This window comes from Gastrolobium bilobum, unplaced genomic scaffold, assembly GCF_033153095.1.
Source record: "Gastrolobium bilobum isolate Gb01-03AN ecotype WA unplaced genomic scaffold, APGP_CSIRO_Gbil_v1 utg11969, whole genome shotgun sequence".
NCBI classification, from domain to species: Eukaryota; Viridiplantae; Streptophyta; class Magnoliopsida; order Fabales; family Fabaceae; genus Gastrolobium; species Gastrolobium bilobum.
The window spans coordinates 414,666-473,052 of NW_026898204.1; the positions used below are offsets into that span (position 1 = coordinate 414,666).

The window sequence follows — 58,387 nt, forward strand, 5'->3', positions numbered from 1 at the left end:
ACTTTGGATAAAGTTATGAAGCTTCATGTATTTGGACATGCAGATTCTTTATTTTGTTGACTTTGTTTATCATTTCACTGTTTTTCTTCGAATCTATGATGAAAATAAAACACTTTCGATGGTTCAAAACTCTCAGCCAGCAGAATCTGCCAATCTAAATAGAAAATTTTGGGAACCACAAGGATTTTCCACAAAAACATCATAATTGTGGGGCATTTTGAAATTTCATCCGAAGAAATCCATGTCTGAGTTCTCGATGATGTTGTGGAGAAGCTCATTCAGAAATTTTAGCACATGTTGTTTTTCTTTTCTTTTCTAGTTTGAATTAGTTTATCAATTTAATATTAATTTTGAAACAAAATTATACCGGTGCTTAGTTGATAATTCTTAATTAATATTCTTACTAAACCTGAAACCTTTGATGTCAAGGATTTGATATTGTTAAATAAAATTTGTTAGCGAGTATATTAAGGATATTAATTAGTGATTTATATTTTTTTAAATTGTTTTAATGCTTAAAAAGTAAAAAAAGTAGGAAAGTGTTGTTATCGGTGGAGCTTCTAGTCCATTAGGCAAATTTTATTTAAAGGAATAAAAAAAATTAACTACAACAATAACTTGAGGATCATTATGCACAACCAAAAATAAGTATTAAATAATTTGTTAAAAATAAATACTTAATTTTCATATTTTCCTAATTATGACAGATTTTTATTATAATTCTATGAACCTGTTTTTGTCCTTTTCATATTTTTTTGTTACTTTGCGAAATCTCCGTCTTCCAACGCAATATTTAAAGAGATTAATTATTTTATTTTTTCATGCCTACCCATTTTTAATATCATTAGATCAGAATTTTAAAAGAAAAAAATAAAAATTAGTTGAGATTTTAATCTAATAATATTGAAAAATGATAACTAAGATAAGCATAAAAAAATAGATAAAATGATAACGTATCTCATATTTAAATATAAAAAGATTTTGACAGTCGTACCCATATATTGACGGTTGAAAAATTTCAAAATTTGCAACCAATGACTAAAGTACAAATCATAATTTCCTCCAAGGTCTTAGCTTACATGATCCGAACTGTGGAAAAACTATCCCAATCAAACTAGAAAAATAAGAGATACCATTCGGTTTGAAAATTAATCCAATCCTATAAAACAAAATGCATTTTTTTTCCTTATACATTGTCTGTAGACAAACCAGATGCAAAATACATGGACATTCGTCAACAAATGAATATATGCTTCCATTTTAGGAAGCGTAGAATCCAGATTCCGATGTTTGTTCTGGACCAAAATGCTGTTAATTGTTTTCCCATCATCACATTTAGGCTACTTGACCATTTGCTTTTTAATTAATTAAAAATTATCACTTCATCTACATTTTTAAATTATTTAAAAAAATTGATTCTTTCCTTAAACATAACATCAATTTGTCTTTGTTTGATCGTTAATCTAAAATTATACTCAAGTATATAACATATATATCCGAGTATATTGTCCTGGTTGAAGATGTTCATCATGCTTTGAATTATTTATCCGAGCATGTAACATGATACTCGAGTATCCACCCCAGATACATGAGTATATGTCGGCCAGGAACCCTTAAATGAGTGGATTTCGGCCTCATTTGTCACTTATCCGTTTTCTGCCTCAAAATTTTCCTCGTTTCTCATCTTTATTCCAAGCATCAAGTTTGTATTCCATATCACAATCTCCAAAGCTTGTAGCTTGTACACTTTTTTTTTTTTTACAAACACTTGGTAAAAAGTATATATTTTAATATGACATTAAGTATCTTTATTTATAGATGGACTGATCCATTTTGGTACCATCTTTAATTTCAAACCACAACTTAAAAGATAAAGTCTCTATTCGCAGTGATAAGAATACAGCCATAGGATAGGGATAGAGAGGTTCTAGTAGACAGAAAATTGTGTTTGATGTTGATTCGGAAAGAACTCGGAGGCTTCTGCGTTTAAACGCTCGTATGGTACTATTGTTGCAAATTTGAACTACGTTTTTTAGAGATAAAATATGTCAAATGAGGTTGCGTAAATCTCAAAAAGTTATGTGGAATAAAAAAAAATTTATCTTATTCGGATACCCAAGTGAAAAGTTATGGTCTTATGAAGTTTTACGGTTAAACTGTTAATTTTTTGTGCCACATGTCAACACAAAACAAGTCATGCCTAAATTAGGCGTGAAAGCCTTGTGAGTCACAACTAACTTAGGTGTGAATAGTCACACCTAATTTAGGTATGGATGAGTGAATTATATTTATAATTAGGTTCAACACAGCAATTCATTGGTAATTATTTATTAAAAAAAGAATAAATTTTTTTCCCCGTAAACGCCTCTATTTCTAACATAGCTCTATGTAAAATTAAAAAAAAAAAAAATTTGCTCTGGGATAAAATTGTTCACCCACAACAATGCACTATAGAAAAGGTTGTAGGATCACTTCAATGAAAAGTAACATCTTTTCAATCATAGAACATCCTTACAAGGAAAATTTCTGAAATGTGTCGGATGTATTTAAGTGGGTATATGTTTTTTAAAAAAAAATATTTGTTTTTTAAAATGACATAATTTATATCTTTGATTCTCGTAAAGAGTAGGGATCCACACCTTTATATTTTTTTGTCCACTCTCTCTCTTCCTTTATCTATCTCTTTCTTTCACTTAATATGACACAATTTTACATCTTTTAAAATAATACACACTTTTTCCTTCTTCTTTTTTCAAAAATAAAAACTTTTCTTATATTTTAATCCATATCATTTTAAGTATTTCTCATAAAATCCTAAAAATTCTCCTTTTTTAGTACCGATATTGGTACATCATATACAAAAAAAGCGCTCCCTTATGAAAAGTTCAAAGTTCCCGTCGTAGATCCAAAGCATGAGATCTAAATAATCCGGATTTAGAATTTTAATAATTAAGACACTCTTGCTTCTCAATTCCATCAACAATATTCTTGGTTAGGGTGGGCAAAAACGAGTCAACCCGTAACTCGCAAAAAATGAGCTGGATTGGGTTGGTAAAAATGAGCTGCTAACCCGACCCGAACCAGCTCGTGAAAAAACGAGTCAATCCGCGAGTCAAATGGGCCAGCTCACGGGTTGAATTTTTTTTTATTTTATAAAAAAATACAAAATATAATATACAAAAATGGACAAAACCCACACATGCTGTCATCAGTTTTCTTCTTTCTCTAAATCTAAGTCTTTTATCTTCTCACATCCCTGCCATTTTTATATTGTTAGGCTGTGTTGACTCTGTTTGGTTCAATATCTTACCCATTTGGTAGAAAGTGGTTCTGATTGTTTGTTGATTTGATGCAAATTTGTTATGAAGAAAATTCGAAACTAGAATATTTTGTTTTTATTTCTCATTTTGTAACCCTTTGTTTAAGCTGATGGAAGGCACATAGCTGGTGCATTAATACTACAGAGTCATTTAAATAGGCTGAAAACGAGCCAACCCACAAAGAATTTTCGAGCCAACCCGCGAGCTAACTCACGAGCTATTTTTTCATGCCAACCCACAAGCCATATTTTTGAGCCAAATCGCAAGCCAATCCTAACCCGACTTGGGTCGGGTTGGGTTGAGTTTTCTGACTCGTTTTTTTTCCGAGCCAACCTTAACCGAGCTCCTTTTTTTCGGGTTGCATGTGGGTTAGCCGGGGCGAGCCAGGTGGACTCGTTTTGCCAACCCTAAATACCCCATCAATGACTTACAACTTTAGCAATATTCTCAAAAATCTTTTTTTTTTAAAAGAAAGAAAGAAAAAGTTAAGCCTTACTTTATTTAATCCATTTAATAAACAAGTCAAATTTAAATTATTTAAAAAATTTATTTAATGAAATTGACTAAAAATTAAGTTTTTAAAATATGGCTTGACCTTCCCAGTATCATCTTTAAGAGAGGTTTAAAGTCTTAATTCTAAAATCTATCCTAAATTAAATTAATTGCGAAACGGTGAACCGATTATATATATATATATATATATATATATATATATATATATATATATATATATATATGACTTGACAAATCAGCTTATGTATATTTCATATAATTAAAGTCAAGGCCTAGTTTCATTAGTTTATTTTAAGGCCTAGGCTTACTAGCTTACATTGGGTCATAGACCCATTGACCTATTTAATTAAGGGTTTGTTTACTTATTTAAAGCCCTGAATTGCTGCAATCATGTCTTCAATTCAAATAAGTTTTCAAACTAATGCACAACGCTAAAAAGAGCTCTAAATCAAGGGTTTTTTTTAATGTTATGTGACATGATATAAGTGGGTTTTCCAACACACACAATAATGGAGAGAGAAAAAGTGGAATGATAAAAGAAAAAGAAAAATATGTGGACCCCACCTCTTTAATGTGTGTGTAGAAAAGTGGAGTTATGTTATGTAAAATAATAAACATAAAACCCTTAAATCAAACATAATTCATTTAAGGCAAAATGAAATCTGACATAACATGATCTGTTTTCATGCCTTGTGGGCGATAAGAGCTTTAATTGTTAATAAGATTCATAGGTCCATATATATTGCTACTATGCAATGCTAAAAATGCAATCTATACGGTGGACAAATAATTTTGAACTAGCTAGTTGTCTAGTTGCTTGAATTGTTAACAAGTTTCACATGTCCATATGCAAGCTATAGGAGGATAAATAATTATGAAGTAGTTGTCCACTTATCCTATTTCACGGGCTATTTAAATTTTAAATATTTATGATTATAAGTTTTTAATTTAATAGATAAATAATTATTGTATGTTTGAATTAATTTATTTTACAAAATAATTTTATATCTCTATGTTTAGTACATTTTAAATATTATTTTTAAAGACATTATATATTAATCAAAGTCAAAATTTATTATTTTATCTCGTGCTTATAAACAAAATTTACGCAGTTTTTGTAAATGTTATTAAAATAAATTAAATAGAATATATCATTTGCTATATATATATATATATTGAATAAAATTAATTATAATATTATTAAAAAAAAAAATTTAAGGGAGAATGAATCACAAAAGTAGGTATTGGAAAAATCTACACGGAGGAGTATTTAAAGACTTAAAGGCATGAGAAAGAAAAGTAGAATATTATTAGAAATCATGTATTCCCGTTATATTTTTTGTAGTTATACACTTATACTAAAAAAACTATATTACAAACTCCCAATGGTAGCTCAGCCAATAGAGCTCTCAAGAGTTTGCTTGGAGGAATTAGTTTTATCCTTTCTCTTTTGGCAAAGCTCAATGCACCAAATAATACAATTTCAATAAAACATATTTTGATAATAAATTTTTTTATTTTTTGAAAATTTCTTAAAAATAATATACTTTGATTGTTATTAAAAATTAAAAGATTATAAAAATGAAAAATAAGGAAATAGTAAAATAGAAAATAGAGAAAATCCAAAAATAAAACTAAAAAGTTGAATAATAAAAAAATAAAATTAAAAAAATTATCATAATAATAATAAAATAGTTTTTATTTATATTTAAATAACGCTTCTTTTAATCTATGACAAAATGTCCCCGTGGATAATTCGATTAAACCTGGCGCCGCAAAGTGGTAGCCGTCCGTCCTTCATAGTCACACTGCATAAACAATTGGATTTGTACCTAAAAGAACCAGAATCTGCTTTTGTACCTAATCTTTTTTTCCTCTTTTTGTTACCTTCGTAAAAACCTTTGAAAGTGGGATTTAAGCAATAAGTGTTGCATCTTATCAAATATGCCACACGTGCTTTGGACTTTTGGAAATAACAATTCCACATGCTTACCAATCCAAGAAACAAGTCACTAAAAAAAAGTCGTATGCATAACATAGCCTTGGTCCCAAGTGAAGACTTCAATGTCTTCTCTCGCAAGTTGCAATAATGGATGGTGTTTTCACAATGTAATAAGATACTTTAATGGTGAGACTTTTGAATCATGTTTTGATTGATTTAATTAATTAAATTTACAATTAAATCATGTTTGAATAAAAACATAATCGACTAATTGATTCAATCGGTTAACTTGATCTAGTCTAATTTTTAAAACTTAATTTTGAAGATAAAAATTGTGTCTATAAAAATGAGGGATTGGTAGGTAGAAAATGAAAATAAAATAAAAAAAGCACCACACAACACAAATGCCTAGCATCATTTGGTGCTTAGAAATTGTTAAGTGCTAGATTCTATTTAAGTTCCTTTTTTCCCTCTCAAATTAAAAATTTAATTTAATTTAAGTTACAAAAAATAAATGACGGATGATTCGGCTTCCTCCCATACATATGTCTAATTCCCATTACTTTTCTATATATAAAATTCAGATTAAAGATCCGAAAGTTGGATAACCAATAGAAATACTATTGGAACACAGTACAATTCTTTGAGATCGAGTAATATAATAGTTTATTTTTGAATATCAGGGGTTGAAATTTATGACATACTTTAATTATATTATAGACCTTTTTTAGACGAACAATAAAAAAAAATATCAGGGTCTACATGGCACTGTCTTTACTTTACACTCAATTGACAATTATTCTATGCCTCGGTCCCACATAGGTAATTTTAATAATTATTTTTATTAGTCAACATGAGAAAGTGAGAGTAAGAGAGTGACAAGCAAGACACCAATAACATATAAATTATAAAATTGCATATAATTATCGGGAGTGACCCACTAGTTAAATCAATGATTCAATATCTTGGTCTGATAAATGACCGGGACAATTTTAATAACATTGTATCAAACTGTATATCGCATATTTATTAACTGTGCTCCTTCACAATTTTTAATGAATAGAGCGGAATAAATTATCTATTAATTAAACAGATTGGCACTGTTCAGGGGGGAAAAGCTGTGAAAAACCAAAATGAAAGTGCAAGCTTTCTGGTCCAAGGTTGGGTAGTGAAATGATAGATATGTGTGGTCTTTTCAACTTTATTCGAAAATGAGAGAAATAGGATGTGCTTCTGACAAAGACAAGATCAACTTCTCACAAATACAAGATCAAACGAGAATTGCTTTTCACATTGTATTGATTATGTGTTATGCACTTAACACTTCACATCTTGTCGGCAAGAAACCTATGATTTTAACACTTATGCTCCAATCAATATATGGATTAGCTAGGTTAACTAAATGTTCCTGAGAATGAATTAATTTTTTAACAAAGTAGTATCCAGTCACAGCATATGCGTATAATTCCCCGCTTTAAACCATAACAACACATATATCCTTATAGGCAAAAGGAGCATGAGTTATCTAGAACAGAACATATTCGACGTGATGAGATTCCTTTTCCAAGCTTGTCAGAAAAATTTATCACATGGCAGAATCGCTAGCTGCCGCATATATTGCTACAAATTAAATCCATATTTATCAGGGTCTTTTTTATTCTAAACTTAAATACCTTAAGTTTGTTGTTCCAAATTAAATTTTTGGGACAAAACTATTTTCTTATGTCTCTTGTTACAAACTATTTTCCTGGCTTTTGGTGTAGATATTATGTCTCTTGTCCCACAGTGACAGTTTCTTTCTTCAATGATTTCCCTGTGGACATGTTTGATCATATATATCCACTTGCATGTCTATCGAAGCTCTGACTTCTGTGGTCATTGTCATTTATTTTGTGTAGCTATCTTGTAGTCTTGCAATTTTAGGCAGAATTTTTTTTTTTGTGATATTAAATTTCGTCAGTGATTCTGGCTGTCTTCATTAAATGCTTAGACTCATTAAATGACTGACGCTACAACAAAGCCAAAATTATCACTGGCTTGCATTGAGGTCAAAACTGAACCGAGTGCAAAAAACTCTAATCTGAACAAAAGTCTTAACTTTGCCATCAGAGTCTGTACTGTGTTTGCAAAGTTCCCAACAGCCATTAAGACCAACGTGACATCGCAAAATATTACCTGCCCCTAAGACTAAGAGTTCCTATCATTATACGGCTAATCTATGCAACAAAAGATCAATGGATTCATTTTCTTCTGTTTAAGTCAATTGATGTACAAAATAAAATAAAATAGCAAGCACAAACAAACTAGTACCTATCAGGCTACCACTCAGAAATAACTCCAACAAATGCAGTCCTGAGCAACAATAGTCTGACATGTCTCATCCTTGAACCAAGATACGAGCACGAATTTACTTAAAAGTCCAACCTTTGCAATGTTTAGGTCACTGATTTCCAAAATGTGAATAAAGAAGATAAATTCAGTTTTCTAAAAAATTAACACTAAACAAGGAACAATAACCATTTTCCCATATTTTTACAAATTTTTTTTATCTAATTAACATGTGAACAATAAAAATTTTAAAAATGTCACGCGACAAATTCATTATAGCGCGAACTTCGTTTGCTAACATAACAACCTAGTTTGTTATTGGTATTAGCGAATTAGGTGATTTGAACAAAAATAAGATACGTGTTAGCCTTTTCTAAATTTGTTGTACCTTCTAACGAATAATGAGATAGAATGACAAATGCATTTGGTATTTAATGTGAAATAAAAATAATAAAAAATATGAAAATACCAAAAGCATTTGCCATAAAGTAATTGAAGATGATATTGAATAGCAAAAACACGTGCACTGTGTCTATCATTCTCTCTTATAGTTAGTTAGAAGGTACAATAAATTTGAGAGAGATTGACACGTGTTCTATTTTTGTTCATAGGAGATTTGCATTTTTTATTACAAGTTCACTAGTACCAGTAGCGAATTAGGTGGCCACAAAAAATATGACACGTTAGCAAATGAAGTTCACTATCTGATGTAGCTAACTTGTACGCGTGACATTTTAGAAAATTTTACTATTCACGTGATAGTTGAGTAATTTTTTTTTAAAAAGTGACAAATGGATCACTGTTACAATATACAATGCCAGAGCAACATACTTATAGGCATATGTATATTAGTATATATGAAAAGGTTACACTTATCATTCACATGCTTAGTTTTCCAGCAAACCGACACTACTTAAGGAGTGTTTGGTAGGAGGTGGAAAAAAAAATATTTTTAAAAAAATGGGGTGAAAAAATTATTTGTCTGTGTTTGATAGGAGGTGAAGTAAAAGTATAGTTGAGAAAAAAAAAATTCCATCATTTGTTTTTCCATATAAAATTGTTATAGAAGATTACTATTAATAGGGTGAAATTATTAATTTTTTCCATGTGGTGGAAAAATTAACACACAACATAAGTAAAATTAACTCAACATTCTCGAAAAAATCTTGGTCTATCAAACATCTAACTTACTCGGAATTTTTTTTTATCATATTCTCAGAAATTATTTTTTTCCGATAATTTTTTTTTCCTCAACTAAACATGAAAAACAGCTTTGCAAAAACTTGAAAGTTGAAACACATTAACACAATACTTGCTTCTCAAATCTCAACTAATCAACTGTCACTCACACAACATATCATGCAAAATATTTAAAGTTATGAAAGACAATTAGTCATCAATATTATAAGAACATGAATATCACAGACGAACAAAAACCAGCTCATAGTCACACCTACAAGCTTAAGTTAACATATGCCATAAGCAGCCACAGTTGATCATCCAAACAAGCAATTAGTAATTTATCATTAGTAGTTGAAAAAGAGTTTATAAATTTTTCGGGACATAATATTTTATTTGATACTTCTATTGACTCACACGTTTCATGATTACCTAATGGAATTAAGAAAATAACATCTTGGTTTTCCAAATTTTTTAATCAATCTATCATATAATTTGATTTGGATCAGACTATACTTGATTAAATTAGCTTAATTGGCGATGTGCACTTTCCAATAACCTTATCACTTTAATAAATTAAACTGAAAGAATGGTTGAATGGGCTACAATTAGCCGAGCCTGGCTCAACGCTCGAGACCGAGCAGAGGTTGGAACTTAGACTTTGGCTATTTTGATTTTCAATATTTTTTGCCCTGCAAACCATAGAATTATGACTTTGACACTAATATTGATTCTTCTTTAAGCGGTCTAAGGCACGCGCATGCCATTTTTTTAAGTGTTGTAATTAGCAATTAGCGGTGGTAAATGGTGTTTGGTGATTGGGCTCGACTTGTGAAGGTCTGAGTTTATATGTGTAAAATTATTTATTGAAATTAGAGTTGGATCTGTATAAAAGTTCGTTTAATAAAAAGGCTTCAGGCTCCAATTTAAGAGTTCGGCCTTAGAGCCTCCCACACTGACCCATACGGAAAGGAAAATGATGATCCAAATTTTTTTTATATTTAATAGGAATTATTTTTTATTATATTATTTGTTGTGTTATTAAACACACTGTTCCAAGGCATAGAAATAGAAAAAAATTGTTTCTTTTCAAAAAGAGTGTTATGGAATAGAATGATTATCATGCAAACCCATAATATAAACATAAGCTTAACAATTCATCTTCTTAATTCTGTGGGCATGGGGTTTTGAATTTCAACCCAATCTAAAACGAGAAATGTTAATAACATATTCTTTTCAATATACATTTTTATTATTGCATGATTTTCATGTATCATTTACTAGCCCACTCCTTATAAAATAAGACTCATATAAAATTCACAAAATAACATATAGTATATTGAAAAGAATGTGTTGCTAACATTTTCATCATAAATATACATCCTAAGCTTTAGCTTGATATAAAACTTAGTTTTGGATTTAAGTCAAATTTGATTTAAGTGTTTGAAGACAAGATGGGCTTGTTGATCCACAATTTGGTCTAGGCATAGTAATTTCTTCGAGGCTATAAAGCGATGGGGATATTTATCGTGAAATCAATTTCAGTTTCACTCAACGTAAATAAGAAATGAGAGATTTATGTGGACTTTGAAACTTTAGTGCGGCTGTCTTGGCCTGTTGGGCCTTTGAGAAACAACCAATCTATCTATTTATTTCTGAACAGAAAATGGAACAATCTTAATGCTACAAGAAATTTTTCTATACGCGGGAAATATTAATTAATTAATTTTATATTTTTAAATTAATCAAGTTAATAGATATTTCAATTTAACTAATATGATAAGTTGCACTTCAAACATCTATTGGTAGTATTTGACTGGACTCTATGATAAATGAATCTATTAGACACACTATTAGGTTCCTCTCTAGTCTTTACATACCACTGATACGAGGGTTAAGTTCTATGAGTCGACAAAGGCTGTTCTATTGGATGTAGGTTATTGAGAGAAAGATTCTAGCATGCACATATCAAGGTTCACTTCATCCAGGTATTCTATTTTTCCAAATATTAGTATATTATGATATTTTATTTATTATGCATACTTCCACCTTTGTGTTCATTTTGTTTTGAGAAAATGCTTACATATGCATAGCTGCAAAAATGATAGTGTTGTAAAACCAAATGTTGTAAAATCAAAGGTGCACACATAAAGGAAGGATTTAAGGGAAGTTTGTTTAGTTTGGCTGAGGTATTACATCAGCACATAAAAAAAGGGAGAAAAAAAAAAAAAGCGGAAACGGAAGAGGGGGAGAGGAGGGGGATGAAACATGAACTGAGAATCAATTGCTCATGAAAGTAATGGAAATTTGTAACTATTATTGATTGGATAAAAAGAGAACAAACGCTCAAAAGTATATTCTGCAAGTGTCCCGACACAGTAACTGTTGCTCCCTCAAGTTTCTGAAAGGTTATAGGTAAGCAAATCATTGAATCATTCAAGAAAAATTGATGCTATTAAATGGTTAGCTTTCTTAGTAAGATGAAATTCATCCCAAAATAGGTGCAGATCCCTCCTTTTGCATGCCTTCTTCCCAGGAACACATAAAATTCCTCCATTTTCATCTACTATACAATAGGGATATTTTGTATCAGCAAGATCTCTAAAAAGAAAACACTGAAAAAAGATAAATGTTAAAAAAATTTAAGTTTTCCAATTAATATATACTATAATTGAAGATAATCAACCCAGCTAGAGTATTTCTGTTGCTTTGATTTCATAAGGTAGTCTTTCAATGCATTCGAAGCCTTACGGTATTTATAAGGGTATTCCACCATATCGTAGATAAGCCTGAAAGTTTTGGGAAGAAAGAAGTTTCTCCCCTCAAATGTGGACGACAATTCTATGAGCTTGTAATAGAGTTTGCCATTGAATAGGGAAATCAAGTCCTTTTTAGTTCATTTAAACTCCCCCTTTTCCGTTTATCTCGACCAACCATCACTATTCACTATGTGACATCCTATAGGACCAAAATTTCAAACCCAATAATCATCCTTGTACCCAAATTGTATAATTCCTAGATTAAAAGGTCACACCACCAAACACCAATGCAAGGTTAACAAATCAAGTCATAAATAGAATGTGACTTTAGTGCAATAGAAGCTTTAGAAATTAATAGTACATTTTTGAAGTTCTGATATGAGGAGATTGCTGATATAGACTTTGGCAAATACAGACTTTGACAAGTATTTAGAGTTTTCCTCAGCAGATCAGAAATGGTGTGGCATGTAATCATTTATTGTCTGATTAAGCAGTTCAATCTGTCCTTCCATGTTGGTAGTCCCCTTCTGGACAACACAATTATTGCACTAGTCATTGTGTACCTGAATTAACTATAAATTCAGTTCAGCATGAAAACTACTTATGGTAATCATGTGTGTCAGATCTATATAAGACGTTTACCCATCTAGTTTGCAATCCTTTGTTATAACTTAATCTTCATATTAGCTGTTCATTTAGCTCCATCACTCCTAATTGGAATATCCCCATCTTTTTTTTCTCTCAAGATTTAATAATGTCCTATCTTATCTAGCATGAATCTATGACTAGAATGATACAGAACAAGTACCGCAGGTTTTCTCACTCCCTCTTTTTTTTTTTTTATCTCTTTTTGATTTGTGAATTGATAACTGTCTTCGAAGCGTATTTTATTTTGTCCTAACAGAAATTCAAGTATTTTCTTTTTTATTGTTTGGGCTAAAACATGCAATTAAATGAGAAAAGTAAAGCATTGTTGTAAAGCAGATACGAGTAATCCCCACTTTTGTAGATCCAGTTATAGGAAGAATGCCACCAGATGCAGAGTTAACACCACTACAGGGAGCCACAATCAACCAGCTTGGAGTCTCCAAATACATAAACAAACTTAAAATCTATATATAACATGCATAAATTAGAATTAACCAATTAAGAAACCAATGGCACGTTTTTCTCTTGGAAGTTTTCAAGAAACCGAATAACAGTAAAAGAACCGCCAAAAAAACAAGTCATTCAAACACGAGCAAAGAAAGGGAAAAAGGAACCATGAAATAGCCAAAGAAAGCAGAAGGAGACCATTATTACTATTACTACCAATTGGTACAAAAAATTACAAGGGCCACTAAAACATAGTTACAGACCCATGTGGTGTATAGATGAATGAGAAAAAAGAAAAAAGAAAACACACACAAGAGCATTGATCAATTGGACAAAAGCCAATCCCCATTAACCCAATCATGATGAACCCTGATCTGAGAATAGGGATACGCTATCTCTTCATTGGTGGTAGTAAAATACACATAGTAGTGAGAATCACTTATCCTTCTCCCAGTGATCTCACCAACCCACCAACCATCGTTGTCGAAAACATCGACTTTCTGGTACAGGGAAAACGCAGAACCCTGGACCCTGGGCGGCAACGGGCGAAGCTCCTTCTGATAAAGGGTCTCAGTGAGAGGCTGAGATTCGTCGTCTTCGAGAAGGTTCGTGTAGCGCACGACGCAGAGGCCATTGGGAAGGTGGGACACAAGGGTTGCCTCGTAATACGAACCAACAAACCCATCTTCTTTGCTGCAAACCTCCACCTTCTTCCCTCTGCAGAAATCCACCCTCTTCATTGGTCGACGCATCCCTCTCCAACTGTGGTTGTCGTAACGCCGGTGTCCGGTGGGTGATGATGGGTTTGAACGTATAGCGAGAGTGGTTCTTTGAAAAAGAAGGATACCTAGGGTATTTATTTACTTGTTTAACGAAAAGGGTATATATGTAATATTAAATTAGTTTTTTATTTATAAATCGATTTGATGTTTGACATTTTAGAAGAGAGATAGACACAAGAAATGGAAATCATTAAAGAGAGAATATGTGTTTTATTTTATTTTAAATTTTAGGGTTCGCTTTTCCTACCGTCAATGTAGATAACTTATCTACAGTGAGCCCAAAACGACGACGTTTTGAGGCGAAAATCAAGATATTTTTATAATTATAATTTATTTCAGAGTTGTAATAGTCTTTTTCATTATAATTTTTTAATTTTTCAACCCAAAACGACGTCGTTTTGGGTGCGAATGTAGATAACTTATCTACATTCACTCTAGAAACATTAAAGCCTAAATTTTAAATAAAAAATAATTTTTTGTGTCTATCTCTCTCCTAAAATGACATAACTTTATGTCATTTAAAATGACGAACACTTTTATGGGAGAGAAAATGGGTGATTTTTTTTAATTTAAATTTTAAATAAAAAATAATTCATTGTGTATATGTCTCTCTTAAAATGACATAACTTTATATTATTTAAAATGACAAAAACAATATGTATAGGGAGATGTTATACTTACAACTTTTTTTTACAACCTCTTACAACCATATATCATAACCGTTGATTTCCGCCAATCAACAGTTATGATATATGGTTGTAAGAGGTTGTGAAAAAAAAAAAAGGTTGTAAATATATCCTTCCTCGTATGTATAAAGATTTGATATTTGTTAATTTAAATGACATAAATTATCATTTCATTAGACAGGTAGAAATGAACACTTTTCGCTGTGTATAAATATGGATGTGAACCCTAATCTTAAAAAACCCTCGACTCCTCAAAAACCCTAATCGTCATCTGACAGACAATGGCAAGAGCTTTTTCTTCTTGCTTTGCTCGATTCTCTGCGTTCCTTACGATGCGGAGTGTCTCCACTTTAGCGAAGCCTCCTTCATCACTTTCGTCTCTCATCGTTCCCCGTCGATTACTCTTCCCTCTCTCCCATGCGCTCCTCCTACCTCCCCCCGCTCGGTTCGGCGGGATCCGGTGCCGAGTTAACCGGGCCGGTGATTCGACGTACTCGCCGCTGAACTCGGGTTCCTCGTTCAGCGACAGGCCACCCACCGAAATGGCTCCGCTCTTCCCCGGCTGCGACTATGAGCACTGGCTCATCGTCATGGACAAGCCCGGCGGCGAGGGTGCCACCAAGCAGCAGATGATCGATTGTTATGTGCAAACCCTTGCCAAAGTTCTTGGAAGGTTAAACATCTTCAATGTCGGACACTTTTCAGAACACTTTGTGGTTTTCGCTTGTGAGTGACTGATTTTGGCTTTTGCCTTTTTTTTATTTGGTTGTTATTCAGTGAAGAGGAAGCTAAGAAGAAGATTTACAATATTTCTTGTGAGAGGTACTTTGGATTTGGGTGTGAGATTGATGAGGAGACATCTAATAAGCTGGAAGGTATCTGTTATTTAATGGAGGCGTTTTAATGGATGATTTATTGCTTTTCTTTTCTTACGTTTTGTGTTCTCTCTTTTCATTTCTCTTTGAGTAGGGTTGCCTGGAGTTCTATTTGTCCTCCCGGATTCATATGTTGATCCTGAACACAAGGACTATGGGGGTGAGGATTTAACGCTTTGCTAGCTTTATTATCTTTTTTTTTTTTTTTGTCTTTTTAACTATAATGGAGATTGATTTCTGCAACTAACTTGGGTTTTTCTGGCGTTGATGCCACCATTTGTGTTTTTGTTGCAATGATTGGTGATGTTTACATCTCTATGTTACCAAACTGTGATTCTCCTTAAGAAATGGAATCATAAACATCATCTAATTATTTTGGTGGGCTTCTAATCCATAATATTTTAATCACTATAATATTATGCAGTAAATACATATTATATGTTGTCTGTTTGACAAACCCGTATCCTTTGGGAAATGTGGCATGAACCTTGATATTTCCATTTTTATTTGTTTTGTTTATTTTCTCAACAATGTCAGACTGTTAGTCCATCTTGAAAAAGCTGGATTATCTGTCATACAAGATGTGTAGCTTATAATGCTTAGCTGTTCTTTATGGAAATGTATTGCCACTGGTATGAATTAATAATTGTAATTTGCATCTGCCACATTCTTTTTAGCTTGTCCTCATCAATGTGTGTATATTCTGGAAACTTGTTCTATTCCCCATGACAGGATTGCATCCCGTTTGAAACTTTATGGAAATTATCTATAAAGCATTCTGAGTTGCAGACCTGGGGGGGGGGGGGGTTGAATTAGCTGCCATTTACTATGTTTTATATAGGTTGTGAGGTTTCCCTTATTTTCTTTTTTTTCCCCTTTATCAGCGGTCCATCTTGGCAAAGTTAATAACTCTCAATGGGTAATGGCTAGCTTTGAATGCTAATGGACTCGCATAAAAATTCCCTCTTATCCTGGTCTGTTGCTTCACAAATTCGTGAGGTTTAGAATAATTGGAGTTTGATACATAGAATTATATCACCCCTTTTTTGAGCCGATTGTGTGAGTTTTCTTTGTTTTTGATAATTTACGTTTTATTTTAGCTTTGGATTTTTTATAATTTATTGCCTATGCTATTTAGCAATAGTTTGTGGTGATTGTTTTGTCTTGATCCTAAGATCGAGCATTTTACTTATCATTATATTACATTTTCATTTGATAGTTACTGATGCTGCAAACTTGCATTGATGTGCACACTTAGAAGACTCCTGTGTTTTATCATGTATATTTGGAATGTCATTGTCTTGTGTAAAGAAAATGATTGTCATATTATGGTCCGTTTGGATGAGCTTCTGGAAAAAGGACTTTTTATGCCTTGCTTATTTTAGAAGTACTTTTTACAAAAGCTTAAGTTATTTAGATTTTGAAAAAAATATTTGGCTTTTGACTTCTACTTTTTTTAGAAGCAAAAATTTTTAGCTTCCAAAAAAAGCAGGTTTTTGGCTTTTGTGACTTTTTTTATTTTTAAGCAAACATCCAAATACTAATTTGTAGTGAGAAACACTTCTTTTTTTCCTTGAAAAAAAGCCCATCCAAACGGGCTCTTATTCTTGTTCTAGTCACAAGCTCGTGAGAGAATACGCCAGTGATAAAGAATGTGATTAATAGCAGGTCCATCTTGGCAAAGCTAATAACTCTATCCGAGTAATGCTTAGCTTTGAATGCTAATGGACTGAGATAGAATTTCTCTCCTCCTGTTCTGTTGTTCCATTAATAATGGAGTTGCAGAATCATTGGAGTTGATACATAAATTCCATGACATTGCCTCTTCTCCAGGCCAATAGTGTCTCTCTTTTTAAGCAAACATCCAAATACTAATTTGTAGTGAGAAACACTTCCTTCTTTTTTTTGAAAAAAAGCCCATCCAAACGGGCTCTTATTCTTGTTCTAGTCACAAGCTCGTGAGAGAACACGCCAGTGATAAAGAATGTGCTTAATAGCAGGTCCATCTTGGCAAAGCTAATAACTCTATCTGAGTAATGCTTAGCTTTGAATGCTAATGGACCGAGATAGAATTTCTCTCCTCCTGTTCTGTTGTTCCACTAATAATGGAGTTGCAGAATCATTGGAGTTGATACATAAATTCCATGACATTGCCTCTTCTCCAGGCCAATAGTGTCCCTCTTTTTTCTTGATAAATTAGGGTTTCAGTTATTCTAGTCCAATTTGACAGTTCAGTTATAACATTTTTATTGCCGATGCTATTTAGCCACAATTGTTAGTCCTTGTTTGTGTTTTCTCTTTATGCAGCTATTGAATATTTTTCAGTTTTCTGATCTTTGTTACATTTTCATATGTTTGTTAATGATGGTACCTACTTGCTATCATCTGTAGATAGAGAAGGCTCTTGTATCTTTTGTACTAAGAATGTCTTGTGAAAAAGAAATCAATTATCATATTGTTCTTGTTCTAGTCCACACTCATTTGAGCGTATGCCAATTGCATAGAAAATGTTTTTATCAGTAGCAGTCCATCTTGGCAAGTCTAAGAACTCTCTCTGGGTAATGTCTAGCTGTGAATGCTAATGGACTGACATAGAATTTCCCTCCTGCTGTTCTGTTGTTTCCCTAACTTATGGAGTTACAAATCAAATTGAGTTCATACATGGAATTATCTGACACTCTTCATGCCAGTAGTGTTCAAGTTTTTTTAATTGTAATTCACAATTAATATAAATTGTTGCTCCCAATGCAATTTAGCAATAATTCTTGGTCCTTGTTTTTTCTTGATGCTGTGATTGAGCATTTTATAGTTTCTTTATTATCTTTCATTTCCGTTTGTTGGCTATGGCTCCCGACTGTACTATATTCTAGAATAAAAGGTATAGAGGGGCAAGCAACTCAATTTGTCAGGCTCCGGGTGGGGGTAAGTCAGCAGCTAACAGTTTTGGTGAGGTGAATATATAAGAGAGAGAATCTGACAGTTGCTGATAACAGAATCAGTAGGGTCATTGGGCAAAGGCTAGGGCTTAGGCTGCTTATACAGTACATGGGTCTCCAAACTTTTGCAATTGTGAAATTTTCTTTTTAAACCTTTGTTCCTATTGTTCTTGGTTATCAGTAGCCCCTGTTTTCGTATAATACGTTGACTCAGGTTTATAATTATTTCAAATGTACATTGGTGCAGCTGAATTATTTGTGAATGGAGAGATCGTCCAGAGACCACCTGAAAGACAGAGACGGGTGGAGCCACAGCCTCAAAGGCATCAAGACAGGCCAAGATACAATGATAGAACAAGGTATGTCCGGCGCAGAGAAAACATGCGGTGAAGGACCAAAGGGCCAGTTTATTTAAGTAGAGGGATCTGATGTACATACTATGGGATTAGTGCATTATATGCACTATTTTAGTCTTGCCTTTGGAGACGTTCGCTCAAGTTCGGGTGGGGTGGTGACTGAAATGTTTGTAGTTGTAACCTGTATCAGTTGGATTCGTCTTCGTTATCATTTTTCTTTTGAACAGAATCTTGAACATGAATCTTCATGGTTCTTGTACTGCTTTCTACGTTTTATCGGCACATGAAAAAAAGGTGATTGGTTCAGATGCTTCTATTTCATATCTGATTTCTCAACGAGACAGACAAAAAATATATAAATGGATTCAATGTGTAGGTTCTACTTTATCTTATAGTTTCCAATACAACACGAATATTACACCAAGGAATGATGTCAGACATTTCGTTCAATGTATGTTATACTAAGCCGAGACATGCATGAATATACGCCAAGTATCATGTGAGACATTGAAAATAGGTTGCTGATAGTGATGGCATTGGCCTGGATACAAACAAGATTTTGGATGGTAACACGGTCTAATGTTTGCCGAAGGCGTTTCTGAGCTTAATGCCAGTATAGGGACGGAATTAGCTGGTCTAAATAAGGGCGTCGATGAGGAAGGTAATAATTGTGATGATGTATTTGAACTTGATGATTGTGATCATGTATTTGAACCAGGTTCTGTTCTAGTAGAGTATGAAAGAACCAAAGCATGTCACACGGCAGCGCATTGTCTCTGCTTGGACATGGTGACAGTGGAGTGGAGTAGAGCATACTGCTCCCCCTCTATCTAGGGCCAGGTTTACAAAAGCAATTCCAAATTGAGCGCTAACTTAGTATTGCATAATGGTGAATGAATGGGTTAATTTAATGATTGGTTGTGTTAACATGCTTCGGTGAACAATATTTAAGATTCTGAAAATTTGGTGTGAATAAAGCTTAATTGATTCGTGTCAACTTGGGAAAAAAAACAAAACAAAATAGTAGTATACTTGGAGTTGCCTATGATCTGATGATGGATTTTTTTCTTGGTTACAAGATGAAGGATGTATTTGATTTTAGACATAAATCAGAAGATTTTTCTTCACTTTTATTATTCGTGGTTAGATTTTGAGCTGGTGACCAAAAGAAATTTGGAGGTCATCATCTCTGTTCGAGGTTATTAGATTACATAGTTTGTCGTTTAGTTAGTTATCATATGCAATGATTCCAGACGACCTCAATTTATTATATAATTTTATATCTATTGTTTTTCTTGGTTCCATAATTGTATATATAGATTGAACGTTATCAATTTATCATCTCTTAAGTAGGTAGGATTAAGAAGAAGTCTACTTCATTGGTGAACTTAACATCAAATCTTAATTCCTAACCACACGCAAGATCTGCAACCATTGTTGACACTTGCATGGTTTGAGCGCGACGACTTGGATGTTCTCTAAAGGGTTCAATGGGAGAAGATTCTTCAAGAAAAACCGCTGCCTCAAAGCATTCAACTGCTTCCAGTGTTGATGTCCCTAAATCAGCTTTCAAGAGCAGTCCAAGATTGTACCATGCAGATGCATTTGTTCTGTCAAGCCGTATTGCATCAGTGAGAAGGCTTCTAACAATTGAAGATGATTGACCACCAAGCTGTCTGAGGACACATGCTGTGGATATCAAACTTGGCACATGGTTTGGCTCCATATCTAATGCTTCTCTAAATGATTTCAAAGCTTCTTGATGAAGACCTCTGGCTTCAAAAAGTAAACCTGCCAAAACCTGTCTTATGAGTTTCGCTACATGAAGAGTGTAAGTAACTACCTTAACAGAATGTTACTCAAGGATTCAAACGAAGTTTGAAATGTAGAAAATGTTAAGCTTCAATGAAGTTCAGATTCCATTTCTGCTGTGGCCTGTTATATTATTTCTAACAAAATAATGTAGATTCTGTTAAGATACCATCAGATTTATAGCCACTTCTTAAGAACTTAGAATCTATATCTTCGAAGATAAAAGAGAAGATGGAAACTGAACAAATATATAGAACCTATAAAGGTTGATGTTGAATGAGAATTAAGAAGCAAAAAAAGATGAGCAATATACCTGTGGAGTGCCATCTAGAAGCAGAATAGGGATTAATAGCCTGAGATTTTGCAAGACAAACTTCAGCATCATGCCACTGTGATAAGGCTGTGTAGACGTTGGCCAAATCAAGCCATATTTCCATTTCCAATCTTCTGTCACGGTTTCCCTTCCTCTGTACAAAAGAGAAGGCAGAAAATTAATATATTAAAAGGTAGAGTTAAAAGTGAAGCTTCTAAGCTTCCTTTCCAATTAATAGTTTGAGTTCTAAAGAATCAAAGTAATATATTCTACATATATCAGTGATGCATACTTTTACAACCTTATTTGCAATGCCTAAACTTTTATTTTGGACTTGAAGAACAGCAAGAAGAAAAGTATATGTCTCCACTGCATTCTTTAATTTTCCCTGCGCAATCCGCAGTTTAGCTTTAGTTCTCAACAATTCTCCTTGATCCCATTTTCCACTTTGATCTAGAGCAGTATCAACAACAATCTCTGCCTCTACAAACTTTTTTTGAGCTGATAAAATCCGTGCTAGTAGTATATATCCACTAATACTAGATCCACCTTCAAGCTTAATCAGTTCCTTTGCATGATAAAAAGCAATGCTCAACTTCCTCTGCTCAGCATATTCTAGACAAAGATGAAGGACAATGTATGGATCACTTTCCCTCATCATTCTCTCAGCAGCTTTTAGAGCACTCAGTGCTTCAGATTGCAACAAAACCTTCTCTGATTCAGAAGCAACTGACCTTGATTTTGATGACAGTAGAACACCTAGTAAGCAATTTGCAATAGCTTCCATTTGCATGCATTTTCCATACAACTGAGAAATGGCTTTACAAGAATATTTGATTCCATCTTCAACACAAACCATGTTTTCTGCACAAATTTTTGAAGCTAGAAGTAATTCCGGTATGCAGTTTGAGTTCTTTCTATTATTCAAAAAGTTCCTCAAAAGATCCAAAGCAATCATATGCTGACCTTCCCCACAGTAACAAAGAGCTAGAGTGTAATATCTTTCTTTTCTCTCCATGATTTCTGGAAGCAATTCCTCAACCTGTTGAGCCAGAGTCATGAACTCCCCAGAAACACTTAGAGCAAAAGAAAGGTGATCAATAATAGAAGGGTCCCATGCAATGCTTCCAAGAACAGATTTTCTTATCAGAATAATAAGCATAAGAACAGCCTCTTCTATGTTGTTTCTTGGCACAAAGGAACCATCCAACTGAGAGCGGAGAGCAGGAGGGCTTGCTTCACAACCACTGTACAAAAGAAACATAGCAAATTCCTTTTGCATCCTTGCTTTGGCTTCAATGTCAAGATTCCAATTATAAAGCAAAGCTCGCCTAAATGATGAGATAACATCTTGAGGAGAGCCAGCAAGTTTCCACAACTCTGGGAGCAGTTCTACAGCATTTGTTAGGGTCTCTTGCAATTTACAGTTTGAAACAAAGTTCTCAGGCCAGCCTTCTGGTAATGCAGATTCAACAGTGTCTAAAATAATCTTGCATGATCTAGCAGCATCTGCAAATGAATAAATTACATTCACAAACAAAATCATAGACTGCAAACTAATTGAGTGAACTTGGAATCCTTCAAAAGATTTAAGAAACTCTACAGAAACCTCTGGCTTTGAAGATATAGTTCAAGATAACTAAGATGATATGCATGGACATAGTTAAAAAAGAATTAAGAATAATATTAAATAAGCACCTTGAAACCTTCCAAGAGTGTGCAATGATTTAGCCTTGAGAAAAACAGCTTCAAGAAGTAAACTAACAGCAGGCATCGACATAGGAGGCACTGCATCACTTTGTGAACGGAGTCTATTGAGATCACATCTTCTAGATATAGAAATTTTCATCTTGGGAATGATAGCAGCAATATCTATTCCATCAAATACATGAAGTGCAGCTTCGATATTACCTTTCTGATACTCAAGTCTTCCTAACAAGGCTCTAGCTTCCTATGAGGAAAATGTCATTTAGCTTCATCTTAAATGAAGAGTCTTAAGTATCAATAAAATCAAATACTGGGATAAGGTCCTATTTTCTTACCCCAAAAAGAGCATTTACTATAGCCTAAGATGGAAGCATAAAAATCTCGGAAAAGGGATAAAAAGAAGAAGAAAAAATGATAGAAAAGCAGATAATTACATATACCAGAGAACTCGATTGTAGGATCAAAGTGCTTATGAGGGTGCAATTTTTTCATTAAATGCATGCAACCAATAAAAGGCAAAAGAAAATTTTCATCTAACCTCATAGTTTAAATAACCACTTTCACGAAGAGATGACTCTGCTTCTTCAATGTTTCTATTGTCCACCTTCGTTTCGATTTCACCAGGACGGGATGATTGGCCACTTGCTGAATAGTCCCTGGTTGCTAGTGACTCTGATGAGCAACTTATTTCATCTACTCTTAACTGTTCCCTTGAACACATGCACTTGATCATCTTTCTCAATCTCCACCTAATGCTAAACTTCCTCTTACTTATCAAACTTTTAGCTCTCATACTGGAACATCCAACTTGATACTCTCCTGAAACATCATCAACATGAAGCATAAAACATAAAAATAAGCACTTCAAGTTACCTCTTGAGATGCAATGCATCAGCTATACCCATGTACCTGGCATTCATATATAACATATGAAAACAACCTTAAGAAAACAAAACATGGCAAGTTCTAAGTCCTCCCTTATCAACTTTTTAACATTATTCAACATTTGCTTACTTTGAAGTTCATAACACAATTCTAAAATCATGATTTTTCAGAACTGAGAACCTCACACCTCATAGGACCAAATCAACCAACCCCAAAAAAGGATTTGGCCAAAATTCACCATTTGCATACCCAATTGCTGATCAACAACCAACAAGTTAAATTTTTTTTTTTTTTTAAATAAAAATCAGAAGCTTTCAAACTATACCCATGTATAATGAATGAACTGGGGACTGCTGTAAAAGGGAAAGGATGATTTGCTAACCTAGAATTGAATGTTAGGAAACCCCTTTATCAGTATCATAGACAGAAGAACAAATGATATCAGAACAACATAAAAGAGGTAAAAAAAAGAGGAAGAAAAAAGAAAGTAGCTTTTCAATAGCACAAAAGTTAATAGGCTGAGCCCACAAGACAAAAGAAAATGAGTGTGCAACTCCTATTAAATTCACCAATGAAGAAAGTTCCTCCCATGATTTTTTTTCTCTTAAGCTAGAATCCAAAGCTACATATGCTTTCTACAACCTTTTGTCTGTTTTGGTAATTTTGATGTATACATATGAGTTGACTGCTTGTTCAGTTCCTTCCTTGTTCAACCATTTGTAACTCCAACAGTTCCATGACAGTGCATTAAATTATGCATATCTAACTCTCCAAGTTTGAATCTTCTACCAAAAGGAAAAGCCATGACTTGTTCAGTACAATTTCTGCTTTTATTTATTAGTCTTTTGGCAAATAGCATCGTTGATGATGAGATAGATGACTCTACCACACTTCAAACTCCATTAGCTATTCTCTATTGGGCTTCGTTGAATTTCGCTCTCCCAGTGTGTCTACATGTTTGTGTGTGTAACTACAATTATACACAAAGGATTCTAAATCATGGTTTGGAATTAAAATAGTAATTCCAGAAAGATATTTTATTTTTTGGGAAAAAAATATTTAACGTTACATTAGACAATTTTTTATAATCTTGAAATAAGTTAAAATTACAAATAAATCATAATTTTCATCTTAAAATAACATCGTTTCGATAAACATTAAACAATGTTATTTAAAATAACTAGAAAAAATGAACCTTTATTTTTTTCTGACAATATAAAAATATTTATGTGTATATTAAAAGATTTTACAATTAAAAAATTTGCTAATAACTTAATGTAATGATTCATTTACACTCTTTTTTATACGCAGTATCCATACAATTTCTTATTTTGGGTTATACTTTCTTGTTCAATAATAATAAAGAATGACTTAAAATAAATAAATAAAATTTAATTCATTAACAGAATCAAGTAAATAATAAATGATCATTTTATTAAATATGCATAAAAATATTTTTTTTTTATGTGCATGTAATATCATTATCTTTTACCTCACTAACTAAAAATGAAAAGAGCACATTACAACAACAACGACAACAAAAAATGAAAAATGAAAAATGAAAAGAGCAAAGGAAAATGTATAAAAAATGTGTATATGAATTGTATCGATTGATCAACTAATTGGCAAGCCTTGGGTTGTCTGATTGTCTCTACAACGAGACTGAAGTGTAGATCTATAGATGTCTTGAAATTGACACACATGGGGTAATAGGCCATGGGGTCCCAAATTATTTATTGTCATTTCGAAAGAGATGCACTAGCTTCTCTCTTCTTCATTTTTATTTATAGAAAAATAAAATGAGCATATAAAGTCGTTATATGAATGACCCTATAAATCGTAAGATCAATAGTTGGCTGAACACCAATAATAAATGTCATCTTTTTGACGTTAAGAAAATGTACTCCTTTCCAAAAAACGCGTGTTCATAGTCAGGTAGGTGAGGTGATAGTATGTGTTCGATTTTATTTTAGTACTGTCTTTTGAAAAGAATTTAAATTCAAATTTTAAGATCCACTCTGAATTGGACTAATCACAAAATAATGAACAGATTGAAATATTAAAAATAAATAAAAAAATTAATTATGCCAAGTAGACAGAAATAAATCTTTTCGACACTCGTACCAATGCATGGCATCATTATTTATATTTCTCTCCGATGATCACATCTAAGACATCATTATATTTATATTTTTAATTTAAGTAAAATATGATAAATAAGTTTGAAAAACATTTAATTTTCCCCTTTTTATGGAAGTTTGTTCAAAAAAAAAGTACAAACTAAAATAATTTAGATTTAAAATCTAAAACAAATAAAAAATGACATGTGATATTAAATACTCCTAACAAAATAAAATTTAATTTAATATATAAGAGTTGTTAATTAGTATAACATCCTTGCTATTAAGGGTATTAACGAGCCGAGCCGAACTTTGGTCTTAAAAGATTAAACTTAGTATTTAAATGTGTTAGTCTGGCCTAGCATGTTACTTGTTATGAATATAATTATCGGCCTATGACCAGATTTATTTATAAAAAATAAAAGTTTGGTTTAGCCTGTTAAAAATAAATAAAACAACAAAAATTTATCCAAACAGAATATACGATCAACAATACTAATAATTTCACAAAGATTCATAAATTCAATATATATCCAAATAGCATAGTATAGAACAAAATCATTTTAAAAGTCAGTTTAACTAATAAAATGAGGTAAAATGGATTGAGAAGAGAGAGAAGGCTATTATGAGGGGTATAAAAAATATAAAATAAAAATAAAAGTTAATATACTTGGCTAGCCTGAGAGGCTCTAAGGTCGGACTTTTGAATTGGAGCCTGAAACATTTTTATTAAACAAGCTTTTATACAAGTCCAAGTCTGGTTCGTTTAACACCCTTACTTGCTATACAAGAAAAAAAAATTATTCTAATTATCGATAATATTGTGTAATAATAAGTACACCAAATTTAAAATTAAAATTTAAAAATACAACTAGTAGTTATAAATCAAAAAATACAATTAACTCACTATTATTTGAACAAATAGCATTTATTATCACTCACATGAAATTAAACTATTTAAAATTAAAAAATTTAGAATTTTAAAATATTAAAAATATATTTAACTAATCCACAATACATCTACATCCACATCCACATAATGGGCTCACAAGCTTTAGAAGATAAAAATCTAGGTCAATCCTTGTTCGAAATGCTAATAACATCTAAACTCTCACAATTCCAATAAACTCTATTTATAAATAAAGGATTAAATCATACATGTATACACTTCGAAACCTTAGTCTTCATTGCTACCATGTATACATACTATCACTACAAGAAAATAGTCAATTCGCGACTGTCGATTCACGATGGTTTGAGTTCAACCGCCTCTGTATTTAACTTTGTGGCTGTTAGTAAGGCGGTTCTTATAATTGTCGTAATATACAATAATTCAGCGTCGATTTAAAGTCATTTCACGACAGTTTGTCTTTTTTAAAATTTTTTTTAATCAAAACACAATTGACAGGCAAAAATTTTGATTTTAAATTCCCTCTATTTATTTTCATTTCCCTCTTTCCTAAAACTAAACCTTAAAAGTCGCGCCTCTCTTCCATCACCTCTCACACATATATGCTTTTCCCCTTCCTAAATCTAATGTCTCTCACTTATCTTTTTCTTTGAGTTGCCGCTTGTGGTGGCCACAATGGGAAAGGTCCCTTGACCATGGTGTTGTGTAACTTAAAAAAGTATTCCAGGCTACTATGTATCTTCGCATCTAGTGAAACTGAGGTCCATGAGATCGTTTAGTTGCAAGGTAGAAGGAATGAGACATCGCCGGCGACAAGTACGACAACGATTCTTGGCTTGGACAACGAAGCGGAGGTGTTGTGCACATTGAACAGAGGACATATGGTGATATTATTTATTTATCATTATTATTTTACAACCATTTATTATTTTAATAATTTACAACTATTGTATATTTTTCTTGAAGCCTGTGACTCTGTGAGAAAGATTTCATAACCGGGAAGAAGAATGCAAAGTTACAGGATACGAAAGGTATAAAATTGGGTTCAATAATATTATGTTCTTTATCTTGGGTACAAATTTCAATCAAAGACCCAATCTCTTCTCTTTTAAGAGCTACTGCATCGGTTTTGTACACTTGCATATCAAGTGTTTGAGGAAAGTTTCCAATTAAAATTTTATCTATATTATTTTTGGTAATGCAAATAACTTAGTTGTTGCACATGTTATTTTTGTGAAATGCTAATAAATTTTGTTATGTGCAATAGGTTTTGTAACATGTGTAATTCTAAAAAAGTTAAGTCTAATTGCTTATAACTGTGTGTAGTATTTTTTATATTTTATTTTTATTCTTTAAAAAAAAACAAATGTACTAGACACAAACATAAGAAATATTTTTTTGGTTTTACATTTATGTTTCATATCTTTAAATTTGAAACTTCCAAGTAACAATATTTTTTTTATATGACCGCAGGTTTGGAGCTTAAATGCCAAAAATAAGATCCTTCTCTGCTTTTTACAAAGCATAAAGTCGTGGACTACCATTTCCTTTAATTTAGTTTTTCACTTACTATTGATTCATATGTAATACTTTCGACTTGGATTTTGTAATATTTTAATATTTATATAATGAATAAATTAATTTTATAAAATATTTGATGTATACATCACATTAAAAACATTAATAAATAAAAGTAATAAATTTACATGAATAAATATAAATCTCAATAATACATTTATTAATATTAAAATTTAATTCTTGAACAAATACGAAATTGTACGTGAAATTTAAGAATAGAGGCTTTAAGATAAAAGAAATCAATTGAATAGTAAGGGGGCGGTTATTAATCACCGTGTCTTTGCCAAATGATAATTGTTTGTGAAGTTGAACCGCCTTTCAAACAGTCAGGAGAAACAGAGGCGGTCTTACCAGCGATTAGTTGAAATCGACGTAGAAATCCGCGCGACGCTTGTATCTGCGTCGGTTGGTAAACTGCCTCACACTTTATCTAGCAGCGGTTTTAACCGCCCCAAAATAAAAAATGAACAGCCGCAATATACTTATTTTCTTGTAGTGTATCCTATTGGTTTCTAGCATCTTTATTATGCATAATAATCTGCCACCATATATAGCTATCTCCTTTATAAAAAAGAGAGCGATTATCAAATCTCATATTAATCATTATTCTTTTGGATCCAACAATATTTAAAAGAAAAAAACTGTATATTTGAAGGGAATAATATATCACGTTTTATGCATATATTAGAAGGGATTAATGTCTCTCCTTTTACATGAGAAATCAAAATATTCTTATATACACATTCAGACGTAATTAAGTCTCATTGGAATTTTTTTAGAGAAACCTTATTTTTTTTTTCTCTCCTCGATTATTTTTTCGGTATGAAGTAATCCTTATCTCATATAAAATGAGAAAAATATTACCTATATTACAATTGAAAGACATTTCTATTAAGGTTTATTTGTTTATTTTTATGGCAAAGGGTGAAACTACCGTATCCATTTTTCAGATTTTTCATGATCTTCAAAAATATAATCTCACTCAGAATGATTTGAAATCTAATTACTAATATTAATTCTTGCTTTTCTGCATAAGATGCAAATCCTTAAAGTCATAACAAAATGTTGCACTATTTTTTCTCTCTTGAAAAATTAGGATTTCACAATATATATGTCAAATATTTAATATTGTTTCGAGAACAACTAGTCTTCTAAGAAACCAAATTAATAGTCTATCAGTTTTTTTTTTAATAAGAAGCCACTCTTATCATATTTATTTCTTATTAATTTATTTAAGTAAAAATAATTAATTATGCATAGATGTTAATTACTTGAGTCAAACTTATTACAGGTGCCTCCATCTATCATAATTGGGAATTGTTTTTATTATGTAACATAAGAAAAAAACTTTTATCTTACACTCACATATAAAGCGATGGAATCCATTTATATTTTTCTCTCTCTTATATTCTCTCTTCTCTCTATATGTATCTACAGGAGATAAATTTCATCCTATGTCACATAAGAAAATAATTTCCCATCATAATTATCCGCCTCAGTTAAGCAGAAGATGATATCGATTACGAAGCTATTTAAAAAAAAAGTTATATCGATTACGAATCTTGAAAGTGATTTTTCCTTGGTATGTTTTATACAAATAAGAAGGATACAAGTAAAATAACATAGCTTGAATTATGCGATAATTTTTATATTTTTAGTTATTTAATTTTTTTTATTTTTTTTTTGGAGTTACCCAACCCTAATTACCTCTTTGAGGCGAGTTGGCTCCCTCCGGTATCCCCACAAGCTTCGACTCTTTGAGTCGACTATGAGACTAATCCGGAGTGCAGGGGTCAGTGATGGCTAAAGGTTCAGCCCCCTCCCCAAGAATGCATTCAGCGGGAATCGAACACATGTCCAACTCCACTAACTGCGTGTTATTTAATTTGATATGTGCAAACATAACGGAATACCATAATATTTATTATACCTTTATGTTTAATATGTGCGCAATAAAACAAAAAAAAATAAAGAAAAGGGTTGTTGTGCTTTATATTTTTGTATTACAGATTACTACTTAATTTAATAAATAAAGAAATTTAAAATTTTTTGTAATATTTTTTAAATTATTTTTTTTCATACTTAAACTATTTTAAAAAATAAAATAAAATATATTTTTATATCGTAGTATATATCCTAATTTTTTTAAAAACCAAACAAACTCTTACTTCTGTTAACTATTTTGGTTACTTTCTTCTCATTTTTCTTCTCAAATAAGACAAAAAAGAGTAGAAACATCTCTCTGTTCTTTCATTCAACGTTAATTATAAGAACATACATTATTAAAGAGCAATTGTTTATTACTCGTACAAATTTTTCACAAAAACAAATTCACGGCCAATGCAAAGTAAATTAACATAGTATGAGAGATACTATAATCATATATATGTTTCATGCATGCAACGTCCGCGACACTCAGTGGTGTCCAATTCCACCTCCTCCTCCACCGCCCCCACCACCTCCAAATCCACCACCTGCTCCTCCACCAAACCCGCCTCCTGCTCCTCCACCAAATCCCCCACCTGCTCCTCCTCCAAAGCCACCACCTTTGCCAAAACCTCCACCAAAGCCACCACCAGAACCTCCTCCAACACCACCGCCAAAACCACCACCTTTGCCAAAACCACCACCAATGCCACCACCGGAACCTCCTCCAACACCACCACCAAAACCTCCACCCTTACCAATTCCACCTCCAATGCCTCCACCTTTGCCAAAGCCGCCGCCACCACCTAAACCTCCGCCTTTGCCAATACCACCACCAACACCTCCACCTTTGCCAAAGCCGCCGCCACCACCTAAACCTCCGCCTTTGCCAATACCACCACCAACACCTCCACCTTTACCAAAGCCGCCGCCGCCACCTAAACCTCCGCCTTTGCCAATACCACCACCTAAACCTCCACCTTTGCCAATACCACCACCAACACCTCCACCTTTTCCAAAGCCGCCGCCACCACCTAAACCTCCACTTTTGCCAATACCACCACCAACACCTCCACCTTTTCCAAAGCCGCCGCCACCACCTAAACCTCCACCCTTGCCAATACCACCACCAACACCTCCACCTTTACCAAAGCCTCCGCCACCACCAACACCACCACCTTTTCCAAAGCCGCCACCACCACCTAAACCTCCACCTTTGCCAATACCCCCACCGACACCGCCACCTTTTCCAAAGCCGCCACCACCACCTAGACCTCCACCTTTGCCAATACCGCCACCAACTCCGCCACCTTTTCCAAAGCCACCGCCGCCACCTTTTCCAAAGCCGCCACCGCCACCAAGACCTCCTCCTTTGCCAATACCACCACCAATGCCGCCACCTTTTCCGATGCCGCCACCAAAGCCTCCACCGCCGCCCTTACCTATACCACCACCATGTCCACCGCCTGCACCTCCTCCAAGGCCACCTCCTTTTCCAAAGCCTCCACCACCTCCTAGCCCTCCACCCTTTCCAAAGCCACCACCAGCACCGCCTCCAACTCCATGGCCCCCACCTGCTCCACCACCGAATCCTCCACCACCGCCAGCACCACCACCGAACCCTCCTCCACCTCCTCCACCACCTCCGAAGCCACCACCAGCTCCTCCTCCTCCGCCAGCACCCCCACCGAATCCACCACCAAAGCCACCACCCTTTCCAAACCCTAAGTTCTTTTCTTCATCATATTTTACACTTGCCACATTCCTTGCAACCACATCGGCCACAAAAACATGAGCACAGAGCAATAACAACAAAGCTAATACCCTTTTGTCCCCTCGTAACATTTTTTCTTTACTATTAATTAAGTACAAACTCGCTGAAACTCTCCAATCCTCGTTGGTGTAGTCTGCAAAGGCATGAAGAGGAGGTTTATATAACCACAGAATATCACAATTTGAGTGCTCTCTTCCTCTTTAAATGGTTTCAACCACTAACTGCTCGCCACATTTAATGCACACTGTTATCCACAATTATTCATCATGTGTTTGGTCTAACTGCTTTTCATACAAAAGAAGAAAAGTCTAACCTTCAAAGCTTTGTACTACTTAATTACTACTTGACCTGACACTAGCGCCACTTTGTACGTACCTCTCATGACCATGATTATTCTTTCTCCCCAATGCCCAAACTTGCATCACCTATATATCATATCATCAGTTATATATATATATATATAACTCTTGTTGTTGACTTGAGCGAGCACCTACAGTATTTCTATTTTCTACTACCCCTCTCTCTCTCTCTCTCTCTCTCTAGCTATGTCGGTACGTGTTAATTGTTTCCCATTGCAACATGCACGCGCGTGCCTTATAACTAACTATGTACAGGTGGACTTATTATGATATACATGACGGTGTCTAATAATCTGATCATTCATAAAATGTGTGCTATCAAATAGCTACTGAATATAAGTTTATATACTTAAGTATCATTACTGATTAGATTAGCTATATATTCAAGCTGGTTGGTTGGGTTTTACTTTTCTTGGAGGTGACATTTTTCCATTAACTGAATATCATACATCTATGTCAGTGAATTCTCGTAATGACAATTGAGAAGTATATATTACACAAGAATTTATGGGTACTGAATGTTATGTTGCATTATAAAACCAATTTAATCTAAATCTGGGTTAACAGTTATAGTAAACATCATGCGGGCCCAACCTCAGTCGGACATAAATATTAAGTGCTATAGAAGGATTCGTGAAAGTTTTGAAAGAAAAGCTGGCATGGTGCTCTGGTGAACCGTTGCATGTGCTTGGTAGATGAAGAATTTATTGCTGATGAGGTGTTGTTCTCTGTTCTCCAAATCTGTGGATGCCATCCATTATATTTCAAAGCAAATTAACTGATCTGATAATAGAAAGAAAGACGATCCGCTGAATCAGCATCGCATTCAATTTGCGTTACTTCTTGTTATTTGGTTTGAATTTTGTTTTACTTCTTCTTTTTGAAGTCCTTCAATTGCATCCACACTACTAGAAAAGTCTTTATTTTCGACAGAATTTTTCGACAGAAAAAAATTCCGTTGAAATTATTGACAGAATTTTCCACGGAATCTATTTTCCGTCTAAAATTTCGACGGAATTTCTTTTCCGTCAAAACTTTTCGACGGAAAAAGAAATTCCGTCGAAATTTTTTGAAAAAATAAAATAAAAAGAAATTATATTTTGTGGACTTTTCGACAGAATTTCGATTCCGTCGAAATTTTTTGAAAAAAATAAAAGAAAAAGAAATTATATTTTGTGGACTTTTCGACGGAATTTCGATTCCGTCGAAGATTTACGACGGAAAAGGAATTCCGTCGAAAACTTTTGAAAAAAATAAAAGAAAAAGAAATTATATTTTGTGAACTTTTCGACGGAATTTTGATTCCGTCGAAGATTTACGACGGAAAATGAATTCCGTCGAAAACTTTTGAAAAAAATAAAAGAAAAAGAAATTATAAATTGTGGACTTTCTACGAAAAAAGGAATTCCGTCGAAATTTTTTGAAAAAAATAAAAAGAAAAAAAATTAAATATTGTGGACTTTTCGACGGAATTTAGATTCTGTCAAAGATTTTCGACGGAAAAGTAATTCTGTCGAAAACTTTTCAAAAAAATAAAAGGAAACGAAATTAAATATTGTGGACTTTTCGACGGAATTTCGATTCCGTCGAAAATCTTTAAACAAATAAATGAAAAAGAAAATATATTTGTGTCTTTTCGACGGTTAGCAAAATCAAATCTATCGAACTAATGACCTGTATTAATGGTTTTCAAATTCAATTTCGTATGTTTGTGTTATTTTTTTAGAAAGTGAAAAATTCAAAAATTCAAATTGTTAGTACGTAGGTGTCTTTGAGACAATCTGAGAGTCAAATAGACCTATGTAGGTATAACAAGTTGATCATTCGATGAACTCAGCTAGCTTTGGAACAACATAACATTGCTAGTGCTCTATGTTGTCATTAGATGAATTGGGTCTAGTGGGCCCAAGCCCATTTATTTCAGTGGCTATGTTGGGCCTGATAGATCGCAAAGAAACACCTTAAGTTGTCTTGTATTCTAGCATATATGGTTTGGGCCCAATAAGGCATAATGGGCCTAAGTTGAAAAAGTCCACATATTGAGCCAAGAGATAGTCGGTGGCATCATTGGTCAAGTTGGACTTGATCCATAATGTAACCTATTTGTGATTAATTTGTAAAATTAACAAAATTAATTTGAATTCTAATTTTGAATTTGTAATTTGAAATTTGAATTTAGGGAATTTGAATTTAATAAAATTAATTTAAATTCTAATTTTGAATTAGAAAATTCGACTGAAAAGCAATTCCATTGATAATTGAGACAAAAGTTTTCGACGGAATTTCATTCATTTTTCGTCGAGTATTTTTGACAGAATTTATATTCCGTCGAAAAATATTTCATTAATTTTTGACGGAATTTATTTTCTGACGGAAATTATTACCAGAAAATTTTGACGGAATCAGTTTTCCGTCGAAAACCATTACAATAATTTTCGACGGAATTTCATTCATTTTTCGTCGAAATTTTTTGACGGAATCAGTTTTCCGTCAAAAACCATTACAACAATTTTTGACGGAATTTCATTCATTTTCCATCGAAATTTTTTGACGGAATCAGTTTTCCGTCGAAACCATTACAACAATTTTCGACGGAATTTCATTCATTTTCCGTCGAAAATTTTTGACGGAATTTATTTTCCGTCACAATTTGAGACAAGAATTTTCGACGGAATTTCATTTATTTTCCGTCGAAAATTTTCGACGGAATTATTTTTTCGTTGAAACTTCCCGCAGAAATTATTCCGTCAAAATTTTCGTCGAAATTTTTCGATGTAATCTGTAATTCCGTCGAAAAAATCGTTACCCACGAAGATATATTCGATGGCTTCATTTTCGTTGAAAATTCCGTCGAAAACATCATTTTCGACGGAATTTTAACCATTTTCGACGAAATTTTTCCGTCGAAAAAAAAATCATTTTCTAGTAGTGCCATCTACTAATACTCAGAGAAAATTCCGAAAATTATACGTTTCTGCGCCATATGTATGGTGATAAATGATACCTCATCATACATTACATTATCCCCGCAACTTTTATTATTATTATTATTATTATTATTATTATTATTATTATATTTAATGCGGCATATCAATTTTTAGGAACCAAACATATTATTGAATTCATTGCATCACGTTAAATGCTCATTTTAATCACTATTAGTGGTTTTAAGGGGTTAGTCATGTTAATATATATGGAGCACGATTAACTTACTCTGGTATAAGTTATCCTTTTTTTTTTTTTGGTAAACAAAGTTATCCTCTTTATTTTGATCTTTAATCTCACTGCTTATAGCTAATCATCCTAATTTATTAATTATACGAGTCATGCATGGATGATGGATAGAATCATGAAACACAATCAAATTAAAAAGTTTTACACCCTATTTAAATATTTGATTTTCGTCAATCTAATAACTATAATTTATTGGATTATCCATTAATTATTAATTCATAATAAATTATCATTGTATTTTTATAGTATTTTATTTGTAATTAGATCCTACATCATTTAATTCCTGCACTTCGATTAATCTAATTCTCGCTGGAGACCAGGTGTGTGGCAGTGTGGATCCTATAAAAGAAAAAATCACCTATGCTGAAAAAGTGAAGTTAAAAACCTACACAAAAAAAAAAGTGAAGTTAAGAGTGATGCAAAAGGGAAAAAAAGTGTAAGAGTAATTATATGCGGTGCAACTAATTTTTTTCTTAATTAATCTGCTAATTAATTTTATAAGCAGGAATTTATCTCTAATAGCATGTTTTCTCTTCTCTAATCAATTGGCTATTCTCAGCGGTACCGAGATGTGTTTCTCTTCCCTATAGGCATAAATATAAAAAGCAAAAGTTAAATGCGGAACTTACAACATTTAATGCAGTGTTTAAAAACTCGGCCCGGTCATCGACTCGGCCGAGGTCAGGGGTCATGGAGTCACGGGTTCAACCGTGGGGTCACGGAGTCACTATGCTGATCCGATTTTATATATTATATATATATATATATATATATATATATATATATATATATATATTAAAAAACAAACCACTAATTATCAAAGATTCAAAATATACTTAACATAATTCTCTAATTACAACCACAAGTCAATATTACACAACCTAATTAAAGTATCAAGATACCAAAGTACAAAACTCATATTCTAATGGGATCAATACGCTGACCCGGTTCTGTCTCTTTGGAGAAGGTCTCTAACAAAGGAAAATTTAAAGGAAGTAAGAATGAGTTTTTGTTTTCCATCGACGACCGTAAGGATTTCATTTGAATAGATAAAATTCTTACCTTTTCTAGAAGATTCACGTCTACGAGGTAAAGATTGAAGACATATAGGTCACTAGGAGAGAAGAGAACGATTAGATTTAGGTTTGTAAGCATTTTTAATTTTAATTTTTTAATAAAACGAAGTTGTTTCATGGAAAAAAAATTTAAAAAAAATAAACATGCAGTGACCCCCTTTGACCCCTCTGGCCCGGGAGTCACTGAAATCCGGCCGGGTTTTGGGGGTCGGAGGGGTCGATGTGCATATAGGGTCCAACTTGTGTCCCCAACCCTTAGAGGGTAGGAATCAGGATTGACTCGGGTCAACCCGAGAAGTGAAGTGAAGTTTTAAAACACTGATCTAATGGGCAAAAACCCCATGATTTGTGCAGTTTAGAATTCCTTTTCAAGTTTATCTAAAAAAAAATAAAAAATATCGTTTTCAAGCCCACAAATGTGACCCAGCTGTCCGAGCATTGAATGGGCCTTCAAACGTTTGTTTTAATATACCACCGTAAAAAGCAAACAAAAACCTTTTCTTTTTCGAAACTAAAAAAAAAATGTGTATAAATATATAAATAAATAATAATGTACATAAGAGAGTTGTTAGATGTTTCTTTCTTTTTTTCTTTTACAGTAGAACTACATTTTTTATTTTTTGTTTTTGTTTTTAACATGTAGAGAAAAGAAGGATTCTTTGCAATTTTGGGGAATCTAAAAATCTCAGATTCTAAAGGCTAAATGCACATTCACCAAAAAGAGAGAGGCTAAGGGGATGTTTGGTGGAGGAGAAATTTTTTTAAATCCGAGAAATAATTGTTATTGGAATGTAGTGTGAAATATATTTGGTCTGGAATGTTAGTAAAATATGTTTGGTATGCTAAAATTTTCTCGGGAATTTATGATTAATTTTACTGAGTGTGTGTTTCGTTGGTTGTGAAATATTAGTGGGAATATGAGGTTATTTTACGAAAATAACCCCACTTTAAACTTGTACCAATCTGTTTGGTTGACACATTGTTTTCATGAAGGTTAATTTTGTCAATAAATTCATGCCTCAATTTCTACTTTCCCGGGCAACAAAATGATCCATCCAATTTATGGAATTTCACTTATGCACACTGTACAAAAAATTGCACATGATATGGTTGTTTGGGAAACATTTGTAGTCTGGATTTTTTCTTTTTTGCTTTACCAAACATGGATTCATTATTTGTCTGACGATACTTTCATGGGAAACGAAATAAAAAAACTCAGTAACAAACGCCCCCTAAGGGCACTTTAAAGCACAAAAATGGCTCCGCACTCCGCAGTACAACTATTGAGTCGGACCAATCTCAACTCTCAACTCCATTCATATTTCTCATTTCCTAACTCAGGTAGACCTACGGCTTGTCTGCATGAATTTTTTTTCTTTAATAAAAGTTATTTTAAAAAAAAAAAACTTCTCATTTTAAGTTTGTTTGGATGTCTATTTTTGAAAAAAACAGCAGAAGTAAAAAAAAATTAATTTTTTTTTTTTTAGAAGCTAAAAATTTTAACTTCTAACAAAAATAGAAGTCAAAAGTCAACTATTTTTTTAAAAAACTAAATGTTTTTATAAAAATATAAATAACTTTAAATTTTTATAAATAACACTTTTAAAATAAGGAAGATAAAAGGTACTTTTTCTAGAAGGTGAAACAAACGGGCTCCTAGTGCATCCCTCAAACACCACCAACTGTCATTCATCACACACACACATATAGGGAATTATTAAGTTTATATCACATAAGATAGGTATTTTATATGGGTTTGTGAGAGAGGTTTAGTTTTAGAGTTGATTCAAAGAACTGAAACTTGTGAGGATACCCGAAAGATCATACTCACCTAAAAAAGATAATTCAGGATGGTATTAAAAAAACCATTTTTAAGTTTATCTAAATTAAAAATATAAATTTCGTTTTCAAGCCTATAAATGGGGAAAATTTTGGTACTTCAAGCCTCATGTGGTCCTTCCATTCATGGGGTGACACAACGACACAATTATTTCTTTTTTCATTTCTCTTCATAGTACTTGTTTGATTTGATTGGTCTGAATTACTAAGTTAATGGTGATCCATGACCACTGAAATTCTTCTCCCACAAATGCGACCCAGCTGTGAATAAAACTTGAATGGGCCTTCAAACGTTTGTTTTGATATACCACCGTAAAAAGCAAACAAAAACTTCCCTTTTTTTTAAACTAAAAAAAAAATGTGTACATAAGAGAGTTGTTACTTGTTAGATGTTTCTTTCTTTTACAGTAAAACTACATTTTTTTTGTCCGAGCATTGAATAAAACTATATTTTTTATTTTAGTTTTTAACATGCAGGGGAGTTTGGTAAAGGAAATTTTTTTTTATCAGAGAAATATAATTACTAGGAATATGGTGGAAAAATGAGTTTTGTAAAAAAGTTTAAAAAAAGTTATTTGGTAAAGTGAAATATTACCGGAAAAATTGATTTAGGTTGCTATGTCTAAGTTTGGTTGAAGGTAAAATATAGGTAGAAAAATATGGTTAAATTACCACAACAACGCTTGAGTAAAATAAAATGGGAAAATATGATTTTAGTTTGTTGAATAGTTTTCCCCAACATCAGGGTCATTTTGGTCTCCTTGCTTGCAGTCCTTTTTGGATTTCCCCAGCTATCAGCAAATACCACCTTGTAGGTGATTTTATTCAACAATATTTTTTACACACAAAAAGTAAATACCAGGCAAATAATTTTTCTAGCAAATTTTTTTAAAACCTGATACCAAATATGGACATATAAAAATATCATTTTCTTTTACCTAGGTATAGGGGTGTTAATGGGCCAGGCTGGCCCAGCCCGGCCTACATAAAGCCCAGCCCAAGCCCAGCCTTTCAGAAAAATAGAGTAGGCTTAGGCTTATAAAAAAGCTTTTTTAACAAATAGGCCATAGGCCAATTTTGTCAAGTCCGGCCTACAGCCTTGTAGGCTGGCCTATTTAATTTATTAAAATAAAATAATAAAATAAAATTTATTTTACGTGGCAAAGACGTAAAGTACCAAATACCAATACCAACCCTAAATTTCTGCACTTTTTTGTCGTTTAAATTTCTGCACTTTTTTGTCATGTTATTTTCTACCTTGTTTTTTTGTTATGGGATTTGGCCCAATTCGTAATATCTTTTGTGCAGAGATCTTCCTTATATGGGTTCGTAGTCTGTGCATTGCTATATGTGCTCTTACTTTCTGGATTGGTTACATCATAGACTTATAGTCATCTCTTATTTTTTGTGCTATTTTATTTTATGAAAGGAAAACTTGTCTAATGTCTCCAAATTTTATATGTTGTTGCATCTTAATACCATAGAGCAATGGGTACTTTGCTGGATTATGATGTTACTGATGAAGATCTTTCAATAATACTCTTCTTTCCCTTGTCTTGATGGTGGTTTAAAGATTTTAAGATGAATGACATTTTCTTGTAGACTTTATTTCAGAATCCAGTAATTGTATTTTTCTTATTTTCCCTATTTCTTTAACTCTATTCCTCTATGATATACATTCTAGAGCTGGGGTATTATGTTGACTCTTTTTTGTTTGTCATTTTTTTCTTATGAGAAGTACTAGTGCATGCATGAATGAGACTTTCTTTGCTCTATACAATTATTATTTTTTTGCTTAGTATCTACAGTGGGAGGCCTACAAGGCCTGTAGGCCATGTCAGGCTTTCTTATTTTTAAAAATGGGCCGGACTTGGCATACAAATAAAGCCTTTAATAGGCCAGTAGGCCAGATAGGCTGATTTTTTTTTACGTAGGCTTGGGCAGGAAAGCCAAAGCCCGGCCCAGCCCAGCCCATTTACACCCCTACCTAGGTATCTTTAACAAAAACTTGTACCAACCACACCTGTAGAGCAAAGAAGGATTCTTTGCAATTTTGAGCAAGCTAAAAATTTCAGATTCTATCTTTCAAAAAAAAAAAAATTCAGATTCTAAAGACTAAAGCACTTTAAACTTAATAGAAGGGTGTCTTAAATTGGTCTTGGAAAATGTGGGTTCCCAGGAATCATTTTAACACATGATGTTCCCAAGTCAGGTTCCCCTTGAGTTGTGGTATTTCATGATTCATGCTAAGCGGAAAAATATTGACTGAATTATTGAACAAAAATAACCCTCTATCCTCCGTGCCCTATCTTTCATCCACTGACTGAAAATCCATTTGCTTGTGAAAGGAACCTCGAAGCTGACACAGTGTTCACCAAGAAGAATAGAGGAGAGGCTTGGCTAATCGAGTTGCTAGTCCACGATGAGTGTTTTCTTGTTTGTTGATTTTGTTGTTCTTGTGAGGGGTTAAGTCGTTGGTTTTGGCATTTCAGTGAGTCTTGTAATGAAAAAATGTCATCAAGTTATTTTTTTTCCTTTTTGTTCATGTTTTTTCTCTGTAAGAGGAGTGGTTGCAGTACCTTCATTTGCTGCTCGTCACTGATCTGTTGCCTCTCGTCATTCCTAAACTTGGTAACCAATTATATAAGCTTTGAACTTAACTTGGTGTAGAAACCAATGCACCAACTTTGATCTCTGTTGACAAAAGATATAGATCCTTCTAATCTATGTTGAGGTTACTTTCGTAAAATCATGATATATTACCAGTAATATTTTATTATCAATCAAACATATACTCAGTAAAATTATTCAATATTTTCAGTAATATTTACGCCTACCAAACAACTTTTTTATACCATTCCTAGTAAACTCAATTTCTCATCATATTCCTGGAAATCATGATTCCCGAACTCAAAAAATTTTCCTCTCATACCAAACACCCCCTAAGGTATAATCATATCAACTCTTAACAAACATGAAATTTTCAGGTTCCTATGGTCACTTTCAAGGGAAAAAAAATTATTCCTTCATACCAAACATCCTAAAAGCACAAGTATCGTGCGAGTCTCAACTCCATTTATATTTCTCATTTCCTAACCCATCTAGACCTAGGGCATCCCTCGGACACCACCAACTTGTCACTATCCATCAGACATATATATTTTTAACAAAAAAAAATAAAATCAAACATATATATATATACATATATATATATATATATATATGGGAAATATTATTCTTATGCAACATAAGATAATATCTCTTTCCTATACACCCATTGATTTTCGCGTATTTTTATTTTTTTATAAGTTAGTGGGCCCCGCCCATGATTGTTTGTGTGGTAGGAGATAATTACTCTCCTATAATATGAGATTAATAAAGTCATATATATATATATATATATTTATTTTAGCTAATCTTTGTTCAAATTTAGGGGGGGAAATATACACCAAAAGTTACCGCATTACACGATAGGTCATTAACAATATTGGTTTAAAAAGTTACAGATTTTAATAGCTTAAATATACATTTTTGTAAAATTTTGTAAAAGTATAATTTTGACTGTAATGATGTATAAGCGAAACTATTTGTTTTTCTTCAACATAAAAAAAAAAAAAAAAGGAACAAAATTAGAAAATTAAGTAACTTACTGAAAAAATAAAAACAAAATAGAATTTTTTTAACTTATTTGATAAACATTATAGTATTTTACTGATAAGTGTCAAAGACACTATGTTTCTAGGATCAAAGATATGTTAAATAATGTTAAAAATGGTCAAGCACATAGTGTAAATAAATTAAATGCAAAAGAATTAGAGTTTTAATATTTGAATATGATTCTGACTTCGTTTTGTATTATTTTTAGGTTTAATATGATAAATTATAATTATGAAGAATTATTGAAGTTGGAAGATACGAAATTCAAGAAGAATCGAATAATTAAAGAAAAATCGGTATTATTATATGCTCTCTCACTTGCTCGTCATTAATCAAGGCTAATCATGAACTCTCTTTACTTTTCATCTTTTGCTTTAGTTTCTATGAACATGCTAGGCTAATTTCCTTTATGTAGTTAGAGTGTGATGGAATCAATAGGTTCCTAACGCTATTTAATTCTTGATGTAATTATTATTCGTATTTCAATTATGCAATTAATTTGTTTAAAACTCTTAGTCTTGTATATGATCTGATCAATCTTGAATGAGCAGTAGATTCTTGAATGTTAATAGGCATATTAAATTTTTGATTCCGATTGGTTAATTGCTAGAATTTGTATGTCCTAAGCATAGGTTTATAAATTCTATGACTTATGATTCTTGACCTTAATGCTTGCTCTGAAAAAAAGCTCTAAGAGGTTAGGGTCTTGGACTAAAGTGAAGAACTAAAATCACTAAAAGATTAGGGGTTTAGTTATATTAAAAAGAATTGTCAATAATTAATTTGAATGCTAATTACATGAAAGTTAGACTTGTTAGAAAACTGTTGGGGAAGTCGAATCCCTAACTACACTTGTTCTTAATTAAAAGTAAATTGTTTTCTTCCGTTCTTTGTTTTTGCATTTTGTTCTTGATTCTTAACATTAAAAATTAAAAAGACTTTCTTTAAAAATTATGTTTTACAATTAAAATTAATATTTTCAACAAATTCATTTTAAGATCGATCCAACGTTAATCGCATAGATAAGTTAGTGATTGGTAATCAATACTCGTGGGATCGACAACCTTACTTTTATCATTTTATTACTTGTACGACCGGTGCACTTACCGAAATCGCAACATTTACCAACCACATACATGTACAGTAAATACCCTTAAATAGAGTCTACATCATATTTTTTACAAGATTAATATCCTCTATACTGATATGAAAAGATTGTAGAAGATCTAAACCACAAAAGATGGTTTATTTTTGTGACAAAATTTAAATTCCAATATAATTACACAAATGTGCATCATTGAATTTCTCAATGTACCTTCTTGCAGATTTTTTTTAACTCCAGAGGATGCTAATACATTCCTACATGCTATGATTTTATTTGCTCCATTGAACCAGTCAAAACTTGTAACGATTTTATTTTTTTCATGATAATGGTAGTATTAGACTTACCTATTTAGGCAGCGCTAAAGGGAGCCGACCCATCCCTATTGATTAGAGACAACATAGAACTGGCCCACGAAAAAGTGGTCGACCTAAACCCACTAACAGGGGCACAACCGAGTTAAGCTGATAAGTAATAACTGAGATGAGTTGATGAAGTGGCAGGAAGTGAAAGATTCTTTTATTTCTTAGTAGATGGTGAAAGAGTCTTTTTTACCCATACAAGTATTACTGTATTAGGTTACATATAAATACCAGATAATTCATGTATGCGTATAAATACAACTACTTTAATTAAATTGAGAATTGCATATTTCCACATTATATTTAAAGGAAAAACACTTTTGTTATTACTGCAGAAGTGTTCCCTTCATCTGACAGATTCATCAACGTTTTCTGTTTACTTATTTTTTTATAAAAACATGATCAGTCCCATCATCTTTTTGGGTCAGCTGGGGAAGAAAAATCTGTACAGTGACAACAGAAATATAAATCCCTATATTTAATGTTATATTATGAATTATAGAAACGAACCTTTTCATATTTAAATATTTATTCATTAATTATAGATTAGTTATAACATAATTTTGAATATTAACAATAAATACCTTTTATGAATAAAAATATTTACACGAAAATGATTTTTTATATAAAATGGTTGTATTTTATTTTATAGCACAGTCTTTTTTTATAAAATAATTTTGATAAAATGACACAGTTCAGATTGTTTTTCATATTTTTATATCTAAATCTAAAATTGATTCATATACATAAGAATTAAATCAACCAAATATAATGGCATCAAATTACTTGGCTATTCGTATTTTTCACATTTTCGAAACATATTAACCACATTAAATTACTTTTGTTTAAATTATTCAATTTTACTTTTCAAAATCATATGAAACATAAATATATTTTCTCATTAAATCACTTTCTATTCATAGTCATGTTTGTCATCAATAACCCATTCGCATTAAACTACTTGTAAAATGAAAGCATTGTTTGTACAATTTATTGGATAGCATTAAATATTTTTTTAATTTTATTTTGTTAGTGATCAGCCCAGGGGATGGGTCTAGATCAGTTAGCATAAATGACAAATCAAATACCATCAGTTATTAAAAAGATTAACTTATTATAGAGTAAAGTGAGTCATGTGCTAAAATCTACATGATTTGTTGCCTCCATAATTTAAGATAGTGACTCTGCTATAACAGGAGAGTCACTTTACCCCTTATTATACGTTATGAATTAATGAATCTAATTTTAATAAAATGGAAAGGGGTGGGAGTGGGACAATGGTAGCACCAAGTAACATTGTACTTTTTTATCAAAGGAAGAGGCAACAAGTCACAAGTGCAATAACGCCTCTCTTTATGCCTGTCATGCACGTGTCATTCCAATCCGGCCTTAGACTCAATAATATGTTTTTGAGTGACCCAAAACAGTAACGTGGTGTCATTCCAACCTTTTTGGAGGCTTATGTGAAAGGATCAAACAATTGGGCATTAGAGCCATATGTAGCTATATGATTGTAGGTTTAAGTGGTCGAGATGGTCATGTTGTGACGAGGTACTAGGTGTGTCGATTTGTAGCTTGCCTAGATGTATCTTTGTGGCGACTATGCATGTAATTGTAAACAATGCTTATATTAAGAACTGCTTCGACTTAAAATTTTAAGATATTAGGTAATAGTTTTTTTGATATTGTATATTATTCTCTAACACACCTCCTCGCGCAAGAGTTCTTTAGGCTTAAAGCATAGATATGACACAAGCTCATTTTTTGGTTTGTGTTTTTCTTAATTCTACCTGAAAGTGAGGGGCGGTGGAATCGAACTTGTGACTTCGTGCTCTGATATCATGTTAAGAACCAATTAAATCAAAAATCTTAAGGCATTAGATGATGGTCTTTTTACTGCTTTTACATTATTCTCTAACATATCCCCTCACACAAAAATCTTTGGGCTTGAAGCATTAGGTGATGGTCTTTTTAATACGGTATATTATTCTCTAACAGTTATTGCTTGAGATAGTGTGTGATGCTTAGCATACATTATCTGTCCAAGGTGTTTCAAATAGTGTGGTAATTCCATGTACGCTTACCGTATCAGTGTGATGCAATAATTTAGTTTGCCGAGCATGGGCAATTGGTTGAGTTGGCTTGGTGGTTTTGGAGGTTGCTTCGTGAGAAAGACATAATCGTTTGGACTTGGACCATGTGTTGATTTGGCCTTGGCATGACCTGTTATACCGGTCTAAAACAATGTGAAATCGAGAGATTGAAACTTGAAGTAAATCAAATTATTTTTTGCTTGACAAGTAGATTTTTTTTGGTAATTCAGTATGAGGCAAAATACACTGTTCTCCAAAATTCTGATGAAGAAGATGTCTAAAGCATATGACCAATGCCTTTGAGCAACATCAAATGACAATATTGGAATTGTATACTGACATCAACGGCTGTTTGACCCATCTAGAAAAGGATATGGACCAATCAGATTGCACCACATTGAAAAAATTCTCCCTTTTGTTCATTATAAAATATATTTTTTTTGTATGCAAAAAAATTATTTTTTCACACTTATTCAGTTCAAATATTAAATGACTAAATTTATTAATAATAATAATAATAATAATAATAATAACAACTAATTCTGAATCAAAACAAATTATTAATTCTTACTAATTTTTAGATCCATTGTGCGGTCTGACTTGTGTAAATCCATTAATTGATTATAATGTTGTGATACTGATTCATATATGTTTTTATCAATTAATTGACAAAAAAATCCTTTAAAATTTTAATAGTATTTCATCAATTATAATCAATTAATGAATTTACATAATGAATTTGCACAACTTAGGCTGAATAAAGAATCTGGAAATTGAATACCAAAAAAAAAAAAAAATCTGGAAATTAGTAAGAATACATAGTTATTATTGATTGAGAATTATTATTATAGAAATTAATAATAGTCATAATATGTTGATTATTTAGTATTTGAATTGAGTGTACAGAAATGAGAAGTTTATAGTAGAAGGGAGGGAGAATATGTTTTTTTCTTTTTCTTTTTTATATAAATGTATTGACCAACTAGATTGTACTGTGTGACACAACCAGAGGGGTTGAAGCAATGTTATCAGACCCAACCTGTTCATTGAGCCGACCGGAGTATTGGATCATTGGGTGGATCATCGGTTGAACTTCATAACTTAGGTTAGTACATAAAAACATATATTTTATTCATAAAAATGCTCAAATACATGTAAAAAATTGTTATGCAGGGCTGCAACACAAATTTTTTTTGTAGTAATAAAAAAGTCATATATAATAACCACATATAGTATATTGTAAAATAAATAAACAAAGAAAAAAAATTCAAGTATCTGGCAATTCTACATATAATTCCTCTACCAAATATTCCCAACTAACCATGTTTAATAATTATAAGACATTTACCAATAACTCTTCTCATAAAAATGGATTTGCAAGGAATGAATATGTCACATTATCTTAATTTACTGTTTTGCAAATTGCTTCATCTTTGAAGCTAAAATTTGAGATCACTGTATGAGAGTATATTAATAGCAAACAAAATTACAAAATATTTTGAAAGAAGTTTCACACTTTTTAAGACAAGACGAGACAACTTTGATTTATATATATGAGGCATGATCCTTTGACACTTCATATGAGAGCTGTTAGATCAAAAAAGATCAATGGTGTCACATGCTTATAAATCAGAGTCGTTGATCTTTTTTGATCTAATGGCTCTTATATGAAGTGTTAAATTTCAAATTTGCCACTGGTGTCAAAAATGTCAAAAAATCATATATATATATATATATATATAAATGCATGACCCGTCAGTTTTGATGACCCAACTGAGTCACCAGTTTTGATAAAAGTCGGCTGGTTCAAACCGATTTTCACCGGGTCTGATACATAGTCGTTCCGATACTTAACTCGAATCCATCAAAATGATCTGTTCACTGAATTTCGGGTCGACTTGAGTTTGATAACACTGGGATGAAGCACTCACTAGATTGTGTCACATGGAGCAATTTTGTTGGTCTATACCGCTTTTTATTTAAGTTCAATGAAAAAATTAAAATAAAATAAAAAGTAGAGTCACTAGGGGTCACAATACGGACCACCTCCTACTAGGAATATGATTCCCATGGTCCTATATCACAAAATTCAAATTGGTTTGGCCCTAGATGGCCAAAACACACAATTTAAGTACCAAACTCTCGTGTTGTAATGAAGAGATGTGTTTCATTTGTAGCGGTACCAATGCACCATAACATTGATATTTGGGAAGACATTGACATAGCGTAAAATAATGACGATAATTGAAATATAGGAAAAATAAATCAATCTTAAACTTCTACACTTCATCTTTTTTTTTATATATATATACAACGTAATATTACTCAAATCATTCACTAGACTTAGGGGTGTCAATATGGGTTTTGACACGCGGGTCGACCCGCGACACGACACGAAAATTCGTGTTCGGGTTGACCCGTAAAAAAATTCGTGTCGTGTTCGTGTTGGAAAAAATGACACGCAAAAAATTCGTGTCGTGTTCGTGTTTATGAATTCGTGTTCGTGTCGACCCGTATTATTTTTAATTATTATTTTTTTATTTTTTTATTATTATTTTTTAATTTTTTATTTATTTTCGATCTATTTTTTAAATTTTTTTTGTTAATTACCGTTTTGTCCCCTATTTTGCGTGTTATTCGTGTCGTGTCGTGTCAACCCGCAAAAAATTCGTGTCGTGTCAGTGTTGAAGATTTTGACACGAATGAAATTTGTGTCGTGTTCGTGTTGATGTGTTCGTGTCGTGTCGAATTCGTGTCGTGTCAAATTCGTGTCGTGTCAATCCATATTGACACCCATAACTAGACTAATATAACAAATGCATTTAATTTTAAAATTACATTATTAAGATAATTACTCTATATTGGATTTGATTTGAATGTATCGCAACACAAATAATTTTGACGTTTTTCTGGTTGTCCAGCCAGAGAAGCTGATGCTGTGTAGTGTAGCCCTAGCATAAAACACACAAATTCTTTTACTATTCGTAAAAAATGGGAAGGTTATACTTACCATCAGGTAAGTTTATTATATTTATAACCAATCTAATTACCGTTCGATTAGAAGTAAATTTAACGTCTCATAATTATCTTTATAATTTTAATTTTTTCTCTTACATTCCCTCTCTGTCTCTCTCTAGATTTCCTCTTCTCTCTATCTCTCTAGATTTGAGAATCACCACTCTCTATACAATTCATTATTCATCCCAAACCGAAGTATATACACTGATTGATAATTCTCTCTACAATACTACTCATTATTCATAATACAATATATTTTGTAAGTTGATTGATAATTCTCCTTAGCAGCCATGAGCTTCTTCAAAGGAAAATTGTTGTTAGGGTTGTTGGTATGAGGTTCACGGCAACGAATAATGAATTGTATCATGACATTAATAATTATTAATAATTCATAATATCCTTCCATCGGTATCATAAACGGATTCATGAAATATGTTAACAAATGAGAACAAATCTTGAATTTCAATAGAGTGCCACAGAGAGACAGTAGTCTGTAAGGATGAAAACCTTGAGAGAGACAGAGAGGGAATGTGAGAGAAAAAATTAAAATTATAAGGGATAATTATAATATGCTAGATTTACTTCTAATCCAATGGTGATTAAATTAGTTATAAAGCCCTTTTAACAAGGGAAGAATATACTTACCAGTTACTACCAAAAAAGTTTATAACTTTTACAACCAATCTAATCACTGTTGATTTTCGTCAATCTAACGATTATAATTTAAGGGTATTAATAATTAATTAATAAATGCGATCTAATAATTTCTAATAAATTATAACCGTTAGATTGACGAAAAGTAATAGTGATTAAATTAGTTGTAAATGTCATAAACTTTTTTGAAGATAAATCCTTTATAACAAAGGAAACATTAGTTAGTGTCATAGCAGTAATACACTGGAAACTCAGGGACAAATATGTAAAACAGATCACCAGAAAAAATATAAGGGCCCGTTTTTTCTCTCACACATTATTCATTTCCCCTCTCTCCCTCTATCTCTCCCCACTCTCAACCCTATAATCCCTCTCTCTCTCTTCAATCCACAATTTCTCTTTTCTCTCTTTTTCTCCGAACAATATCATCTTTCTCTCTCCGCCGTATGCGGCGGTGACGGTATATGTCTTGCTTCTCATACAGATTTTCCGCCCCTTCTCCCACCCTACGCCGCTTCCTCGATCCCTCTCTTCCTCTTCCCCTACCGTAACCATATCTTTTTTCTCTCATTTTTTTATAATTATTATTATTACTATTATTAATTTTTTTTGTTGCCGTTGTCGCTTTCATTATCTTCTGAAGTTATTATTTATTTAGTTATTTTTATTTACATGTTCGAACTCGTTTGTTGTGGACCCGATTTTCCATTCCTTGGTGTGACAACAAACGAATATAGAAGAATTCATCATTTTACGTTTTTGTCCCTCCTAACTTAAAAGTAGCGTCAACCCTTCGTCCTTACGTGGTGTCATCTGAGGCAATGATGATGAATCATCATCCCCGTAGGATATTGCCACTTGGCAGCACCAAAAAGCGCAAGCACGCTGAAGCTGACAAGCCAGCTACGCCGAAACCCGATGAGCCGATACCCCACAATCGGCTTCTAGCCGGCTATCTTGCTCACGAGTTCTTGACAAAAGGCACTCTGTTGGGACAAAAGTTTGAGCGTGACTCAGCCCGAGCCAGATCTGACATCCTTGCTGGCTCCATCTCAGCCGAGCAATGTAAGAGCCAGTCGTACTCTGAAGCCGAAGCTTCAGCCGTGGAGCCTACCCGACCAAGCGTGAGAAAGGACCACGAGAGTTACGGTGAGGTAGCAAGCATTATGAAGACAAATGGGACCCACTTAAAGGGTATTGTGAACCCCACACAGCTCTCTCGGTGGATTCAAATGTAGAGTTTCTGGAGTGGTGATGACGTGGCGAGTTTTCATTGGACATCAGCACAGAGATGTTTGTGCCTGTAAGCGTATGAATCGTATTGTGCAAACTTTGGCACAGGTTAGTTTGTAGTCGATGGGTTGCAATGTTCGCAAAGCATAATGTTTCTTTCTTTTTCCTTTTTCTTTTTTGGTATATACAGAGTATAATATTTCTACTTTGAAAGAATGTGTAGATCGTCAACACCTATCACTTTTGCAGATTCTTCCGTTTTATTCATGTGATCATAGGGTGGTTGTGTTGAATTGTTATATAGACTAAGATTATCTAAAGTGTCTAGGGCACCTAGTATTAATAATCATTGATTAAAAAAAATTAACGGTTTAGATTTTGATAAAATGCAAATGCTCAAATACTTGAATTTTTGTTCTAGATCAACCTCACATTTAAATGATGATTTCTCTGGCTTTCTAAAATGAGACTTTTAAATCTTAATAGTAGAGTATCTCTCACACTCTGAATAGTTCACCTCTTGCATATTTAAGGTGAGCTACATCAAGCACAGCATCGAGAATACTATGCAAAACGGTTTTGGCTCTCTCATGATTAAGAAATATTTTCTCATCTATATATACCCACTTCACTTATTATAGGTGCATCTTGCATACATTGCATATCAAAATATAAAGCCACTGTGCCCATAAGCATCATTCCCTCTTTCTCAGCCCTTTCAGCGATGTATACGGTGACTCTGTATTGGTCCATACTATTACTTTAAAGAGTACCATTATAATTATATACTTCACCCTCTCAAAATATACAGACATAAGCTCATCACATTAATCACTCATTTTTTGTAGCTTATGATCAGATAATATTTATTATTCTTTTTAGCGATAAGAAACTGGTATATCTAATTCAAGAAAGTCAACGATGATCCAAAAGAAAAAGATTTTTTTTTCATGTGTACATACATGTATATATATATGTGTGTGTTTAGATGGCGCATCGCAAAATTGAGAAATAAATTAACAACTTTTAAGTAAAAATTTGAAAAATTCAAATATATCTTGAACCTATTTTTTTAAGTTATGTATATAAACTCAATCACATTTCAAGTAAATGTGGGGTTTATTAAAATAAGTTTATTATAAAGTTTTATCGGGGAAATATTTCAGTTGAATCAGCGATCCAATTACTGTCTCATATCGATCACCATTCGAGTTTAACAACATTGTCCTGAATAGTCAATTCCATAATATAATCAGAAAATAAATATAGTGCATGTTGAGTAGCGGCTAGGGAGTCCAAAATCTCCCCCCTCAAGTGCAAGGTTTATAAACCCAAACATTAACCATTATTTCCAAATACTAAATACTATGGAGCCAAAATTAAGAGAAACTAAGTAGGGACAAAAAATCCTTTGAAAGTAGTGTCAAACTAAAAGTTTGAGACCCATGTGACCATTAATTTTCGTCAATCTCATAACAATAATTTATTGAGAGTTAGTAATTCATTAATATATATAATCCAATAAATCACAGTAGCCACATTAGCAAAAATCAATGATTTAGATGAGATATTAAACTTTTTAATTTGACACCGTTCCAGGTTAACACAGCGAGATTGTACTTGCTCGTACGAGTACAGTACCCGGAACCCGTAAATACTTTACCCGGATAGGCGGTTGGTCAGGTCAGTAACTGCTACGCGTAGTGGAGTTAGCAGTCGGTTGAGTTAGCCAGCATTCCCGGTAACAGAGTCATAAGTGGGCCTACCATGAGCCTACCACGATGTCATGATGGTATCCACCACTCCCATGACACAGGTAACCGTTCTAAAGCTACACCTATATATACACCAAAGATTAAGATAACAGACAGACAACTACGAGAGAGATCCATATTAATGTTCGTCCAGAACATTTGGCGCCGTCTGTGGGAATAGGTAAAACTAATCCTACGCATTTTCTTGAGTCATGGCAAGCAACAACCATGATGAGCAAGTAGAGGAGAATGAAGAAAACCGAAGGGAAGAGGATTCTTTCCGATCCAGCGGAGGGAGCCAATCATTAGACACCATTGGAGAAGCTTTAATGCAATTAATGGAGGAGAAAAGGAACCGGCAACATCCAGAAGGAAGAGGAAGAAGGCAATACTCAGAAGAGAGATTATTGGAAAGGAACGTGCCACATGATTGGGAGAGGTGGAGAGGTTCTGTATCTCCCTTTCCTGATTATATTCCATTATCACCTCCACCCGAGACTGGGAATAGGAGGACAGAAGCTCGAAGAGGGCAAGGATCTCAGATATCCAGAAGTCTCTTAGAGAGGAGAAATCATCAGGGGGAAGGACGTGGAGTTAATCGGAGGGTAGAAGAAGAAGTTTATGAGGCGAATGTCAGAGACGCAAGAAGAGGACGTAGGCGTCAAGACGAAGATGATGAGCAACCTCATGCGGATGCTTGGGAAGACGAGCAACGACAGGAAGGTTATCAGTATTACGCTCGACATATGGGGCATGGGCGAAGTCAGAGACGTTATGAAGAAACTGATGAGAGGAGGAGGATAGATGGGGGAAGACAGTATATTTATTACAGAGATGATTTTCCACAAGATGAGGAGGAGTACTATTATGCACCATGAACCCGGGTTCAGAGAGGAGAGTGGCAATCAGTAGAAAATTATAATCCCCATGGCTATGAAGGACAGATGATGAGACAGGAAGGACCAAGCTGGAACGAGCAGGCGAGAAGATTAACACAACAGATGCCGCAGGAGATTCGAGAGCCGCCTGGTGGTCAGGGTCCTTCAGGAACCCCTTTATCTTGGAGATTGAGGGCAGAGCCTATTCCGAGTTGGTTCAAACAACCAACTGATATGAAAGCTTATGATGGAAGCTCAGATCCAAAGGATTTTGTAACCGTTTTTCGGGCAGCAATGTCATTATGCGGGGAATCAGATTCTTTGTTATGTCGGACATTTCCAGTTTTCTTAAGGAAGCAGGCGTTAGAATGATATACGGGTCTGCCAGTCAATTCCATTAACAGTTGGGCTGATTTATCTCTTCGTTTCATACAGCAGTTTGCTCATTGTGGACCCCAACCAAAAACCACACACAATTTATGTGGAGTGAGACAGAAGCCAGGAAAAAAGGTTAGAGAATATTATGAACGGTTTCAAGTAGAAGCTAGACAAGTGAAGGGTTGGAGAATCAGACGTATTTGTTGTTATTTACCACCGGGTTACAACCGGGCGGGTTGGCGGATTCTTTGGCCAAAAAAGGACCGACTACAAAGGAAGAGTTGATGGAAAGGATTCGGAAGTACATCGATTTGGAAGAATTCAGATCTTCTCAGAGGCAAATTGAACAAGGGTTTAGAAAAGTTACATTTAGGAGGCCGGACAAGCCCGCTGGAAGAGGACAGTTTGACGAAAGGCGACCTCGGGTAGTAGGGGAAAGATTTATAGAAACATATAAGAGAGATTTCACACTATTAAATACGTCCAGAGCCCAGATATTGAAGGAAGTAATGTCTACAGAAATGCGAAATGTTCCACGGCCTCCGCCGATTCGGTCGAGTTATGCACAAGCAGATAAAACGAAATGGTGTGAATTTCATCGGGGGTATGACATTATACGAATGATTGTTTTAATTTGCAGAATGTTATTGAAAGGTTGATCCAAGAAGGGAAACTACAAAAATATGTAAGAAGAGGAGAAGCAGATGGGTGTAAAGAAGATAAGCTCCAACGACTAGACCGAAGTCGCAGCCCGCCTGGGGGAAGGAACAAGGAGGCTAACAGAAATTAAAAAGCTGCAAGTCAACCGTCTCCGGGTAGAGTTCCAGTTGGGCATATTTGCACTATAGCTGGGGGGCGAGCAGGTGGAGGAAAATCTGGGAATGCCCGGAAAAAGCACTTAAAAATGTGTATGGCCATTTCAGAGAAATCGCATTTTAAAGAAGAGCGCAAGAAGACGGGCAAGCAGGTAGTGTTTGAGGATTTAGACGATGAGATACTAGACCCGGAGCATGATGATCCCTTAGTGATTTCGGAATTGTTGGCAAACTATCAAGTTGATAGAATGTTGGTAGATCCAGGAAGTTCAGTGGATATTATATTTTGGGATGCTTTCAGAAGAATGGATTTAGATTATGATCAGTTGGAGCCATGCGGAGCTGATTTATTAGCATTTACAGGAGACAAGATTAAACCTTTGGGATACATTCCATTGAGGTTAACATTGGGGACTGCCCCTACACACAAGACAGCCACTTTGTTGTTTGCGGTAGTAGATCTGGGTTCCGCGTATAATATTATACTGGGCAGACCATTCATGAAGAAACTCAAGATCTTTTTGTCAACTGATCAGTTGGCAATGAAATTTGTAGCTAAGGATGACAAGGTGGCAACGATAAAGGCGGGTAAGGTAATGGCGAGAAGCTGTTATAATATAAGTTTGAGGATTTCACACGAAAGTAAGAAGGACCGAGTAATGATAGGAGATGAGGCAAAAGAGAAGACAGAGGCACAAAAGGAAGTAGATGAAAAGAAAGAAGAGCAAGTAATGGTAGTCGGGATGGATCCCGGGGTAGAAAATAAAGTGGAGAGACTGGAGCCCGTGGGGACCATGGAAGAGGTTCAGTTAGGAGCAGGTAAGGAGCAGGTTACTAAAATGGGTTCCGAGTTGGAACCGGATGTGAGGGCTAGCATGAAAGAATTATTGCAAAGGAATGCTGGTCTTTTCGCATGGAAACCTTTGGATATGCCCGGGATGGACCCTGCTTTATCTTGTCATCGTTTGGCAATAATTCCTGGAGCGAAGCCGGTGGCCCAGAAAAAAAGGAGATTCTGTGCAGAAAGGAGGAAGGCGATTGAAGAAAAAACCAAGGAGTTGTTGGAAGCAGGGTTCATTAGAGAACTAGAGTATGCCACATGGTTAGCCAATCCCGTGTTGATTAAGAAGCCGGATGGGAGATGGAGGATGTGTACGGATTACACGGATTTGAATAAAGTTTGTCCTAAAGACCCATTTCCGTTACCCAGTATCGATCATCTGGTAGATAAGGCATCAAGATATAAAGTGTTGTCATTCATGGATGCATATTCCGGGTACAATCAGATACCATTATGGAAAGAAGACCAGGAGAAGACAACATTTGTAACAGAAAATGCTGTGTATTGTTACAACGTCATGCCGTTTGGGCTCAAGAACGCAGGGGCAACTTATATGAGGATGATGAACAAAGTGTTTAAGGAACAGATGGGAAGAATGTTAGAGGTATACATGGATGACATGATTGTGAAGTCGGAAGATGGTAGGATGCATTTAGCTGATTTGCAAGAGGTTTTTGAGCAAGTTCGGAAGCACAATATGCGTTTAAATCCGAGTAAGTGTGCTTTCGGAGTTCCGGCAGGAAAGTTTTTGGGTTTCTTGTTGACAGAAAGGCGAATAGAAGCTAACCCAGATAAGTGTAGAGCGGTGATGGAAATGAAGAGTCCAGAGAATGTTCAAGAAGTTCAGAAGTTAAATGGGCGAGTGACAACTCTGTCAAGGTTTTTGGCTAAATCTGCGCAAGTGTCTTTACCACTTTTTCAACTCTTAAAAAAGGGATCAGAATTTACATGGACTGTGGAGTGTGAAATTGCGTTTCAGTATTTCAAAAATATGTTAGCTTCACCACCAATTCTTAGTAAGCCGGAACCAGGGGAGCTTTTATATTTGTATTTGTCCGTTTCCCAAGAAGCAGTAAGTTCAGTGCTTGTCCGAGAAGGAAAGAGTGGACAACAGCAGCCCGTGTACTTCATCAGCAAAGTGTTGCAAGGAGCAGAGGTGAGGTATCAGCATGTAGAGAAAGTGGCTTTTGCATTACTAATTTCAGCACGGTGGCTTCGTCAGTATTTTCAGTGCCATCAAATAGTAGTCAGAACGAACCAGCCAATAAAGCAGATGTTACAAAAGCCGGATTTAGCAGGTCGAATGGTGGCGTGGGCAGTAGAGTTATCTGAGTTTGGTATTACCTTCGAAGCACGTAAAGCAATTAAAGCACAAGCATTAGCCGATTTTATGGTAGAAATGACGCATCTTGGAGGTACTGAAGAAAATAAATGGTGGAAGTTGTTTGTAGACGGATCGTCTAATAAAAGAGGAAGTGGGGTTGGAATTATAGTCGAAAATTCAGAGGGAGTGGCATTAGAGCATTCATTGCCGCTAGCATTCCCCACAAGTAATAATCAAGCCGAGTATGAAGCAATGATTGCCGGGTTGATTTTGGCCAAAGAGCTCGGAGCAGATTGTTTGACAGTGTATAGTGATTCTCAGTTGGCGACTTCACAAATAAGTGGGGTATATCAAGCAAGAGGAGAAGTTATGATGAAGTACTTAGCAAAAGTACAAGAGTTGATGAGGGAATTTAAGGAAATCCGAGTAGAGCATATTCAGAGAAGTGATAATGTACGAGCAGACGTCTTATCAAAGTTGGCAAGTACTAAAGCCACTGGAAGTTTGAGGTCTATCATTCAGCAAAGCATTCGGGCTCCGAGTGTAGTATGGATGGTAGAAGAAGTAGATTGGAGGAGCCCAATTAAGGATTATCTGACGATTGGTAAAGAACCAAACGAAAAGATGGAGGCAAGTCGTTTGAGAAGACGAGCAGCGTGGTTAGTCATGATAGAAAGGCAATTATACAGACGAGGAGTAAAGTCACCTTTGCTGAAATGTATTGCTGCGCCGAACACGGAATATGTGCTAGAAGAGATACATGAAGGAATTAACGAGCATCACCTTGGTGGGAAGTCGTTGGCAAGGAAAGCGATACGAGCAGGATATTTTTGGCCAACAATGGGAGAGGACGCTAAAAGACACGTTCAGAAGTGTGACCAATGCCAGAAGTTTTCTAATGTGTATCAAGCTCCTCCCGAAGAGTTATTTACCATTTCGTCACCTTGGCCATTCTATAAGTGGGGCTTAGATCTTCTAGGTCCCTTCCCTAGGGCAGCTGGAGGAGTTAGATATTTGATAGTGGCAGCAGATTATTTTACTAAGTGGATTGAAGCGGAACCTGTAGCGACAATTACTGCTCGGAAGGTCCAGAAGTTTTTCATTGGAAAGATAGTTTGCAGATTCGGTATTCCAGCCATAATTATCACTGATAATGGGACACAATTCATAGACAAGAAGTTCAGACAGATGGTAGCTGACTTGGGGATAAAGCACAAGTTCGCTGCAGTAGAACATCCCCAAACGAACGGGCAAGTAGAGTCGGCTAACAAAATCTTGACGAATGGGCTCAAAAGGAGGGTGGAAGGGTGTTAAGGAAGTTGGGTGGAAGAGTTGGACAATGTGTTGTGGGGATATAGGACCTCCGTGCAGTCCAGCATTAAAGAAACACCATTTAAGATGACATATGGTTTTGAAGCTATGTTGCCAATGGAAGTCAGAGAGCCAACCTGGAGGAGGAAAATGATATTAGAAGAAAATGAAGATGGGAATGTTGAGATGATGAATATTGATTTACAATTGTTGGAAGAAGAACGAGAAAAGGTAGCAATGGTGGAGTTGGCATCCAAGCAACGAGCAGCAATGAGGTACAATAAGACTGTGGTCAAAAAGACGTTTCAGGAAGGAGATTTGGTGCTTAGGCGGACAGATGTGGGTAATAAAAATGCAAGAGATGGAAAAATGGAAAAGGTCCTTATCGAGTAACAGTTGCCACAAAGACTAGAGCGTATCAGAGAGCACTTGGATGGGAAACCAATTTCGCGATATTGGAATGCTGCCAAGTTAAAAATGTAAGTAGGAGTATTTTATGTTATTATGTGCTGCAGTTACTTTTGCATATGTTATTATGTGTTGCAGTTACTTTTGCATTTAAGTATGGTAAACCTGAGATTCTGCGTTACAATATTTCAATTCAATAAAGCCAGTTCGACTTCAATAAGTATTATTAAGAAAAAACAAAAGTCCTTTGCCGCC

The 58,387-nt window shown here is 33.9% G+C and overlaps 5 protein-coding genes across 5 annotated transcripts; 2 read left to right on the forward strand and 3 right to left on the reverse strand.

Annotated features, from left to right (window-relative positions):
- Positions 1-13,330: 13,330 nt before the first annotated feature.
- On the reverse strand, positions 13,331-13,943 carry LOC133313846 (protein AGENET DOMAIN (AGD)-CONTAINING P1-like). The gene has a single exon (XM_061515259.1). The coding sequence runs from the start codon at positions 13,886-13,888 to the stop codon at positions 13,460-13,462; it is 429 nt and encodes a 142-aa protein (XP_061371243.1). The 5' UTR covers positions 13,889-13,943; the 3' UTR covers positions 13,331-13,459.
- Positions 13,944-14,791: 848 nt separating this feature from the next.
- LOC133313827 (multiple organellar RNA editing factor 6, mitochondrial-like) lies at positions 14,792-19,077 on the forward strand. Its single transcript, XM_061515229.1, is given in 5 exon segments — positions 14,792-15,277; positions 15,382-15,479; positions 15,574-15,639; positions 18,663-18,713; positions 18,716-19,077. Coding segments are annotated over 5 exon segments (657 nt in total). The 5' UTR covers positions 14,792-14,885; the 3' UTR covers positions 18,766-19,077.
- Positions 19,078-20,071: 994 nt separating this feature from the next.
- On the reverse strand, positions 20,072-23,410 carry LOC133313839 (protein NPGR2-like). Its single transcript, XM_061515250.1, has 5 exons — positions 23,142-23,410; positions 22,595-22,847; positions 21,198-22,405; positions 20,897-21,050; positions 20,072-20,562 (listed from the first exon to the last, which is right to left on the reverse strand). The coding sequence occupies exons 1-5, from the start codon at positions 23,394-23,396 to the stop codon at positions 20,180-20,182; spliced, it is 2,253 nt and encodes a 750-aa protein (XP_061371234.1). The 5' UTR covers positions 23,397-23,410; the 3' UTR covers positions 20,072-20,179.
- A 7,101-nt stretch (positions 23,411-30,511) lies between these two features.
- Positions 30,512-31,877, reverse strand: LOC133313845 (glycine-rich cell wall structural protein). The gene has a single exon (XM_061515258.1). The coding sequence runs from the start codon at positions 31,865-31,867 to the stop codon at positions 30,512-30,514; it is 1,356 nt and encodes a 451-aa protein (XP_061371242.1). The 5' UTR covers positions 31,868-31,877.
- A 17,575-nt stretch (positions 31,878-49,452) lies between these two features.
- LOC133313843 (uncharacterized) lies at positions 49,453-50,748 on the forward strand. The gene has a single exon (XM_061515253.1). The coding sequence runs from the start codon at positions 50,012-50,014 to the stop codon at positions 50,426-50,428; it is 417 nt and encodes a 138-aa protein (XP_061371237.1). The 5' UTR covers positions 49,453-50,011; the 3' UTR covers positions 50,429-50,748.
- The last annotated feature ends 7,639 nt before the right edge of the window (positions 50,749-58,387 follow it).

Excerpts from the sequence above, each read along its gene's own strand:
- LOC133313839 (XM_061515250.1), bottom strand. The coding sequence starts at position 23,396 with ATGAGAGCTAAAAGTTTGATAAGTAAGAGGAAGTTTAGCATTAGGTGG. Across the intron at positions 22,848-23,141 it reads GTGGTTATTTAAACTATGAG|GAAGCTAGAGCCTTGTTAGG; the intron begins GTTAGATGAAAA and ends TTTTCCTCATAG. Across the intron at positions 21,051-21,197 it reads GTTTAGGCATTGCAAATAAG|AGGAAGGGAAACCGTGACAG; the intron begins GTTGTAAAAGTA and ends TCTTTTGTACAG.
- LOC133313845 (XM_061515258.1), bottom strand. The coding sequence starts at position 31,867 with ATGTTACGAGGGGACAAAAGGGTATTAGCTTTGTTGTTATTGCTCTGT.
- LOC133313843 (XM_061515253.1), top strand. The coding sequence starts at position 50,012 with ATGATGATGAATCATCATCCCCGTAGGATATTGCCACTTGGCAGCACC.
- LOC133313846 (XM_061515259.1), bottom strand. The coding sequence starts at position 13,888 with ATGCGTCGACCAATGAAGAGGGTGGATTTCTGCAGAGGGAAGAAGGTG.